At 44.4% G+C, this 72089-nt stretch overlaps 3 protein-coding genes across 3 annotated transcripts; 1 reads left to right on the top strand and 2 right to left on the bottom strand.

Annotated features, from left to right (window-relative positions):
• Nucleotides 1-3994: 3994 nt before the first annotated feature.
• On the top strand, nucleotides 3995-5581 carry LOC306949610 (lysophosphatidic acid receptor 6-like; the record flags this gene model as incomplete). Its single annotated transcript, XM_079539590.1, is given in 6 exon segments — nucleotides 3995-4043; nucleotides 4046-4061; nucleotides 4134-4210; nucleotides 4361-4387; nucleotides 4390-4420; nucleotides 4630-5581. Coding segments are annotated over 6 exon segments (1152 nt in total).
• Nucleotides 5582-17949: 12368 nt separating this feature from the next.
• On the bottom strand, nucleotides 17950-31826 carry ITM2C (integral membrane protein 2C; the record flags this gene model as incomplete). The annotated part of the gene is made up of 6 exons (XM_079539794.1): nucleotides 17950-18041; nucleotides 19226-19376; nucleotides 22103-22213; nucleotides 22501-22689; nucleotides 24148-24285; nucleotides 31713-31826. The coding sequence occupies 6 exons, from the start codon at nucleotides 31824-31826 to the stop codon at nucleotides 17950-17952; spliced, it is 795 nt and encodes a 264-aa protein (XP_079395920.1).
• A 16273-nt stretch (nucleotides 31827-48099) lies between these two features.
• CAB39 (calcium binding protein 39) lies at nucleotides 48100-66104 on the bottom strand (the record flags this gene model as incomplete). The annotated part of the gene is made up of 8 exons (XM_079539625.1): nucleotides 48100-48288; nucleotides 48678-48821; nucleotides 49807-49872; nucleotides 50416-50475; nucleotides 51170-51338; nucleotides 54378-54496; nucleotides 59255-59419; nucleotides 65991-66104. The coding sequence occupies 8 exons, from the start codon at nucleotides 66102-66104 to the stop codon at nucleotides 48100-48102; spliced, it is 1026 nt and encodes a 341-aa protein (XP_079395751.1).
• Nucleotides 66105-72089: the final 5985 nt, after the last annotated feature.

Consider the following 72089-nt stretch of genomic DNA (forward strand, 5'->3'; position numbering starts at 1 on the left):
AGTTGTTTGATTGAGAGTTCAATAACTATTGAACTCAATAGGGTTGTTTCAGCTGTTTCTGTGCTTTTGTCCCCTCAGCCCAACACAAAAGGCAGAGCTTTTGGCTTTCCCTTTGCTCTTTACTCCTTGGTCATGCACGGTATGGGCAGCAGAGCAAACGCAGTGAATGCAGGGAGCCAAGTGCTTTGCTGGTGAAGGCAATTATGGGGTAAGCCGTCTGAGCTACAGGATACACTTGTTCCTCCTGGTGATCAACCATAGGTAGAGGCCGAAACATTGCAGGGCTGAAACTGTGCTTCGCATTTCCCCTTCAACCACGAGATGGAGCAACTCAACAACAAATGACTGCAGAGCCAACGAATTTAGGTAGAAGGACGTGACATCCAAGTTCTGGCTCTCCTCGCAGGCAGTCCTGTGGGGATGTCGTGATGGCCCAGAGCCAGGATGTGATCCGTGGCTCAGGGTGAACAGGAACAAATTCCAAAAGCCTCTGGGCCTTCTCCAGCCAGGGGGATGGAGGGGAAGGGTGTTGTTCCTGTGCCACTCATTGAAGCCCTCCAGCAGGACCAAATAGCTCAGAGATGAGCTCAGCTCTTCACGGTGACCCCAGACAAGCACTCCAGCAGTAGAAGGTTCCCCAGGACCATCCTAAGGCTTTGCACATTGGTCTGTTGAGGTATCTGCTAAACAGTTTGGTGTCCCCCACTGCTGTTCCCTTCTGGCTGGCTCCCAAAGCTTCCTCTCCAGCACAGAGCTACAGCAGCCCTTCTGAAAAAAGGAAAATCCAGGGGTGGGGACATAGGAGGGCAGGGAAGAGGTGTGAGAAACTGAAAACTGGAGATGTTGAAGGGCATTTGAGGGAAATCAAATAGGAAAGCAAGAGGACTATAGCAGAGAATGCTCTCTCTTCTTGAGTAGAACAATGATTTTTCTTCCTAATTAGACTCTAATTTAGATAACCAGCACCTTGAGCTGGCCGGTGCAGCTTGGCACAGCTAAGGGAGGGTCAGCCCCAAAGCTGAGCACAAGGAACCAGCAGAGCCTAACCTGCTGCCACCCAGGGCCGCCTGCATGACCTAAAGGGCAAATCTGTGTGGTGGTCACAGAGAAATGGCAAAGATCTCAACACAAGTCAAAATGCGTGTGGAACAGCTCCTTCTTCAGGAAAAAGCAATGAGGTGACACACACATCAGGTGATCCGTTGCCCACTGGTGGCATTGGTGACGTGCAAAGAGGTGCAAGACTGGAGCAGGCCGAACAATCAGACTGCAAGACAAGGGGCAGCCCGCCCACTCTTGTGGTCCTACTGAAGAATCACAACCTATCAGCATAAGATAAAGGCCTACAGTGTGAAAAGAAAGGCACCTCGCCTGCCCGCAGCTTCCTCACCCCTGCATCACAAGTTGCACTATTAATCAACAGTCTGGGAGTACCCCAGCCTTTCTATATGTTACTCACACTGTTTCATTTCCCCTTTGCTGTCATCCCGCAGCATCACTTTTTCCCACATTCTCCAAGCGAATTTGCACCACCTGCATGCCATCCTGGCCACTCAGCTACAGAATCCTCCCTAAAAAACTTGCCAGGATATTTGCTGACAAAAAGCCCTTGGCAATGGCTAGAACATGGTGTGCTGAGAACAACCCGTGCATTTCTGCTTCCTTATCCACTCCTTTTCAGAGCATCCCACTTCAGACGTGCAGTCACACAAGGCTTTCTGTCCAGACTTCTGTGCACCCCCTGATGAGGCAGGCAGTGCTTACGTGCCATGAGAATACATGCATCCAAGGGAAAATGAGAAACAACTCCACAAATACTAGGAGAAATCCCTGCAAAGGGGGAAGAGTGAGCAATCCTTATGAACACTGGGTATCAGAACATCTGCAAACAAGGGAGCGGAGATCTGTGGTGGCTGGGTTCTGTCCCACATCCCCAAATTTACCCCCATCATCCTTATTTCCCCTTTTAGTAAAGGGGATTGCAAAAACACATACAATGGGCAAAAAAAGTAGTTTTCCTGTTCCTCCCTTAACAAAGTCAGCACCTGACATTCTTCATAGGTAAATTCCCTGCTTCTCAGCAGTATAAGCAGATGCAAGCGCAACCTTTTTCCTTTGTTCCTTTTTTCTTTTTCATTTTTTTTTTAAATACCAACTCAAAATGAACATTTAAAAATCACCACTGAAAACTGATGATCTCTTTTTCATTTCTGGTAGCACGAAAAGGAAGAGGCACTGACAGCAGTAGCTCAGGATATAGGTTAAAGAAGCCAATGCTCTTGTAGAAAGAAGTCACACAAAGCTCTGCAGGGCTAGAATTTCCTCCTCTGTTAATGGAAACTGCTCTGAATGGGTGACTCACGGAGATGTGAGCCTCACAAAGCAAACTATTTACATCCTCAAATGAGCTTTGTGACAGATCACCTACGTAGCGCATATGTGTAGACAGAGTGGGGATGTGTTGCTGTAATGGAAATGCATGATGAATCAAAAAACAGCAGCACTTCATGGATTCTAACCTCCAGATTGGCTGTTTCTTTGCATGCAGCTCACTCCACAGCCTTCAAAGAACACACAAGATTCAAGAATTCTACAAGCCAAAGGGAGCAAGTCAACAAGAAGTGCTAGAGATAGCCCAAAGGTGAGTTGGCAAGATACAGCATTACGTTATAGAGAAATCTTACCTTAGAAACTTTCTTCTTGCTACATGATCTGAAAACTAAATGTACTTTGTGTCACCTGTTTTGCTCACAGCATGTTTACTTGTTGGGGTTTTTTGGTTTGTTTCTGAAGAAAGAACAAACCATCCTTTGGCATCTTCTCTTTTTAGAAATCTATACATCAAGCTAGACTGAAATGTCTTTTAATCATCACTAGACCTGTACCAAGTAAAACTTTGGGTAAGCAGCTGAAATTTTACTTTCTTACTTTATTTCCCTACACCTACTATTTCCTTTGACACACTGTAATTTAAAAATAAAAATAATTAAAAAAAAAAACACTGAAGGAAAAAGAAAGGTCTAATGAAATCTTCCAGAAAGGCAATGCAGCAAAGAACTTTCTCAATACTGATAACTTTTCAGGAATTCCTTAACCAACTTGTCATCCCTTTGGCTGTCAGCAATCGGTTCCCTCCCAGCATTAAAAGGGCTGGCAATGCTTCATGCAAGGATGGGGACTCTGCAGGAGAGCAGCATGCTGTGGGCTCAGGACACCATTTTGCTCAGTGCAGTGCCTCTGCACAGCTTCATCTCGTCAGTGTAACCCCTCATCTGTTGTAACCCCACCTGAATCTGTGGGCTTGGGTGCCCAGTGCCACTCCCAGCAAAATCCCAAGCCCTGCTGCTGCAGGAGGGCTGAGCTCCCAGGCACTGAACAACCTGCTGCATCACTGGGGATGCTTCTCCCTTCCACCCTCTCGGATCCCCAAGTGCTTCCCAACCTCAGGCTTTCCTGTCCTGTTGTATTTGGATAAAAGATTTTCTTTGTTTTCCCTCAGTTTCTCACATAAAGCAGCAGAGCTGCACTGCTGTCAGGGCTGCTGCCCCACTGCTAAGCCGTGCCCCCGTGTCCTCTATGGTGCTCTGCAGCAAAGGAGGCTACTGAGTGCACAGCCAGCAGCACTGCCAGATGTGGGGACACACATACCTGCTCCAGCAGCATGCAGGCGGCACCTGACCCAGCAGAGGGATGCTTTTTGGCACCCACTGTCATGCCAGCAGCTATTCTCCTCATCAGGCTGAGTTTCTGGGGCTGTTTTTCTCATTTCTGTAATGTAACCAAGAGCTTACAGAACTGTTTACCCGGCATCAGCATGTCCTTACAGAGCAAACTACCAACCTGCTCTTCCTTTCTAATAATTGCTAGTTTTTATGCAAGAATTCTTTTTCCACTGTGCTGATCTTTGTCTCAAACTACAGGGCAAGAGAGCTTACCTCTGAAAAGCCAGGGAAGCGGCTTGGTCTGCAGAACAGGAACGTACACTGTCCACCTAATGACAGGCTGCCAAATCCAAAATGAAACAGCATCAGTGTCAGTAACTCACATAAGAAAAGCACCAGGTGAAAGTAACAACAGTTACGGGGAGGCAGATGAAGGTGGTTTCTGAGCTCTAACAGAAAGATTTTTAAAAGGGTTTACTTACAGACAAAATCTGCTGTGAAAGAATTGGCTGCAAGAAAGAACCAGGTATCCCTGTGCGTTTGGATTTGTGAGTGATTCTGACAGCAGAAACCAATAAGAGTTTTCCTGATCCTTATCAGGAGAGCCTGAGGGCAGGGCCCAGCCTTCTTCTAACAGAGGATTACTTCAGGACCCCTGCACAGACTTGTCTACCTTGATATTTTTAATCCTCTCTCAGGGAGAAGAAACCACTGCATATTTGCTGCACTCTGCAGCAGACAGCAGTTTACCAGCTGTGGTAAGTCTGGCTGATTTAAGCAAATGTTTGGGTTCCTAAGTTTCATTTTTCTTCCGAAGACTTAGTCTCTACACGTTGGGAAGCCAGCACACCAAGAAGAAATACTGTCTCCAGGTCTGCAGACACTTGCAGACCTCACTGGCCTTTGTATCAGGTTTTAGATGTGGTCTTCAGTCTTCCTTGTGGTGCAGGTGATTTTGTTCTCTATACTTACCTGGAGACATGAATGACACCTGTACCAACAGCAGTATCAACCCCAGAGTAGAACTGTTCCAGCTGATCATGTACACTCCCACATTTATCCTGGGATTGCTGTTCAATGTGATGGCCCTCTCGTTGCTATTTTTTCCAGCTAAAAAGCTGTCAGAATCTACAGTCTACCTGATAGCCCTTATTTTCCTGGATACTTTGCTGCTGTTCACTCTTCCTTTTAAAATAGTTTCCTATCACCTCCAGAACAACTGGAAATTCGGGTCCATGTTTTGTTCCATCTTGGAGAGTCTTTACTTTATAAATATGTATGGCAGCATCCTCATCTCCCTCTGCATCTGCGTTGACCGCTACATCGCCATCCAGCACCCTTTCATGGCTCCCGCCCTGCGCTCCACCAAGAAGGCTGCTCTGGTCTGTGCTGCCATCTGCCTGGGCATCTCGGCCGGGACCGTGTCTACTTCCCAGTTTCATGAGGAGAGCTACAACATCTCGTCCTGCTTCTACAACTTCTCCAAAAGCACGTGGGAAAACACAGGCCTGATAATCACCCTGGAGATGATCTTCTTTGGCAGCATGGTGGCCATGGCCTTCTGCACCGTTCAGATCATCAGGTGTCTGAGAAATCACAGAAAATCAGAGAACGCCCAGACACTCATGACCAGAGCAGAGAAGGTAGTAGTGACAAACTTTGTCACGTTTTTGGTCTGTTTCACACCTTACCATGTGACGTTCTTCCTGTACTTTTTGGAGAGAAATGGCATCATGCACATCCCTTGTCACGCTGTGCTACGGGACATCCTTCAGGTCACCCTTTGCTGGGCTAATCTGAACTGCTGTCTGGATGCAGTCTGTTACTATTTTGTTTTAAAGGAGTCTGCAGAAGGTTCGTTGCAAAACAAAGTGAGAAATCACCAAGAGGAAAGGTTTGATCTGCACACTGAACGTTAGTTACTTCACCCGGCAAGAGGAGATGCTATCATGAAAGGTGCAGGACCTTGAACTACTTTTCTAAACCATTTACTTTAAATACTCGGATGTGAAAATACATCATAAAAAGAACAGAACTAAGCCCATTCTCAGGGCTCCTAGCTGATTTGCTTCCCTTCCACAATGCTTTGTGTTGTCATTTATGGATAAAAAGAATCGAAATTATTTCTTGTAAATAGTGATGCATATCTCTTTGGATTTGTGATTCCCTTTTACTTTGGGAAGAAAAAAAAAAAAAAAAGAAAAAGAATTTACTTACAGATGGTAGCATTTTTCACTCCAATGTCCTCACCACACCTGCAGTCCTCCAGGCCTTCAGTCACTACAGCCCTGGGCTGCAAAGAAGCAGAGACATGGAGTTTATGGCAAAAAACTTCAGATGAAATCCTGTTGCCCCTGCTGCCCTGATCATACACGTTTGTGTTATAGACTGAGTTCCAGATTTCCCTGCCAGCTCTTTTTACAGGCTTTTCACATATTGGTTCCTTCCTGGTTGGAACTACAAAAGTAGTTTCATGCACAGAGCCAAACCAAACAAGACATTCAATAAAAAGCCTGAGCCCAGCGCAGCAGTGAACAGATGACAACCCCCCCATTCACAGGGAAGTAAGTAAAAGCCCCAAAGCAGCAGCCAGCACCATAGGACCTCAAATGACTTCTTGTACCTTGGAAGAAGATGAGCACTATCACTTCCCAAACAAACGAGGCAATAAAAAAAATCCACTGACAGAAGCCTCACATACTGATCAGTTACTTTCTTATCAGTGCTCACAGGCATCCAGATAGCCTGAATTTGTCATTGGTGGTCCCAATGAGAGAGGGACTGAGAGAGGCAACGCAGTGCCCTGGGCACACTGCTGCCTCCAGCACTGCTCTGTAGCAGCCAGTCCCTTTGCCAGGGTTGAGAATGATGACAACTGAAGCAGTTAGTGTTCATATTCACGTAGAGCTGGATCCTTGCAGTATTATCTCCCAGACATGGATACTAATTCCAGCCTCTGCACTGACTTTTCTCTGTACATTTGTGAGAAGGATTATGCATAAAACCAAGAACTGACTTCCTCTTGAGCTCCACTTTGCATGTGGAGAAAGTGAAAGTTTATGATGTTGCCACATCTTTGTACGAGATCTACACTGAAGTGCAGTTGTTGAAGAAGGAAATGCAAGCCTGATGCGGACATAAGTATCTTCCATTTCCTCCCTCAGTAAATTCAGAAAATCTAGCTAGCTTCCCTGCCAGCAGACAGCAGATCCTCATTGCCTCCTTGTTCACAGCTTGCCCTTAGCTGCACTGCAATAGACACAGAGGTTTTATCACTGAGATTTCAGACTCTTTTTGGAAGCGTGGTTTATGTATAACAGAAGAAAGAAGTGCTGGTGCAGAAGACTTAGCAGTGGTTAAAATGGACACCAAAGGGATTGTTGACTTTAACCAATAATGCCTGAATATAGGAACAGAGATTGAACCAGTTCCTCATGAGGCAAAAAATGCCTTAGTATAATGGGAAACTGATTTCAATTGCATTTCTGCAGCACGAGGCAGCTCCTCCTCCCACAGAAGGAGCGTGAAATAGTTTATTTTGCTTTGCAAGTGGAGTGCTGCAATGGGCACAGGCAGAAATCACACTCCATTCAGCAAAGCTGCTGCATACTCTCTTAACTGACCGCATTTACTGGTGATAGTGATGTTATCAGATAAAGTGCTGTAAAGATACAGAAATGACACAACACAGTGACAGGAGCACTCCCATTGCTGACCTTGCTGTGACAGAGTCAGAGGCACACACGGCCCTGGACACATCTGGTATTGGTGGGAGGATGCTCTGCCTCTCACACCTGACCTCTGCAGCCTTCTCCTGGATTTGCAACTGAGCAGTGTGCAGCAGTACAATTCAGTTGAGTGCAGCAGCTTGCCTTGCTCAGCTTCAGAGTGAAGGGGCACTGATTTCACTAGAAAGGCAAAGACTTTTCCCTCCACTGAGAAACTTCTAGCAATAGGCTCCAATGACTCTCAGTATTTTAGATACTGTGAAAGGCAAAGCACACCTACAACATCTCTGTTTATCCATCATCTCATCTCACTTATTCTCCTCACTCCAATTTTTGTACATTGCTGCTTCAAAAGGGTGACATTTACCACATTTTCTAACATGACAAAACAGTTGCTGTGAAGAATCCCAACAGCTGTTCTATGAAGGATCACAAACATTTCCCAGGAAGAACATCAAAGAATGTAAGATTTTATGTCTGCTATATACCACAGATTCCTATTAATCCCTGTCTCCATTTCAAAAGATTAAGCTGGTTTTATACCTGTGAGCAAATATTAGCAGTTTAGAGTTCTGAACGTGGCCAGTCAGTTGTTCATCTGAAACAAAGCATTACAGACCCAGGAAATCCAGGTTAGACTGCACTTCAGAACACATCAATGCAATCCTGACCATTCCCTGTTAAGTATTAACTTTGTGATAACAAAACCATCTCCCCGAGTGACATCTAACCCAGGCCCACTTGGCCAGCCAGTGTCTGAGACAATGAAGGACAGTATTTGAATTAGGTTTATGCATGAGAAGTTTCAGACAGCAGAGACCAGTCTGACTTCAGCTGTGTTAATAGGCTTGAAAACATCCCAGCTAGAAGGGGGCAGAAACAAATGAATGGGACTGTCTGCAAACCAGACTTAGTGGAGCTGTAAAAGCCCTGTGGATAGGTTTGTTTCCCTCATGCAGAGTGAAATAAGTTAGTATTAATAATGAATGTGTTTATGCAGGCCATTTTGTATAAGTAGAGAGAAAGCAAAAGAGGCTGAGCTCTGAAATACACATCCTTGATCTGACCTCAGGCTCTTGCAGAAACTCCTGCCTGCATCTGCCCAGCGAGGGTCATGGGGCAGAACGCTGCTGCACAGTGAGACATGTTCACTGCCACCTGAGATGCTCTGGTGTGCCCCACTCAATCACCCATTCCAAGTTAAATGGGGATGGGCTCTACTGGGCTCTTCTCACTTCTCACTGTCCCTCACTGCTAGCCTGCCACGAACCTCCAACCCCTTAGGGCATCACACACAGCACAAGGACTCCTAAGTCCTACCCTGCTCACTGAACTTCAGGTTGTGTAGCTTGCAGATCAAGGCAGCCAGACTCCCATATCGAGAACTTATTTGCTTCAGGTGAAGGGGCTGTTTTTCTAGAATTCATACATTGAATTCATACAATTCATACATGCATACATTCAAGAATCTTATTTTCAGTGTCCTTCACCATTCTTACAGTCACATCTGTCACACGAGGTCTACACTCCTGCTCCCACCCAGTGCTTACACGTCCTTTGAACACAGATGTGAACAGAACCATGTAGGTCACCCTCTCTTATTAAAGTTTGGACAAAACTGTCTGGGCACAAATTATTTTCCCAGGCAAATAAAAAACGTCAAAGCAGCAAAACTTGAAGGTAACCCTGAAGGAGCTGGGAGAACAGAAGATCTTTGCAGATCAGTTTGAGGGCTCCTATAAAAGTCTGTGGGTAACCAATGTGGCACAAAAGTCAGAACAAAGTGTTGCTAGGCAAGTTTCCCAAATCCAAGGAGATGAAGAAGAGGCAGTGCAAGGCTGCAGAAGGTGACAAACCATTCTGTGGAGCAGAACCACAGTGCAGGTACCCTGCTGGAACAAACAGAGAGCAGAGGGGGAATTCACTGATGAAACTTCCATTTCTTTAGTGCACCCCACTCTCACTGCAAGCCACATTCCCTCAACTTCTGCTGCGCCTGATGTTAGAAACCCTTTTCTGTATCACAATCAGCAGCTGTGGAAATGAAGTCAGGATTGTACTGGAGGGCATGATTGAATTGTGAGCACCCAATTGTGCTCACTGCAGAGATTCCAGTGGTCAGGCTCCAAGCAAGGAATAACTAATAGGGATAGACCAGTTCTTGAGGAAAAAAAAAGGCCCTGCTTTCATGCACATAGTATTTGTTAGGAAGACCAAGGAAGGAGAATAAAGTCAGAGATGAAGCAGCAGAATCCTTCAGGGCTGAAGGTTTTTCAGGAGAATCTTTAAACTGTAAACAAAATTTCAGAGCTGTTTGGGCTTTGCTTTTGCAGCCCTGGGTGGAAGTTTGTAGACACAACCCAAAGCAGGTGTCAGGTTTGCTTTAGCTTTTTCTTTGTCACTTCACCCTCATTCATTTGTCACTATTTATACCCTTAGAGACGATGTCCAACATCTGTTACTAAACGGTGAAAGGAGATAAAAACTTCAAGAAAAAATTAACCAAAGAAGGAAAGCAAATCAAAGCAAAGAGCAGAGGGTGGTAAATTAACAGCAGCTCTCCCCAGCAGGTGCCCGCTCTGGAAGCTGCCGTGAGAGATCTCAGCAGCAGCCCCAGTGCCAGGAAAAGGATCCATAGGGACTGTGGTGGCTGTGGGAGCGTGCAGGAATCGTCCAGTAAATCGGTGGGAAAATCTCCCTTCCTTGGGCTGCCACAAAGAGAAAATGGCAGGAGAAGGTACAGGCAAGTGGCAGAGCAGTGACAAGGCAGCAAGCAATGCAGCTGCTGGGGGCTGTGTGCCCTGCCAGCATGCTGCCTCCTGGTGCTGCCCTCTGGCACAGGGCTTTGTTCAGACACAAAACAAAAAAATCCATGAAAAACAACACCCTCCCGCCCCCAAAACAGCAACAATACCCAAATATTTCCCCACATACCCCACTGCCTTTGGGATTTGCTTCCACAAGGAGTCCCTGCTACCCATTAGGCGGCCATTCCCTGGGCAGGCTGCTCCTCAGCATGGTGGCTGGAGGGGGTTTCTTTTGGGTATAGGCAGCAAGGGATTGCTCTCCTTTCTCCTCACCTGCAAAATTTAAGAACAGCTGCCATCAGAACAGCAGTGCTTTTAAAACCTTCCTTCACCCAGTGAAGATTTTGCACAGAAACACTCTCTCGCCTCATGGCACTGAGCCACATTGCTGCGAGGAAAAGAGGTGGCCTGAGACACCACCGTTTTTGCTTTGAGCTTCCCTGTCTACTTCACATTTGGGTGAGCACTGGGACACTTACAGGAGCAGATTAAAAGCTGCACGTGAGGAGGATCCGGGCACGAGGACACAGGTGTGTGCTGCCATCCCATCGCCATTTGGGACACCTGTGGCAGCCCCACACCATCTGGTGCAGGAGCTGAGCAGCCCTTGGCCCTGCTCTCCGGCTTGAGGTTAATGCAAAACCGTGGGGTAAAAGGGAGCTGAAGAATTAAAGACCTGCTGATTTTGTATGGGCGAGCACAAAGTCCTGCTCTGATGAAAGGCAGCACTGCAGGAGCAGCTAGGCTGAGCGCTGGATGAGTTCAGATTGCCAAGGAGATTCAGGCCAAATATTTACCCTTTGGTGCGATTAAACAACTCCATCCAAAGTGCTGAATGAAGGCGAAGTGCTTTTCCTCTGCAAACCTCATTATGGAGTCGACATGCCTTCCTCTCCCCACTCAGGAACCTGGCCAGCAGGTTTGCTTTTGCTTGCTGTTTGCTCATCCATTTCATGGGCTAACACTGTCGTGAGGGGGGTGGGGGGGGAAGAGAAACCATTTACATCCTTGACATCTTAATTGAATCTTTTTTAAAAGCTGCTATAATGCCCAGGGAGAGATGGTCTGAAACACGCATTGCAAACCCGTCTTGTGTCTCAAAGGGGCCCAGGCTGAGCTGCGACCACCTGTGCTGTGTTAGCACTCACAGCTCTGCTTCTGGCTGCTTTTCTGCATTTTACACACACTCATTTCAATTCATGGAAAAGGGAGAACAGCCCACGTGGAGTGACTTTATTAGAGCAGAGGCAATTGTGGCATCACGAGAGCCAACTTCGATCTCTTTCGGGGCCTACTTGGAGCTGTCTCATGGGCTAGGGTGTTGGAAGGCAAGGGGGCCTGTGAGAGCTGGTCAGCATTTAAGCAGCTCTTCTTCCAAGCTCAGGATCAGTGCGTCCCTGTGAGGAAGAAATCGGGAAAGGGTGGCAGGAGACCTGTGTGGATGAGCAAGGAGCTCGTGCACAAACTCAAAGGAAAGAAGAAGGCCCATGAAATGTGGAAAAAGGGTCTGACTACTTGGGAAGAATATAGGAATGTTGTCAGGGTCTGCAGGGATGCGACAAGGAAGGCTAAAGCCCGCCTGGAATTAAATCTGGCAAAGGGGATAAAGGATAATAAAAAAGGTTTTTTCAAGTACATTAACAGTAAAAGGAAGACTAGGGAGAATGTGGCTCCCCTGCTAAGTGACGGGGGTGTTCTGGTAACGGGGGATGCTGAGAAGGCGGAGATACTGAATGCCTTCTTTGCTTCTGTCTTCAGTGAAAAAGCTCCCCCTCGGGAATCTGAGACCCTGGAGATTAGTGAGAGGATCTGGGGAATGGAAGACCCCCCTTCTGTCAGGGAAGAGGTGGTCCGGGAGCGCCTAGGCAACATCAATGTTCAGAAATCCATGGGACCCGATGGGATTCATCCACGGGTGCTGAAGGAGCTGGCAGAGGTGATTGCTGAACCGCTTTCGGTCATCTTTGAGAAGTCTTGGAGGACGGGGGAGGTGCCTGAAGACTGGAAGATAGCCAACGTCACCCCAGTCTTCAAAAAAGGCAAGAAGGAAGACCCAGGCAATTATAGGCCAGTCAGCCTCACCTCTGTCCCTGGAAAGGTGATGGAACAGCTTGTACTGGATGTCATCTCCAGACAACTGGAAGAAGAGGAGGTTATCAGGAGTAGTCAGCACGGGTTCACAAGGGGGAGGTCGTGCTCGACCAACCTGGTAGCCTTCTATGATGTTGTCTCTGGCTGGGTGGATAGGGGGAGAGCAGTGGATGTAGTCTACCTTGATTTCAGCAAGGCATTTGATACTGTCCCCCATGACGTCCTTATAACAAAGCTGAGGAAGTGTGGGATAGATGAGTGGACAGTGAGGTGGGTTGAGAACTGGCTGACTGGCAGAGCACAGAGGGTCGTTGTTGGTGGTGCAGAGTCCGGTTGGAGGCCTGTAACTAGCGGTGTTCCTCAGGGGTCTGTGCTGGGTCCGGTCTTGTTCAACATCTTCATCAATGACCTTGATGAGGGGATAATGGCCACCCTCAGCAAGTTTGCCGATGATACGAAGTTGGGAGGATTGGCTGACACGCCTGAAGGCTGTGTTGCCATTCAGCAAGACCTGGATAGGCTGGAGAGCTGGGCAGAAAAAAACCAGATGAGGTTTAACAAAAGCAAGTGTAGAGTCTTGCATCTGGGGAGGAATAATTCCATGCACCAGTACAGGTTGGGGGATGAGCTGCTGGAGGGGAGCTCAGCGGAAAGGGACCTGGGTGTCCTGGTGGATGACAGGTTGGCCATGAGCCAGCAGTGTGCCCTTGTGGCCAAAAAGGCCAATGGCTTACTGGGGTGCATTAAAAAGAGCGTGGCCAGCAGGTCAAAGGAGGTGATCCTCCCCCTCTACTCTGCCCTGGTAAGACCTCATCTGGAGCACTGCGTCCAGTTCTGGGCTCCCCAGTACAAAAAAGACAAGGATCTCTTGGAAAGAGTCCAGCGGAGGGCCACGAAGATGGTGAGGGGCCTGGAGCATCTCTGCTATGAGGAAAGGCTGAGTGAACTGGGTCTGTTCAGCCTTGAGAAAAGGAGACTGAGAGGGGACCTGATCCAGGTCTATAAATATCTAAGGTGTGGGGGGCAGAATGGCGAGGCCGGACTCTTTTCAGTGGTGAGTGGAGACAGGACAAGGGGAAATGGCCAGAAACTGGAGCATAGGAAGTTCCGCACAAACGTGCGCAAGAACTTCTTTACAGTGAGGGTGACGGAGCACTGGAACAGGCTGCCCAGGGAGGTGGTGGAGTCTCCTTCTCTGGAGATGTTCAAGACCTGCCTGGATGCCTACCTGTGCGACCTGCTGTAGGGAACCTGCTTTGGCAGGGGGGTTGGACTCGATCTCAGGAGGTCCCTTCCAACCCCTACAGTTCTGTGATTCTGTGATTCTGTGATCTGACAACAGCAAGAAGCAGCTGGGGCCTGATCCAAAGCCTTTATCTTACCTCCTGAAAGGAAAGGAGCACAAAAACCACAGAACAGCAAGATTAAAAATTAGTTGCACCATTAATAATGGATGGGGCACAGAGAGAAATCCTGGGGAAATCTCTTTAAAAGACAATGAATTCTGAGAATTTTCTTCAGTGTGCTTCAATCAGTTGTCCTCTTCTTTGAAGCTTCTTTCCCTAGACTGAGCATGAGAATATCTCAACTATTGCATGGTATGATTTCAATTGGACTCAAAAACAGATCTAAAAGCTCAATTGTGAAGTTATAAATACTTGGCCTTTCAGATGAATAAATCTAAATGAATTGAACAACATCGTGGCTTCCACTGAAGAATTCTTTTGCACTAGCAAGAACAGTTAATCAGAACTGGCATAAACACATTCCCTATAAATAATAATATTCCCAGAGAAAATATTCTCTGCAAACTTAAGGAAACAGCTGCTTGTTGATTCTTCAACCCACCCATCCGAGGCATCAACAAGACAGCCTAAAACAAGATTGTCTGTGAATACAGTAGAGATGCTGAAAGCAGCAGCCCCAAGGCAGCAGGCAGGGACACACAGTTGGTATTCCTGCTCAGTACTTACCGCCTTACCTGCAGGCACTGCATGTCAGATGCCGCTGCATTTCAGAGCGATCAGGTCTGGTCCTCGTGCAGAGAAGCAGAACTCTCCTATGTACATGAGGCTGTACTGCAGCCACCAGGAAAAGCAACAGCTAGTATCACCCTGTCCTGAAGTCAGCTTTGTTTTGTAAAATACCAGCCAGTGTAAATATCTGATGCACAGGGCCATAGGTGTCCAATCCTTTGGCTTGCCTGGGCTGCACTGAATGAAGAGGAATTGTCTAGGTTGCTCCAAAAGCAATTCCTCCTGTTTACTTCCATGGAGATTACAACCAATACGAAGAGAGCAATAACATTATTTGATGGAGCAAATTCTCAGATACAAAACACTTTTTCAACATAGGTACCACCATTAGCTATGAATTTTATGACTGGAGGAGACACGATCAGATTTTTGAGTTGAATGTCTGATTGCAACTATACATTCCATTCAAAACTTTGTGGATAATGTATTTAAATTGACTGAAAATGGAGTCACAAACATAAACTGATAATTTTTTCAGCAACCTTGAAACCTATCCTCAAATTCCTATATCAGAATGAAGAGCACGGCATATTTTTTGCTGTTCACAAGACTGTGTTTAGCCAATGTATCCTTACTCTCCAGGAAGCAAAAGGGCCCAATTTTGGACATCCTAAGGCACATATGTAAGTGTGTCCAAGAGTTAGAACAGTCTTTTATTAGTTTGGCATCAGTAGAAGGTATCTGACATCTGTTCTTGTTGAGCCTCATGGGCTGGGTACAAACAAGAAGGCAAGCTTCACGGGACTTCCCACCAACCCAGCAAGATGCCCCAGCCTGCAGTGGGACACACAGACAACACATTCCAAGGAATGTGCTTGAGGGTGTTGGGACGGGCTGCTCCTGCTCCACGGCAGGGAGACTGAGTTCAGAAGTTATCCTGAAATCCTGTAGTCACACATGGTCAAAACAGATGAGTTTCAAATTCACGGTAACAGCAGATCTTGCCTCTCTATTACCCTTCAAATGGCTAGCTAGGTGAAAAACTAAGACTTCAGTAGTGATGACGAAGAATATTCCAGGCACTGGTCATCAACAGTCAGAATATGCCTATTTCTTGTACTAACACTGAAACGGATGGTCCTAATAGGTGCACACTGAAATCATCTCCTCAGCACTTACTTTTTAGGACAACATTTTGATTTTCCCAGTAAGCAATCTCCTGGCAGAGCACCACTCAGATCACAGCTTTTTCCTCACTGACCTCTCTTCTGGAAGGGCCGCAGGAATTTCCTGAGGCACAGACACAGAGGAACAGTGGATTTTCCAGACGTGACTCCAGAAAACACCTTTGCAAGCTGCCACCATTTCCATCTTCACATCAGCCCAAATTAATAGCTTGAGCTGCAGAACAGGCTTCGGCAAATGATTGTAGAATGCAAATCCCTTCTACAGAACCCCAACAATGGAAAAAGCACCCAGGTACAGAAGAGGTAAATTCAAAAATGTGTTTTGATTGGGAACAAACACACACTTTATGTATCAGAGGTAAAAGATTTTATTATCCCATGGATGTTTCCTAAGAGGTAAGAGTTCTACCAGACAAAATATACAAAGCATTTTCTTTCTAGACAACTGCATTCTCACCCTATGAAACAGCAACCACATTAGTTCACCTTAAAGAATCAGGGCTTGTCCTTACAGCTGCGGGGTTGCAGGGAGTTAGCATATTCAATGACCAGTTAATTCATGCAGAATCAGAGGGAAGGGAAAAGGTCTGAGCGCTCACTTGAGTGCAGGCTTAGGATCCCGGAAACAGAGAGAAATGCAGGGCTTAAATTTACCAGTTTGTGATACTTGCACCAAGCAAACCGATACTCTGACTCTCATCATTCACTCTGCAATGAAAGGCTAGGGCTAATAGCAAGTTGTAGTTGGAAAAACACAGCTGTACTATAAAAGCAAATACTCTGCCGGCAGTGGGAAACTTTCCTCACCGGTCTGCATGAAGCACGTGCCATCTGACATCTCACATCCACCTTAAAGCAGGAGATCAGCATCTCCTGCTCTACCTATTAAGATCTAATGTTTATGGTTGACTCTTATATAAAAAAATAATAACCTGGGCTTCCAAGGACATACTAATTGCTACTGCGTTATGTGATCATTTTAAGGTACTGTTTTGTTTTCATATAATTAGCTCACAGTACTACTAATAGAAGTTTGACTCTCAAATACATTAATTTTTTTTGGTCCTGCTGAGTTAATGATTGTTCTTGCATTTACTTTATCCTTTCTCTTCCTGAAACAACAAGCTCATTTCAACAGATGAACAAGTCCAGATTTGCTGAAAACCAATTAACAAGAATGTGCCAAGCTGTTCTTTCAAGTCAAAAAACTGCCTGCATTTTAAGAACCTCATTAGTTTTAACTATATTTATGGAACAGAGGGAAGAAGATTTAATTACCCTGCAATTCTTCTTTCTGATGATCAATAGAAACACAATTTTGTTCACACAATTTCTCTGCAGTATATTGATGCACTGAATCTTGCCTTGTATCAACACCTGCTCTCCAGCGGTGCCTACAGATGACACAACACACAGCTGGGCTAGAGGAATTATGATCAAAACAGCTTTCTTCAGAGGAGTCCTATGGGAATATGCTCTCAAAAACAAACAAACAAACAAGCAACAAAAAAACCCCAAACCACCGTTTCTGCAGTTGCCAGTAACTACTGATTCTGCTGCTGATACCACTTTGCATGCTGGCATGGCACCCATCCACAGACAGATGGGATTCTGACAACTCAGAAAGACAGATCTATGTGAACAAAACTCATCTTCCAGGCAGGAGCAGGTCTGGAGAGGTGAGCTGAAAATAAAGCGCCCAGCTCCATCAGCAGCCCATAGATGGGACGTCAGATATCAAAGGCTCACCTCTATTTACTCAGGCAATACGGCAGCAAATGAGCTCAGGAGCCACAAGCAGACACCACTTGCTTGTTATACTGAAGGCTGAGGGAGGGTAGCCTGGCTGATTCCAGGTATGCCACTGCAATTCAGCCAGAAGATAGACACAGAAACAATGCATACGGGCTGCTTCCACTGTTTGAAAACTTGGTCTTCATTGGGACAACAAACTGTGAGCATCACAGCTCAGTGTGGGCAGAAACCCTCCTTCTGCTGAGCTTTCCAAATCACCCTCTTTGTAACTTCACATCTAATTCTAAGTCCATCTGATGACATACTCTGTCATGATGATCTGTCATCAGCATCAGAATGGTAATTCTCCTCCTGTAGTATACCTTCTACCCCAGCCTCACAACAGTGCCAGCATGAAACTGCTCAGACAGGAGAAAAGCACCCATTTCCAGCATCCCACTTCTTGGCCATCCCTTCCACTCAAAACCTGCTCCTGAAACAGATCCCCATCCTGTGGGGTGGAAGAGGCTGTATCCGCTCCAAGGCCATCTGTGACTGCTGCATAAATTTAAGCCCAGCAAAACATCTCAGTAAAGAGAAAAGAGAACAGAATCAACTGCGAGGCCACGACAGACCCACGGCTTTAGAGTTGCACAAGCAGGAGAGGGAGTAAAGAAAGTAAGACAGATTACCAAGTCTAAAAAGAGGGCTGAGAGCATGTGTGTGCAAGCAAAGCCATGGAAGGTTACAGCTGGACAGGGGCTTCATGATTTTTTGCAGATAACAGTTTCAACCACAAAAGTGTTTTCAAAGTGACGAATACGGTGGCAGTCCCCAGCCTCACGTCGACTGATACCTGCAAGGGATTAAAAGAGAGAAAGACAAGGACAAAATTCAGCCAGCGTTCATTTATAAGAGCTGCATCAAGTCAGGGAAGGAAAACAGAAGGGATGCAATTGCTGAATGCTGAGATGCAGGAACAACACAGCCCATATAGAACATGACATAATTTCATCTTAGGAAGAACAGCACCACTGCCCGGCCCTGGTCCTGCAGTAAGCATGAGCTGGGGAGCTACAGGGGAGCAGCTGGTTCAGCTGACAGCACCTCAGTGTTATCTCTGAGACCAGAAATCCTCACAAAACCAGCAGAAACTATAGGCTGGTACAGAGCCAATGTGGGCTTAAAATCATCACCTGCTGGCTGTTTGAATCAGCACACGCATTGATACTGCCAAAGCCTCAGCCTCTCCGGAGAGCAACAGCTGTTCCCCGTGTCTCTGTGCTGCAGGAGCTCATCTCTGGGCAGCAGCACCAGGCAGATACGGCCTGGCTGTGCCCTGCTGACAAACAGGACCATGCCAGGGCTGCAGCTCTGCACAGGGCTATGGGGGCTGCTCTGGGAAAGCAGCACAAACAGCCCTGTACAGCTTCCAGACACCCTCAGCACCACGCATCTCATCCAGGGAGCCAAACCAAGAATAGGCTCATGTTTCAGATAAGGCTTGAAAATAAACAGATAACTTGCTGAAACAGATTAATGTTATTATTGTTGCAGCAACATTAGCATTTGTGTATAAAATACATACTGTTTTTTTTTCATGAAATCAGTTTAAGGTAGTCTAATCTTCTCTCCTCAAAACTGTTTTCGTATTATTAGGAACTTAATTTAAGGCAATTTAATCTGATCTGAATAGCTGCCACTGTCCGCATTAAGGAAATTTTCTGAACAATTCCCAATAGCCCAGCTATTAGTTCAGCCCTGGGAGTCCATGTGCAATGAACTGCAGGCTCCTGCAAGTATTTGTATTAATGTTTCTATTAGCCCAACAGGTGCGACAACAGAAACACTGGCAGCAGCCAGCACCCATTTGCAGTGATGTTCGGGGTTCAGCTGAATGAGGCGGGAAACACCTCCAGAGCTCTGTGTGATTCCACCTGCAGGGAACCCCCCCTTCTTACTCCCCACCTCGCCCTGAGGCTGTTACAGCAGAAATAAGGGCTGGGATGCAGGGGCAGCTGAGCACTGCAAGGCTCTTACGTCTCCTGGTGCTCCTCCGCTTCAGCCTGTAGGTCTCCTTGCCGCTGCACAGGCGGTAGATGAAGGAGCCGAGCTGCTCCATGTCGCTGACGTGCTCAGTGGCAATCATCTCCTCCTGGATGATGTATGTCTGAGGCAGGTACGTTCCTTTCTGAAATGACAGTTCCCACCAAAATAAGGCATGACCAGTGCGGTGATCTCTTATTAAGGAGAGGTGCTGCTAGGAGAGAGCCACCGGGGACTGGAAAAAATGGGAGAGAGGAAATGGAGGAACTGGGAGTATCCCGGGGATGGAGGCCACTGCTCCTGCCGCAGGAAGCTGCTCAGCAGTGAGGAATCCAGCTTGGAGGTGCCTGAAGGCTACCTGGGTGATGAGCAGCCATGCTACAAGCACAGTTTGGATTGGAGGCACTTCTAACCAGACTGGATGCTTACTAGGCCACGAAGCAGAGCTTCATTTCTGGTGCCTTTTGCCTAAGGTACGTCAAAGAAATAAAAGAATCGGCAGATCCTGCAAGAGGGAGCAATATGAGACGAAAAGGCAAGCAACAGCAGCAGTTTCAAACTTCACCTCTTCAATTTCCACCACAGGACTGGTTATCGCCACAGAGATGTACCTGGAAACACACTGCATTAAGTCAGCTCCGTGCTGCTGGGCTGGCGGAGCCTCTCGGATCGATACAGCTCTCTTTTAATGGTGCAGCACAAGACTATTAGTAGAAGCCTGTATTACCCTGTATTACACTGACACAACTGTTCTGCAAGAAATTCAATTACTGATTCTCAGTGGGGGAGCACAGGAGAGGGCACACGATATGTGCAGTTACGGGCATGAGTCCTCATGTTAACACAGGGGACTGGGCTCAGGATCTGGCACAGCCTTGGAATGGCTTACAGGCACACACACAGGCAATCCAGTCCTTTCATTGTTTTAAACTTAAATAGCTGTGGGAGCTGAGATAATCAGGATTTCTTGCTCCTCCATCATGGGACTGCACAACAAACGATACCATCAATTCTCTGCCAACAGTTTTAAGAAAACTAGAGCTTCCAGCATCTCCACTGGGAAATTAATCGGGTTCTACAAAAGACGTGGATCATCCATCATTTAACCGGGTCATCTCCAGCTTCCTGCGACTGCACGCTGGGAGCATCCTTCCATCCTTTACTCTCAGGTACTCATGCAGCTCTGTTCACTGAACCGTCACACAAAGCCAGACATAAATTTGCAAGAAGCAGCATAGCTGCCCTTTGCAGGCAAAGCACTCAGACAGAGAGGCCCGGTAAGGCATACAGCAGGCTGAGATCTGGGCTGGGCACAGCCATACGTAAAGGCTGCAGAGACCACGAGCAGGCAGCAGGCTGAAGAAAGGGCAAAAGCTTCACTGAGTGCCTGTGCCACCAGAAAAAGCAGTTACAATTACTTGCTGCACTGAGGTTTGGCGCTAGAAGTAGGGTTGAAGCCACCGAACACCTTCAAAACTCAACCTGCAGCTGGAAATCAGTCTCATTCATGAGAAACTTGACTGGATTGAGAGGAGAAAAGCAAGGACCAGCAAGGAGTACTTCAGAGAAGGGCACACTTCTGGGCAGCCTGCTCTACTGTCTCATGGTGAGAGACTTCTGTGAGCAGTAAGACCAAGCTAAGCACTCGAAAACGATGTCCCCAAGGTGCACATTAAAACCTGCACAGACAGACTGGGCACTTATCCATCCCAATATTCATGAAGTTATTTAAACTCACGTCTGCTTTGTACGCTCTTTAAAGAATTGAGATCATAATAGTCATAAAACCATCTTAACCGCATTTTTATTCCCCTTTAAATTCCATTTCCGATAAAGTATAATTTTCACTCCCTGTGATTTTATACCTGTTATTTGAAGATGTGACCAGCATCTCCAGTCTGCCAGTGTTTTAATGAGGCTCTGCCGTCAGCCTGCACAATCCTCTCCTTTCCATTTCCCCTGCTGTGGGGACTGGTCGCCTGCCACAGTGCCTGGTTTGGAGTGAGCTGTACGTAAACGTGTGATGTAGCCCAGCAGGGCTCCCAGCACAGCAACCAGATGGTCGCAGTGGATGAGATTGCAAGGAGTGCTGGGAAACAAGCTGGGAGATTGACAAGGACCAGAGGTCGGGCATCTCTCAGGGCACAACCTGTCACCTCTCAGCTTAACCCCACAAAGTTCATCACATTGCAGGGAATTATATTGGGTTTTTTTTGCTTTTAAAAAGGCCCTTATGGAAGAGAGTAAGAAAGCCAGACTAAATGCTTTGCTTCACCTTCTGCAGCCTTAAAAATCCTGTTTTTTTTTTTCCTGCTGTTAAGATTTAATAGTGCTCTATTTTAAGGTTGTTTTCAGTCACTGCAATACATCAGCATGAGCCTCTGAACTGAACAAAACTGCCAGTACTAAACCCAATTAATGCCTGTTGTGAGCAAAACTGCATTAGATCAAAAGCTGCATTTCAGCCCTCAGCATGGCAGGGGGAGCAGCCCCAGATCACACCCCAAAGAGGTAAAAGCAGAGGGCCCAGTACTCCCCATGGGGCACTGACAGCTCTGCAAAAGTAAAATGCAGCAGCAAGAGCAAAAGGAAGGCTTTTTTTTTTCCCCCGTTGGTTCCCAACTCTCAGTAAACACCTGGGGAAAGGGATCCACTGCTTTTCTGTGCCGCCCCGGTCAGGTTCATCTGTCATGTCTGCATTACTGTGCTGCCTGCAAAGTGATTGTTCCAGCTGCAACCCACAAAGGCTTTGCTATCCACGAAAACTCAGCTCTGTCAGGTCCAAGGCTCGCTTTTACAGACACCATTTTCTGTTTCTGCTTCCCAAGAGCCCAGAAAAGCATACAAAATAAAGCAGGACTGCAGCCGTACCTTCACATTAACCAGCAGCTCCCAGAGGTTGCGTGGAGGCATCACGATAGTGGTGTTCAGCTCAATGACGTAGCATTTATCCAGCGTTATGTCATGATAAGCTGTTAGACCCTGTGTTCCAAGCAGAGAAATTAACAAATTGAGCCCTTCTCAATGAAATATGGCTGTAAACGTGGGTGAAAGGAGGCCGAGCAGGGCAGGAAAGAAGTACTGTTCAGCAAACCAGAAGCACTGCAGACTGAAGCAACCTCAGTCCACCCTAAGGAACACACAAGGAGCAGGTTGGAAAAGCTCAGACATGGCCCTGAGAGGGAAGACATCTCAAAAATGAGATCATTGTGCAGATATGGGACAACAGCAACAGTGCTATGCTCACAAAGAACCCAAGAGCCCCTTACTCGCTGGAAATCATGGATGATATCCGCAGGGTCGCTCCCTCCAAACTGGGGCACCGGGACATTGATTTGCTCGTAGTTGTCCTCGATGTAAATCTTGACATCTTCGTGCAGTTCCAGCTGCCCCTTGAACGGCGAATACAGCGAGTCTTCATAAAGGACGCCGCAGTGAAACACGCTCTCGCGGGGAAGCTGTGGGAATGAGATTCAGCTAGAGGCACAACACGCATACATCCCACACCCCATTAACAACTACAGCCAACACAGGAGAAACTGGGTAAAAATACCCTTTTTGAACAGGCGTTTGGCACATATGTCAAGCTCAGCCTGTTGGCTAGAGGATGCTCTTGACGAAGGCAGTTCAAAACACCCCTGTGAAACAACCCCTCCTCCCTTCCTGCTGGTCAGATCCAAGGGAAACAAAGGATGCCCCGTGGGATTTCACAGAGGGTCAGCAGAAAGGTAAACTGTCTGTGGGTTCTTATGTTTTGTAGCTGGGCTGTTCCACAGACATAGCTTACAGTACTTGGTTTTTCTCCATAAGGCATACAGGATTGGAGCAAGCAAAGCATCACTTCTAAAGGTACTCATAGCTTGCATGTGGCAGATGCAGCAGAACAAAAACAGGAGCCGCTGCTCTCCTGCAGTCCAGAGGCACGAAGTTGTTTGCACCAAAATCCCTGTACCTGGGCCCACTGGATTACCACCAGTGTGTGGGAGAGCTGAGCAGCCCTACAGTTGTCATGGGATTTCCAGATCAGATGTATGAGAGCACAAGTAATAAATAATTGATGCACCCGAAAACAAGGACTGCAAATTAATTTGACTGCATAAGCATGTACGGAGCAATGAGAGTATAAAAAGACACTGCTGAGTGGATAAGTGCTGGCTGAACAGCAGAACGAGGTATTCAGTGCAAATTGATGACTGAAGTTTCTTGGCTAAGCACTCAGCAAGCCACAGAGCACAGCAATTTCCTCCTTAAAATGGGGCTGTGTTGTGTCTCCCTCCCCAAGCTTTGACCCAATGCTGCTTAAATCCACAGTGCTGCCATCCCAGTGCATTCACCAGGCTGAGCTCTGCAAAGCCTACATGGAAGAAAAGGTGCTGAATTTAACAGAGGATGTAGGCCCATCTGTCATTTCATCTCCAGCTTGCTTTGCTTGCTTTATTAATAGCAGCATCTATTTTTGTTGTGCTCACAGAGTTTCTCTGCGCTACAGCCTAAAAAACCCATAGCAAAATGCTGCTTTGCCTTGCCTGTACCCCCTGCTCTCTTCAGGGCTTGCTCAAGCCCTGCAACCAGCCAAGCTTTGAAAACTGGTTGACCACTGACAGCGGTAACATTGGGTTTACAAGGCTGAACTTGTGGGTCATATTTTCAAAGAGTTAAAAAAAGAAAACAAACACAAAACAAAACATGAGAGGGGAAGAGGAGGATGTCTGAAAGACCCTCCCTGACGGTCAGGATAGAGGCAAACCTGAGCCCAGCACTTCAGACATGCCCCATTTGCATGGCCCACAGTTACCAGCTCCCAAATCCCCACTGTGCAAAGCAACAAGCAGGAGCACAAATCAAAGGCTCGATGATGCAGTTTGCTTTGCTGCTCCAGATTGAGGAGCCAACCGTCCTTCCCAGCTGACCCATACCTGCGTGATGAAGAAGTATCTGTAGACATACATTGATGCAAAGACCAAGCCAAGGAGCAGCACGAGGAGACCCATGGTCAGGTAGCACACCCCGCTGAGCGATGACCTGCGGCCCTGCACCACGGGAGCCTGCTCCTCCTGTGAGGCAAGAGCGAGAGCATCAGCCAGCTGCTGCCAAAGGGACCAGAAAATCAACAATATATCATTTAAAGGTTACACACGAGCTCGGGGCGTGAGACTGAAGAATAGAGGCATGATCCTGCAACCTGACTTCACATCTGGATGCATTTTGGCCAGGGTGAAACCCCAAGGCTCCCAACCAGCTTTGTGGAGCTGCAGTTGCAGCACACTTCCAGCAGAAATTAATCTGTATGCATTTCCCCTTCGTCCCAGCTTTGGAGGACCTGCAGCACACTGCCAGCTCCCTATGCTGAAGGATTGGCATTTAATCAACTTGTTGCCACTCCTCCAGCAAACATAGCAAGCTGAAAAACAAAGCATTTGAAGTTCATCTCCTCTCTCCCCTTCCCCTCCTCCTACAGATGAGGGGTGGCAATGGTGACAAGCCACAAAGAAAAGAAAATCGCAATTCTGCACAAGTTAAAGGTTCTCTGACACGAACAGCTCCGATGAGAGTCATGCTGTATGTCAAGTGTTCCATGAGACACATTTCCTCAGGTACCTGTCATCGCAGAAGCAGTGCAGCCATTGGGGGTGGAAATGAACACAAAGCTCTGCTGCTGCTGACACCGAGGAACGGCTGGAAAAAGGGTTAACGCTCCGCAAGCAAATGTCATCCTAAAGGTGCTGGGCTCCTGTGCTGGTAACACACCACCCAAGCTCTGCATTTGGGAGGAGGTGGGGAAGATGCTCAGTGCTTTGCCCTTGGGGAAGCTGTGATACACCAGGAAAAGATAGAAAAATAACACTGCAAAGCCTAACAGAGGAAGGAAAAGCTCAACAGCCACTTCTCCAATGGAGTGGCAATGAAGGAGGTGAGGTTAACAATGGTGTTGGGCAGGAACAATTAACTCCAGCCCTGTGGTATATTGTGTACAAACCAGCAGCTCAAACCTTCACCGAGATGCAGATCTCCTCTTCCTTCCACACCTGAAGGCCACCAACCCTTGTCACTAGGAACAAACCGCAATTTAGAAACTACCCCTGTGTAACCTGTGGCAAAGGCACGGCTTGCTCTTTCTCACTATAGAAGGCATCCATGTCTCAAGGAGAGCCCCTGCTCACCCGGTGTTGTGCTGCAGGCACTTCATCCCACCGGGCGAAGCAGAGGCAGCTCCAGCACAACCTGGATCCCTAGATGAGCTGAGTCAGCTCCAATGTGCAGGCACGATCCCTTTGCAGATGCTCTACCCAGCGCCTGGCAGCAGGCAAGGGTGTGGAGTATAAAAAGGAACTCCTTTTCTTGGATAGCACAGGATATTCCTTATGCTTCAGCACCATGCCTGCTCACAGGGAGGGCGCAGGAACAGAGCGCGGGCGGAGGTACCCAGCTGGGAGGAGAAGAAGTTATGCTACAGAGCGTCTGGTAGAGGAGTCTTCAAATCAGCCTGGGGGGTAAAAAAGCCCTAATTCAGTCTGGGGATTTTCTTCAGAATTTCCAAGCTTTCTGAGGACACGGTGAAGGGAAACTGCTCTGCTGCAGAGATGGGGTTGGGAAGGGTCTGAGCCACCAGGCCAGCAGTGGTTCCAGCACTCTGTGCTCAGAGAAGGAGAGAGCCCATGAGCAAAGGCTGCCAGCTGCCTTTGGCTCCCCAGTGCCAGCAGTTGGCTTGCAGCACACCTTGCTCTTCCCCAGCCTGCATGCAGACCTCGCATCCACACCAGCAACTTTCTTAAAGCAAGGTCAGTGCAGACTCCCCCCGGGACTGTTGTGTCTTTTTGAAGAACTTACCCTTTAAAAATACATATACAGAAGTCCTTGGCAGGTCCTTGGCCGTTGGAAACACACCCCAGTGCGAGCTGCTAGCCATAACCCAATGAGCTGCCATCTTTCAGATGTCTTATCAGCACAGTCTAACCTTATGAAAAATAGATCTTCGCTTCAATCTCTCTTCCTGACCGGCGTCTTGCTGGAGATGACAAAGTGTGGAAATGAAAGGTGCTGTGTCCTGCCTCGCTCCCCATGACTCACAGCACTCCTCAGCAAAGCCAGGCTCAGCGCGTGCCCTTTTCCTGCTTCTTCAGCTTTTGAAGCAGCTCTGTCTGCCTCCCTTCGTCAGCTGCTGCCAGGAGATCAAAACAGCACAGCGGCTCCTCCAGGAACACAGCTCAGGGCAGGCAGCTCCTCAGAGCTTATCAGTTTTCTCTACTCCATTTCCTTCTGAATGACATCTAATTACACAGGTAGAGAAACACCGCAGCCATCGCTTCGCTCAAAGTCTTCTCTCCTCCAGCTGCTCTGAGATTTGAGATATTCTCCCTCCATATTTATGTAACTTGCTATGGGTGCATAAGCACATACATCCTTAACAATAATGTAATATCCAGCTACAGCCAGATCTGCTCATGCACATCTTGCTGATTAAAAGATGCATTTGTTGAGCTCTCCATCAACCATTTTTCCTGCGTTTATGAAACACAAAGGTTTCAAATCTTTCATTTTAGACATCACAGGGCCTATGAGCAGGGGGCACAGCTTGGAAAGTGCCTAAGTGCACAGCTCCAACGGCATAGGAGCTTGGGGCCACTAAAAATAGATGCGATTTTGATGACTGACAAGTAAGGAGAGAAATGATACAGAGTAAATACTCAAAGGGATGCAGTTTTGAGAGCAGCTCTAGCTGAAAGGCAGTAAAACACATCAGCCATCTCCAGGAGGTGCTTGTTGTCTGCGCTCTTGATGTGAAGGATGCACCGATGCAATTACAGCCACTGCCACAGGCAGCCCTGCCTTCCTCTCCTAAGGAAGCAGGATCAAAATGTAAGAAACTCACATCAGAAAACCTAATTGATCTTGCTGCATACTTACTTTTGGCAACCAAAAGCAAAGATGGGAAAGGGAGAATAATTTCAAGGCCTATATCTTGAGCACAGGAAGTGCCATATTGCTTGTAAAAATCAAATACTGCTTTACAGAACATGAAGACCTGAAGCAACAAAAGACCCAGATTGGATGGGACCATGGGCAGCCTGATCTGGTATTAAATGGGGAGGTTGGTGGCACTGCATGTGGCAGGGGGGTTGGAGATTCATGATCCTTGAGGTCCCTTCCAACCCTGGCCATTCTGTGATTCTGTAAACAATACCCCCATTGACTTCACCTGCAAAAAAGCACAGTTGGCAGCTGGTCACCATGGTGCTGACAAAGGGCTGTAGGCTGGTACTGAGCAAGCCCTGCTGGACTTGGCTTTGAGCACCTCCAAGCGAATCCCACCAAAGCCACCACCCTGGGGCAGGACAGGGCGGCCCTTCCAGACTGATGAGCATTCCTATGACTTTAGATCAGGAAAGAAAATCATGTGTGCATGCACGCATATATATACACGCACATACATATATATATGGCACATGGTTTCCAAGGCAACAGAAGTTGTGTGCCATACTTGAGCGGTGCTCATGCAGGGCCACGGAGCAGCACTTCCACAGGGAGAACAGCCGATGGCTTTTGGACTCAGAGATGCCTGGGAGCCAAAAAGGAGGGCTGTAATTAAGAGACTATCACAGCTGAAGGCAAAAGGTTGCCATAAATGAATCTAATCGCATCTTTAAGCGACAGGGCCACACGTGACTAGGAACAAAGCCACCTGCCTCGGGAGTCGCTTTGCAGCACTGCGAATTAGAATATCAAAAACAACCGCCGGCTAATTAAAAACCACAGCTTTGTTGCTACCTGACAAAGCCAGCAGGATGTTAGAAAAGCAGCCTAGCATATGAGAACTCCTGGGCGCTCGGCGGTCCTCCCTTCCCTCTCCCCAACCAGCAAGAGGGACACAAACCTCCTCTTTCCTCCCTGTCCCATCTCGGTTTTGAAGCTAGGGGCCATTTCTTCTCCCTCTTTGCACAGGGATGAGGAATGCGTTTCTATATATTTTATTTCTCTTGGCAGAGGTGCAACAGCTTCCAGCTGGAGGCTTTCCAGCCTCCCCCTTCTATTTCCTGGGAGTAAAACCACTCAGGGCATTAGCAGAGCCAACCAAGCCTGCTGCAGAAATAAGGCTGTTCTTACAGAGCACATAGCTGGAGGGCTGCGTGTCCCATGGAACAGACAGGAACAGAAATACGTTAAGCTGCACAGTTGCTCCAATATAAAATACACTGCCCAGTGATTACCTCTTCTTCCTGCAGCAGCATAGGAAAACCCTGTCAGAGTCAGCCCTGCTTGAAAATTCACCGCAAAGAGACAGTATGTAGTTTAGCAAACAGCAAAAGAGAGGAGACTCTTCTCTGTTTTACTGTTCTATGTGAGTTCAGCATGGGGCCACAGCTGCAGGACAGCTCTGCAAAGCAAATCCAGAGGATGGGTTAAGCAAACAAGCAGAAGCACAGACCCTACCAACTGTCCTCCCTCATAGGCATGTAAATGCCACACGTGACCCAGGAAGAAAACACCAGCTCACAAGTGAAAATGCCTTTTCCCTCCCCCACCACGTTTGTTGGGTTTCTGTGTTTTTCATAGAATCACAGAATGGCCTGGGTTGAAAAGGACCACAATGATCATCTCGTTTCAACCCCCACACCCAGTTTTTCCCATGCCCAAAGCTCCTTCCACACACAGAGCTACAGAGGCCCAGGTCCTCCTGCACCTTCCTCCTATGCTTCTCCAGCAGATTTCAGGTTTCCACATCTGCAGCTCTGCAGTCCACATCTCTGTGGTGAAGGAGAGCCACGCGGTTCCAAATTCAGTCTCATTTGTACTGTATCTGCTAGAATTGGCCATTCCCTCTCAATCTCCCCTTCCAGTTTTAGTCAGATCCCTTGTCATGTTCAGCTGGAATATGAAATATTAATGCCTGGAGTCCAGTGTGAGACCCAGGTCCTGTATCTGACTGGAGCAGACCCCGGAGGAGTCCAGAGGTGTTTTTACCAGTTCAGTTCAGACCATTTCCTCCCTTCCAAGCACCCCCAAGGCAGCATCCCTGCAGCCCACACACCAGAGCAGCCAGGGACAACCAGAGGCACCAGAAGGCACACTGGGGCAGTGAGGAGACTGAGAAACCCCACAGATGGTGGCACCGTGAAGCTCTTCCCCCTGTTTCTTATCATTCACCCCTGGTGAAGCAGAAGACTTTAATGAAACCCGATGAATCACAAATGCACAGAGCGTATATCCCAGAGCCATTAAAGGCACGGCAGATATATGCATTTCCATTCCAGACTCTAAATCTGGAGTTCAATTAAAACTCACTGAATGCTATTATGCATCTGAGAAGATATTTTCCAACGAATACAACAAATGATGCTACTGACTGCACAGCCTCAGACTGCCTTCTGCCTGAGGAAGATGCTGCATCCCCCAGCTTCTGCTAACAACAAGAAGATTCTTTTATAAGCCCTTACCAAGTTGCTATTGCCTCAAAATCACATTAATTTTCTGACTGAAGTTAATTTGTATGTTCTTTTCAATTACCCAAGCTGCACAGCAGATGAACACAAGGCTCATCATGTGCCAGCTTGCTGTCAGGAGCCCTTGCCTACCGCTCTTTGGGACACAGCACTACTGCAGCCATCTTCCACTTGCACATCTCTGCATGTACCAAACACCTGCCAAAATTCACAGTCTGCAGAAGCTGCTGCTGAATCATTTCCCAGCTCTGGCTCCTATCACTGGGATTGAAGTTGCAGGATCAAAGAGAAAAGGAATGCAGAGCATCTAGTTTGCCTGTCACCAATGCAATTTTGCTGCAAGGCAGCTAGAGCGAGAGACACAGACAGGAACTGTTGGCATGGCAAGAGAGCCAGGCTGGAGGTTTTTTGGGCAGCACACCCCTCGGTCCAGATGTGTACCAACTACACCTAGAAAGCCATTACAGAAGAATCCAGCATCACAAATAACCTGAAAAATAGCTTCAGGAATAGGCCACCCACAGGTGGGCATGCTCCCTGACACCCCCCTGTCCCCAGCTCGCCTCCACCCAACTCCTGCTCTCCTGTCACTTAAGCTGTCTCCGTCGCCTGCCCTTCTGCTGGAATAAAGGAATCATTAGAGTCTTCATTTTAAATTCACTTTTTAAAGTTTCTTTGTAGACCTTGTGGACTTCAGAGAACAACACAGTGCTCCCCAGGAGGCAGAAGGCAAAGAACAAAACCCACAGTATTGGGTCAGGCACAGTAGGGATGGGTGGATGGTTGGACCAGGTGATTTCATGGTCTCTTCCAACCTTAGCGATTCTGCGATTCAGTGTTTGCTGCTTAAGCCAATTTCCTCCATCTGTCACAACCTGAATCAGGGTAACTTTGCTTGCAGGGATCTGGCAGTACTCATGATGGAAGCATGCTTCTGCTACCTTTACTTCCCATGTTAATACCATTAACCCTGTTCTCACTCTGCTCATCAGAAGCAGCCAGGTCCTGAGTTTGCACAGCATTGCTCCCATCACGGGGAGTGAGCTGGGGGCAGCACCACAGTCTGGTGTGAGCCCTGCTCCCAGGGCAGGAAGAAGCCTACTGCTGCTTCTCTCCTAATCACTACAAAGACGCAGTCAGCCAGGCTCCCCATTGCAGGTTCTGGGATGGCTTCTATGAGCTGGATTAATATCAGACCGAGCGCTCAGACACTGACAGCGCAGTTAGGAGAGCCGTGAGCATGCCAGCTCGTGACGTGGGAGATCACAGGGGTGACCTCATGAGCTGAGCGACCCTCTGGGGAGCTCCCTGTAGGAGGGAACGCCTTGAGGAGCCGCGGGAACGGAGCAGACCCACAGCTCCCCATAGGGTTTGGGTCAGGGAGATACCGGGGTTCAATAAGTGGTCAGACTGCACACACAGCTCCATGCATTTCAGAATGCAGAAGCACATCTGGCCTCCTGCATCAACCAGGGCTGCCCCAGGCTCCAGCTACAGGGACCCGCTGTCCTCCACCAGCCCTTGCCCAGCCCAACAAATTTGGCTTCTGTGTGTCAACTGGGACTGCAGAACAGCTGAAAGAAGCTATGCGTGCTCTCATCCTTAGCTTTTCATCTTGCCCAACAGCTCTGCTCCTCTCCACGCTAGCCCTGAGCCTTACAAGATGTCACACCCTGAAACCTGACCGCCACTGCCAAACCCCAAACCACGTTCCCCACAGTAACAACCCCGACCAAAGGATGCGCTCGGGTGCTTCGGGTCCACACTGCCAACGGATCACGTAGGAGTGCACGTATAGGACTGCACGTATCCCGCCCCGTCCCTTCCCCACCTCCCCAAACTTCCAACCCTTTGGCACACAGGCCGATATCCGCACATCCCGACGCTTTCAGGGCAGCCCTTCCAGCGGCCGCGAGCTCCGAGCACAGACCGGACCTCACCGAAGTTCGCTTCGCTCGCCGCTCACGAAGCGCCGCAAAGAGGAGGGCGAAGAGCCCCCCCGGGGGTCCCCGGCCCGCAGCCCCCGCCCTCCCCGCACTCACGGCGCCCGCGGGCAGCAGCACGGCGCCCGCCGCCCCATCGCCCCCCGCCGCCTTCTCCTTCTCCTGCTCCGGCTTGAGCGCCGCGGCCGGCTGCTGGACGCCGATCTTCACCATGGCTCCGCGCCGCCGCCGCCGCCGCCGGTACCGCCCCGGGGAGGCGCCGCTCCGCCCGCAGCCCCGCCGCGCTCCCGCCCCGCCGGAGGTCCGCCGTCACCCGGGGGGCGCCGCGTCCGTGCCCGGCCCGAGGAGCGCGCGGAGCGGAGCAAACGAACGCTGACAGCTTTGTGAAGACAAGAAAATGAGAGGGGAAAAAAGGACCAACACGTTGAGGAAACCTTCTCAACCTCCGTAGGCAGTGAGGAAAGCTGCACGCTGCCGGTGGTAAAACACAGCAATACCCTTACGTTGATTTCACCCACTTAAACACGGTATTTATGGATAAAAAAAGTCATTATGAGCGTTCTCTTCCGATCCAGAAGGATTCATTGTGCCACTGAGTGCTTTACATCACGTTACGAACCCAAGCCCTTGATAAACGAGCGCCAAATTTTGTTTGCAAAAGGCACCTTTGGCAACGATTCAGAGTTGACTCACGACCGCACACAGTGCTGACTTGCCATCGTTTGGCGTGTGGGGCTGTGCAGCCCTCCAGCATCCCACTGCGTGGTAACTGCAAGCTTCACCCTGCACTGAATGGATTTCCAAAGCAGCAGCTGACTGCAGGAGCTCAGACAGCACAGCACTCAACCAGCAGGAGCATCACAGCCACGTCCAAACATTTCACACTGACCATGCAAGAGGAGAGGTTCCCAACTGCAGTAATAATGGTCATCCTAAATGGTGGTGTTGGATAGAGCCAGGAAGCACCCAGAACAGGAGCAGAGGGTCAGAAATCCCTGTGCCCCACTCCACACCACCTGCTGCTGGTCCTGCTCTCTGCTATAGCCTGGGCCTGCCCTTGGTCAGGCTGCTCTGGCTCTGCTCTTTCTGGTACATGGCTATCAGTACAAGAAATGCACAGAGCATCCCACTCTCACCACGGAGAAGAGATAGAAATGCAACGAAGTAAAAGCAATGTGAAAGCTCTCAGTACATCTGGATAAGCAGCATAAAAAGCTTGATGCGCAGCTCTTTAGCTTAAAGTCAATAGATGGAGAAAATCAGGTTTTTCTCTTCCCCTTTATGGCCACTTGTGTCTTCCAAATGGAAAGCAGCATTGATCAAACATGCCAGACTGTCATCAGGCTGTGTTGGGGGGCATTCTGCTCACAGCTTACACCAGAAGCATTATTCTCCTTAGGGAAGCCCCAGCTGATGGCCCGCTGCCCTGCATTAATGGAAGCATGCACAAGTGCCCCAGACAACACACCAGTCCAGTGTTTGTGAATAGAACTGGAATACCCCAAACGAAACTGGCAGCACTGGTGGGAAGGCAAATTATTATCCAAACCACAGAATCATAGGGTGGTTTGGGTTGGAAGGGACCTTTCAGATCATCTAGTTCCAAGCCCCCTGCTACAGGCAGGAGCTCCACAGACTTCAGCTGGTCGCTGATGTAGATGGCTGAACCTCCTCCCCTTCTGCCCTGCCTGTTTTTCCTCAAGAATTGATACACGTCTATTCCTAAGCTCCAATCACGAGAGCCACCCCTCCACATCTCAGTGATGCCAATGACATCACAGCCCTGTAGGCACACGCACACCTGCAGCTATTCTTGCTCGTTCCCCATGCTCCATGCATTAGTGTACAGGCAGTTGAGTTGGGCTGCCATCGGGGCTGATTTACCAATTGGAGTTCCCTCATCCTGCACTTTAGGTGCTGCCTTACTGGCCTGTGATCCTCCTCCAGGCCCAGGGCATCCATTACCATCATCAGCCTCAAAGTGGGATGGTTTGAGAATCCCCTCTCCCAGCAACTAATTTAAAGCCTTCCTGATTAAATTGGAAATCCAAAATATATATTAAAAAAATGTATAGGAAGACATCCAAGTGTTTATTAAATGAGTCAAAATCAAAGCCTAAACACTTTAAGCATCTTTATTTACTTAAAGTATTTAGTGACAGTCACAGCCATCTCCTGATTTCAATTACACAGCTGGATAAATGGCTTCCTTTGCAAGCATTACAAAAAAAAAAACCACCCTACTTGTCATATGCCAAGTATGGCTAAAAGAATCCTTCAGTAGGAAATTTGCTCCAGCTGTTGGCCCTTTAGCCTTACAGGATGAGCACTATAATGAACCCAAAGTTTCTCAGCAGTACAGCTTAGCAGTGGTGACTCTCACCTCGCAGTGGAGAACCGACATGGAATTTATAACACTCCTCGGTCAAATCTCCTGTCTTTCCATTGTTAATCAAGCACATTTCACTTTAGAGCTGCCACCTTACTGACTTCATTACAGCCATCTGATATTTTATTAGACCTTGATAACAGAGTCTCCGTTCTCTTGCACGTAATTAAGTTGAATCCCAGGAACAGTTTACTTGACTGATCTTTCATTAAGCATAGCAGCATGACAGTACTTCTAAAGTAATGGATCAGTGGCAATTTTATAAACCTTCATTACAGAAACTGTCTGCTGCCTTGTCTCTTTTCACATTTCAAGAGTTTGCCACTTCATGTAGAAAAAAAAAAATCAAATGATTAAAGAGGGAGCATAAGAAAACTGCCTTAATCCACACTAGGCCAGCCAGACTCTGTCTGTTTCTGGCTGCATCTATTTCAGAATCCAACCCACTGTGCTAATGGTCCATAACTGTATCAGGCTGGGAGAAAATGTGAATTTTGGAGTCATTCTGCTTTCCCACTGCAGTTCCAGTCAGGGATTGTACTGGATAGCATGCTGTAAAAATGAACACAGCTTTCATTTTCCCTTCCTTTGCCACACTGCTAAGATATCAGCTGGGCAGAAAGCACAAAGGTTGGGCTAAAAAAATGAAATAATCACTCTTAAAGGAAGACACCACAAAAGGGGAAGATGCACTGATGGATTTTACTACTCTTTGTACAATCTACTTCTAGTTACCCCAAATAATTGCGAGAGGCAAAGCAATTACCTGCAGCCAGAGGCAGAGAATCAATGCAGCAGTTTCCATGGAAAGTTACAGTGCTCATCTGTAGCCGAGCAGATTCACTGCCATTCGTGGGAGGGCACGCTGCACCCAGCTGGGGATGCACGTCTGCCCCTATCACAGCTCTCACAGATCAAGTCTTTTGTTCCCTCTCTCCTCTTCTTGGAGACAAAACCACTGGTTAGGCAGCAGCAGGACACTGGGCCACCGAGGAAGGTGAAAAGAAATGTATGACCATTATGTACTTCACAATAAGAGGTGAGTAATTTTCTCCTAATAGTAAGAATTATCCTAGATTAATCTCACTCCTGGAAATGGGCAGGCTCCTGGTCCCCCAGATGTACCTCTTTTATAAATTGCAGTCTACAAGAAGTTAATGCTTATCATCCACCAGTCATTATCTAAAAAAAAAAAATAAATAAAAAGTAGGTGCATTTTTAAAAGGATGCACAATTGATTTGACATGAACCACAATAAATCAGCCGTCTGGTGGTGGCCAGAGCCAGGATGCTTGTTAACATTTGGTTCTTTACTGTCCGTCAAAAAAAAATCCTAATAGGTACAAGTGAAAAAAGATGGGGGTTGGGGGTGAGAAAGGAAGAGAAGAGGTGGCATGGCGGCAGCACTCCAGCCTCAAGTCTGAGGAAGCCCAGGAAGCAGGAAGGCTCTATTTCTTACCTTTACATCAGAATGCAAGCGTTAACACAAAGATTGCAAAAGCAATGGAAATGGAGTGCAGAGGAGATGCTGGTTTAAGAGGACAAAAGACGTGAAAGATCTTCAGGAAGTGGAAAAGCACAAGGCAGGGTCTTCTCTTCAAGCAACAAGCTGAACCAAAGCATGCTTCTGCCAGGGACCTGCGAGCAAAGAGAGCAGAAAGGAGTCCTGGGAGGCTGACTGACCCCCACAGCATATGGACCAATATCACAAAGCCAGCAGACCTGTCGGATCCGACAGGTGGGCAAGTGCTCCTTTGTGAGGAGCTCAGCCATGTAGCAGCCACCAGACATCACACAGTCACTTGGTACGGATGCAGTGTAACACCAGACCTGGATGCAGGCAGCGAAGCACCACTGACTCCAGTTCCTATGGTGTCAGGTGCCTGCTCCAAGCAAATGTGCCTGCAACGACAGTCCCAAGTGCAACACATTTTAGTCAGCTATAGAAGGGCTGGGTACTTTCAAGGTGTGTCAGCAGCCCCCAGCTTTCACCAACTCCTGCCCATGAATCAAGCCAAGTACAACACTGTGAGCAAAAGCCACCCCACCTCAGTATGAGTCTTTGCCACATTGCTTGCCTGCAAACTGCAGCCTCAAAGCCAGCTAGGACAACAGCAGGCAGCTCTCCTCTTGTGACATGAGCTGAGCCACAACTTACCACAAGCCAAAGAAATGCTCCCAGCCCTCCACCGAGCTGACCAGATGCACAGAGCTCAGGTGGAGCTCAGATTGGTTTCACTGAGCATTAGACACGCACAGCGGTCTGATCCAATCGATTCCTGTTCTCTTCTTCTTATCTCTCAGTTTTCTTCTTTCAAGCCAGCAGCCAAATGAGCCAGAGCAGTATCACTATCCTCTGTTTCCACTGCAGGGCTTGCTAGGAGTGAGTGAGCGTGCTCAGCCTGGGTAAAACAACACACTGAAGAGAATGGAGCATGACACTGAACATCACCACCAGTCCTCCAGAAGACAGCAGGCAGGGAAGGAGGCAAGAAGAGGAGGTCTCTCTCCGGGATCTTGGCTGCTGAAGGCTCAGAGATAAATGCTGGGGTGTTTTGTGACAGCCATGTCCTCTGAAATGACTCTGCTCTGTCTCTTCAAGTAGCAGATCATGATGAACATCTCAGGGCTTTATGTTACATGCTTGGAAAATTACCATTATCTTAAATCCAAGAGGGATGAAGTATCACAGAACACTGGAATGCTATCAATAATCCTTAGGAGATGGAAATTTCAATATTGACAGTCTGGAGTACTGAGCAAGAAAGAGCCAGAATCTCCTTTCATACCTGTTTGCCTCTTGTGTATTTACTTAAATTTGTGCCCAGTGCAGGGTCATTGCCCAAAGCACAGCAGACACCCTTGTATTTATATATACTTTTTTTTTTTTTTTACCCTGATTCCTTAGTTTTTTTTAAAATACTTCTTGGTTTCTTGCCTTTGAACCCAGTACTGAAAATACACATCAGAAGCAGCAGCAAAACAAAGCATCAAACCCACGGCCAGCATGTCAGACAAACACGCAGACAAAAATGTCACACTGAGAATCCATGCCAAACAACCACTTGGACATGCTCTGTTTGGCCTTTTTCATGTGCAAAACTGCCAGTACCTTGTTTGTCATACCCAAAGCCACTGCAAAATGGATCACACAGGAAGAATCTGGCACTCCTCCTAGCAACACACAGACAGAGCCTGAAGATAATTAGTACTTAAAAAATCTCTGTATTGCATGGCTGACAAAAAGTTTTCATTGCAAGAGACAGGAATGCTTCTATTTATGGCATCAGCACCTATTACACAAATTCAGGCTCAGAGTTGGCAATAGGCAGAAATTGATCTAGCCTGTGCTATGGAAGTATCCTCTTCTGCAGCACCAACAAAAAGCCAAAGCAAGCAGATCCAACCACAAATAACTGAAATGTTTCTACTCAGAAGGCCCCAGGGAGGAAAGAACAAAACAAATTCAAGAGGACCTGCACCAAAAACAGTGTTCCTTCAAACCATGAGCTGCCTGGTAGGCATCTGCCCATGAGTTACCTCACCTTCCCCCTATGAGAAGAAAATTACCAAGAAGAAAAAGGTTACCAAACTTTATTTTTGGTTTTAAGTAATGGGAGTCATCTGCCCACTCCCCCTCGTACTCACCAGCTGAAACTCACTCAAGAATTGAAGAAGCTGAAGGCGAACAGCCAATCTAGGAACCTTCAGCTTTCTGTTGCTTCAGTTCCACAGAAGCATGAACAATTCAGTGTGGGGCCAGAAGCATTACCTATTCCCACCTATTATAGTTGCTCCTTCTTCCTTTATTTCTGCTGTTCACCATTACAGACAACTTTAAGATAAAGGTACTAATTCAGCTGACAGCATGGAGCTTCTATTTATCTTCCAAAGGATCAAGGAAATGCAACTGGCTTTCCTGAGGGGAAAAAGAGGGTTTGTAGCTACTCACTCCTATTTACGGTGCCTGCTATAATCTGTGACAGGGCTCCAGTTCCATGAACAGGGCTGCAGCACCTGGGCATATTGATCTTACTGATCAGAAACTGAGACCTTGGCCCCTTGCAGAAGTCAGCCATAAAGGATGCCTCCTCAGCCAACTTGCCAGAGCAGCCATCTGTCTCCTAAGGGACTGACAAAGGAACACTCAGCAGTGAAACATCCCAAACAGGCTGCTATGAAACCTCTCTCAAGCACACACTTCACGTTGTAGTCTCCTGTCCCTACACACACTTACACACTTTCACACTTTCCAGACACAACCCTGGCACAGCACATGGCTGCAAGCATGCTGATGGGCACATGTGCACAGGTGACAAAGCCATGGGGATGCCTAAAATCCTGTGCTAAGTTGGCTCAAATAGCCCTAAATAGAAACCAAAACAGCTTCCCTACTGGGGGAAAAGTAAAGAGGCAAGAGATGAAAAGGCCAACAAATAAGCAATAGCATTGTCATGCTTCAAAACATCTCTATCCTGAGTTCAATGACTCAGCATAAGTTTGGGGTCTTTTCCAGGACACAGATCCAAGAAAATAAAAAAAAAAAGGAGGGGAGGAATGCAACAGAACATTCACTTTGGAGTCTCATTTTACAATTCCTGTAAATATTTTAAAAGAGCAGCAGGCAGTTACAGAGAGACAGAAGATACAAACACCTTAAGTCACTCCTGTTTGTTAAAATTCATATTTGATGAGTAATGTAGCCTTTAGGTTACTATGGCAGCAAGATCCATCACCTAGGTGACCAAGCACTAATGATGTCAACATTAACACCCCTACACACACACAGTGCACATTACTGGACTGTCATTTCTTTACCAACAGAGCACATGGACAACCTCCATGAGGAGCCAACTCTCCGGGCAGCACCAGCCCACCCTGCAGTGCACAGCTCCAGAGGCACCGCCTGTGTGAGCACCGGACATCCTGTGTATCCAAAGTGAACTTGCAGAAAAACAAATCCTTGAATTGATTTCTGATGAACAAGGAGCCCATTTCACGTACAAGAGGAACTGAAGTATAAATCTACAAAAAAAACCAAAAAAACAGTAGTCATCTCTTGGAAAAACAAAGGGAAAAGGTCTCCCCCCACATACACATTTTGTAAAGTCAAACACAGAACACCAAACCCAAACATCCAAAAATCACTACACTACTCCATGGGGCTGATCTATTCCAAATAAACCTGTGCTTTCAACCCATCAGACCCGTGCCATAGCTCACTGACAGCCTGGCTGTCCTCATACAGCACCATCCCACTTACCAGTACTGCATGCTTCCATTCCTGTTGTGTATCCAACACACTCGTGAGTACAGATGTGTTTATTTAAGACCAAACACCCCATCGCTTCAATTATGAAGGAAGATCAAAGCTGAGTCTCCTGAAAAATACTGATTTTGTTTGTAACAGGACATTATTGGCAGCTTCCACAGAATAAAGGGGTTTTGGTTGATTGGGTTAAAGGAAATGAAATGGAATGAGGATTTCTTTTTCCTTTTGTTAAAGGCTGCTTTTATATCACGTTCAGAAATTAACAGAGGTAGAAATTTATTTCCCTCCACTTTAATGAAAGGGCATGACTCATTTATTTCTGTATTTTGCTTTAAATATCCTGCCTTTGTTCCATTTTGCTTTGTTCAGCTATTCTACCCACTTCATACAGCACCTGCTGTAATGACACAGGAGCTGAAATTGGTTTTCTGCGGTCCTTTTGCCCTTTCAATACCTTTATCTTATCAACAGGGAGCTCTGACCTTTACACATCGCTTATTTCACTTGCCCAGAACACGGCTGCCACCCCCAGACAGCATCTCTTTTTGATCACACCTTACTAGACAGTAAGAGATTACACAGTCTTGACAAAACCAAAAAAATTACGCCTTGCTTTTTCAAACTTTTAACCATATCAAAGCACACTTGGATTCTGATTGCAGCTCACATTTTCACAAGCAAGCTGTCACAGCTTCTCTGACACTTCACTCGTCGCGGAAAACTCTTCAGCCCAAGTTACTTGTCTGAAATCTTTGCTCCTTTTCTTTTGACCATCCTTTGCTACCTACTGCCCAATGTTCCTTATGCTAAGCAAAGACCACGGCACCTTCTGCCTGCTTCTTTGTACACAGGTTGAGCAAAGACTGTTAAAAGCCAGGCCCATCAAAATCTGAGAGAAAGAAAAGCCCTCTTTCTGATTACCCTAATTTTCTTGTCTCTCTAACTGGCTGGGGAGGGTTTTCCTCCACTGATGCAGGAAAACAAGGTCAAACCAGTCTTATATCTGAGAATATAAAAGATGAAATTCAAAGACAAAGGAACCTTGGTTAGATAAGGGAAAAAGAAACATATTTCTATAGCAGACGATGTTTTATGCTGAGGCTAGATGATGAAAGATGCTAGGAGGAAACAGGGGCTCTCTGTTACAGCAGAGAAGACATCTGCTGGCAGAGAGCTGCTGGGCCCTGAAAGCTTCAACCTCAGCACAGAGAGCACTTGAGCAGTGGGAAACAAAAACGAGCAGCACAGAAATACATAAACATATTATTGTTTGATGAGAACTGTACACGCTTTGTTGTGGATAAAAGCAGCTTGCAGTTTGCAAAGCTTTTCTGTCTGCTTGTGTCTGTCACAAAAAAACCCTTTGGAAGTTATCCACAAACCCAGAACACCCAATGGGTGCCACCCCGGCCCAAGGAGAGCGTGGAGCTACCAGGGATTGGATTCAGGCTCAGCCCCAGCTGTGAGAGCCAACTGAGAACAGCAAAGCCCAGGCTCCATGGGAGAGAAACACCGGGCCAACGCATGCAGATTTGCTAACAACACAGAGCAGCGCCAGCTTGAAATGTTCAGACAAATTAACAGGTGAACAGAATACATCTGTGTAACTAACTGGCCAAGAAACTCTCCACTTTTTAAATTAATTGTGAAATAATGTCTAATTCACACCCCTGTAGTTCTCCTCTTCAGCCAGAGGACTATATATCCAAGGTTGGTACCTCTTTCTGAGGTACCTTTAATGAATAACTGAATTTTAAACAGGGAATTTAATTAAAGCACATCACTTTGTTTGGGAAAATAGACAGTACTTGCAACACGATCTTCTGTAGGGCAGATCTAAAGAGTGGGAAATAAAGTAGGAATAATGCCCTGCTTGGACAATGAACCCAAGTCAAACCAACCCTCACATTCCCTGCAGGAAGAGAAGGGGGTGATCTGAATCACATCCGACTGATTGACTGATGCCTTTTTTTCCACAGGACAATGAAGGCTTTGAGCTTTGAAAAAGCTGAAATCCTCCCATTTTCATCTGCATCAAAGCACCCCAAATCATGGCCCTGATCAGGAGAAATAAAGAGCAGCTGCAGACTTCCTTGCCTTGCAACCACGATGCAGCTACGTGTTAGATGTTCATTTCTCCAGCAACGCGTGCCTTGCCAGACAGCGCTGACCTACATAGCATGCCGTGGCCACAAGAGACTTCCTGCCCAGGTCAGAGGTGTTTCAAACCCTGAAACAGATGTAACCACCGTCTGACCCAAATCTGACTCCATGTCCTCTGCAACCGTGGAGACAAAAAAAAAGGCAGAAAAGAGCCTAAAGTGGCACAGGAATTTTCTTCAAAGCATGAGGAACATCAGGTCAGAGCTGTCAGTCCCCTAGAGATGCCTTCTCACTTCTCTTCTGCCTCCCACAGGTGGCACTGTATGAAAAGAGCAGTCAAATTAAACCATCGTGTGGCTATCACAGGACTTTTGATCTGTGAACTCTCTCCACCTCCCCAAAGAAATCCAAACCTCCCTGTACAATGAATGTAAACACGTGGACACTGCAGAGCTCTCAGAAGCAGAGCACGTCTCCAGAGGTTCAGGCCCTAAAGGCTGAAGGACCTCACTCCAGCACATGACCTCACACACCATTGTTCCCAGCAGCCTTCACACAGCACAAAATGGTGGCAGGGGGTAGAAGAACACGTTGGTCCAAGAGCGTTGCCCACATGTGCTGCAGTCATTATTCACTCTCACTTTGTGCAGCCTCTATTTTCCAGTCGTACAGACTGGGCTCACAGGAAACAGCACAATGTCTGCAGCAATGAGAGCAGGTGACAAACTTCAGAGTTGGGAAAAATTATTAGACATTAAGTAACTGCACTCATATGAGACTCTGCAATTGGAGAACTCAGAATTGGATGCCATGATACTCCATAGAGCCCCTTGGAAAAGGGCCACGAAAAAGAAGGCACAGAAACTGAAAGGGATGGGCCACAGTGGAAAAGGGAGATTTGTCACAAAGATGGGATTTTTTTTAAGTACTGTACGAGAGGGATTAAGTCATGGAAAACAGTGCTGCAGAAAATAATCCTTTATATGAATCTATGTAAATGCAGAAGTAAGGAGTGGGAGCACCAGAAGAGATTAAGATGATTCACAGACCATCGTACCCTTCAGCTGCAGTTCAGCTGCCACAGGTGGATTAGTGCAGCTACCTGAGCCACAGACAGGGGACAAAGCTGCTGTTTGCACTGCAGCACAGCGTTACAGCAGTGCTAAGAGCTCTGCTGGGACCGCAAACACAGCCACAATTCTCCCTGGGGGGAACCTGCACAGCATTGGGTTTTTTTTCTCAGACTGTGCTTTGGTGTTCTTTCTGAAGAGCAAGCAGCCAATTTATGTATCAGCACCCTTACTGGCAGCACCCAAGTTTTGCAGACCTTTATTAGTAAAAGAAGGACTTGGGATTTTTTGGACTGGGGCTTCTGGAGCTCCCTGATGTCAGGAGTTTGGCTTACTTTGCTTTTTCACATACAAACCTCCTACCAAAGCACACCACCAACTACAAAAACACCTGTGCACAGCTGCCATGTGTTACTAATGACCAGACTGCAATGTGTGGCCAAGGAAATGTAATTCATACCAGATGAGACTAAAAGAAAAACACAGCTCAGAAGAAACTGGGCCAGGAGAAGGGAACTCACCCAGAACCTACTCAGAAATTGAAATTAGCCCACACTAACTTTCTGTTCATTCCAATGTTCTGAAGATACAAAGGGGGAAACATTTTCAGACTGAAGAGTAGCGGTGAAGTTTTAGTGTGTAAGTTGCTCCAAAAGTAATGCCTCGTATTTACTTCCATGGAAACTACAATTAATACAAAGAGCACAACACCACCATTTAATAGAGAACGTTCTCAGCTACAACACACTAATTTTCAACAGTCATCACCACTTTTGCCAGCAAGGAGCAAGAGCCTGCATGCCATACTCACAAAGATGTGCATCAGCAGAGGTGGCCCGCTGTCACCATCACCATGGCTGAAACATGCTTTTTTTCCCTTCTGGAACAGTGCTCTGATATGGTTTACAACCAGACTGAACCCAATTCAGTATTGCTGCACGCCTTAAGGGCCCCTCCAACACTAAGCAAACACAGCAATGCACAATTAAGCCCACTGGATTTCCTTGCTGCTCTGTAGCCTGGAGAAACATTACAAGCACTCAGTTCAGCCAATGAATTCTTCTTTCTTTGTGAGATTTTTTTCCTACTCAAGTTACAGCTTTTGAGCAAAATGTGTGTATATGTTTTCTGTAATAACATATTGTTAAACCTTAACTGCTGTTTTCATGTAATACCTGAATATTAGCTGACATAACCCAGCAGTCTGTAATTCCAGAGATGTAAAAAGAGCAAGAAATTCAGCTGCTGCAAACTAAGCTTTACATCAGCTGAACCTTTAGCCATTTCCAGTATTTCTCAACCTCTTTGGATGGCCCCAAGCCTGCCACTTATTCTCATTTCTCTTAGGGGCAGGTTTTCCCTTAATTCCATGTTTTTTTGGTTTTTTTTTTAGTTGCTGCTTCCAAAAATCTGAAATCTGCCTTCACATGACAGCACAACCTTTTCCTTCCTTCCTTCTGTACACGCTCTCTAGCTCAGTCCCTTTGTTTTAATATCATTAGGACACCGTAAGGCAGCCCAGTGTCACATCTGATGTGTGACACGTTCCCATCTCCGATGAAATGCTGAGTGCTGGGGTCACACAGCCTTGCCACTGCCTAACTGGAAAATTCTCCTGCAACAGATGATGAGGAAACCTTCGGGGCAAGCGCGCCATTTACAAGAAGTGTCAGAAGAGCAGTTCTGATCAGTACACTTCCAAACAAGAAAAAAAAAAAGTCCTTACTTTTGCTGTTTAAATCAGAATCTGTAGTATGAGCCTTCTGAAAGAGAGCTTGCATTTTTTAGACAATATTTTCTTGTGAATGCAATCACACTTGCCAAAAATCTTGTCATACGTGGGCTGTATAACTCAGGGCTTTGTGTTGTTTTGTTGTGTTGTTTTTTCAATAGACAAATCAGCAGATGCCTACAAATGGGAAGCAGAACAGATCTTTTTTTCCAAGAAACAAACAATTTCCTTCAAAGAACACAATATATGCTGAAAAACCAAGAGAAACAGTGCAAACTGGTTGAGTGGGAGGTGTCCCTGCCCACAGCAAGGGGTTGTAACTAGATGATCTTAAAGCTCCCTTTCAACCAAAGCATTCTGTGATTATGATTCTATGAATGCTTAAAACAGCCTTGCAACAGACAAAACCTTTGGAAAAAGAAGAGCTGAAGTATCACAACTAACAACAAAAAGACCAACAGAAAATGAAGCCGTGCACCCAACGAGATGGCACCAGCTCCTGTAACCAGATATTATGGGAAAGCATTGGGGACAGGGAAATTATTCAACCGAGCAGCTTGCAAAGGTCTGGAATAAGGAAAAAGAATAGCAACAAAAGGAAAAGTGGATGAAATTGCCTGCTAGGAACAACTCGTCAGGTCTCAAAGAGAGGCAAACTTACTGCAGACAGCTTTGTCCATGACCCGTCCCCACGTGCTCCAGGGCAGCTTTGGCTCCAGTTCTCAGAGACGTCAGCTCTGGTGCCGGGTCCCTCTGCTCAGCTCTGCAGGGAAAAGACATTGTGCAAAGTCAACGCATCTCTTTGCTTTCCCGTGCCTTTCTCTGTTAGCAGTGTCAGCCAAACAGCATAAGGCAGCCCTTCCCCTCATAACCTAGCAGCAGCCTCTGAGGGAAAATATACTGCAGTTTTAACCAAAGGCTCCAACAGGTGAAGCCATGCTGCAGGCTGTAACTGACCCAGTATTTCTGCCTGCAATATGGGTATGTTCATTTACCCATTATTCATTTCCCAGCAGGAAATGAACTTCTGTAGCATGTCAGCAACAGAGGCAGACAGCTTCCACAGGAAAGACCCCAGAGCATTTCCTAGGGAAAGAGTGACAGTCCCACAGGCTTTTGCTCCTGAAATTTGGGAGGAAGGGCTACAATGACCAGTATTCACCTCCAGTGATCCTGTCAGGCCCTGTCCCTGGAGATGACACAGCATCACTTCTCTGCCCTGGATGATGCCAAAAGGGAACAGAATCAGCAAATACCACTACGCACAAGCAAGAAAGGCTTCTCACAGTTAATGAAAACTCCTATCTCCAATACAGCATTTGGTCTCAGATCCTCACAAATATTTTTACAACTGGGAGTTTTTCATGATTTAGAATGACTTCATAGGTAAAAGGGAGAGCATTAAACATCTCTAAGGTGACAAAGCCACAAAGACTCGCAGCCACGAGAAACTCCACCACTTTCAGAAACACAGCAAAACACACCTTTTTCTTCAAAATTTTATTTCAATTTAAATTATGGGGCCAGCCAGATTTTTTTTTGGATAAGAAACGCATTTTCTTCAGGAGAAATGAAATGCTACCACGGAAGTAGAATTACAATTGTGTACATCTCTTATTTAAAAAGAAAAAAAAAAAAAAAAAAAAAAAAAAAAGCACAAATCAAAAAACCACTCACATTTAAATAAGTTTTAGTAATATCCTTAAGCCTTCCAGCAGATAAGAAACCACTTCCAGAACAATAGTTGGGGTTTTTTTTAATACAAGGAGCACATCAAATGAGCTTTAATTTAATACAACTTCTTTCCGAAAGCCAACATTCAAATGTTACCACATACTAAAGAAGTTACCTTAGCCATTACTTCCAAGACCTAAGATAGAGTAACCTATATCCCAGCCCAAATGTTTTCACATCTTTACATACATAACTCTTCAGCACTTCCACATTTTTCTAAAGAGGAAGCCTTATGGTAACTTGGCAAACAATGTTTTCTTCCACTCAGCTACGATAAACCAAGAAAATAATAATCTGTTAGTACTGAACTACAATACCATCTTGTGGCCAATTCTGCCTGCCTGCATAAGCAATGGCCAGGAAGAGTCAGCTCTTTTCCTTCCAGTAGGCAAAATGAATCCGTTTGCAAAGGACATTAAGGACCTGACAAAGGCCAATTAAAACATTAAGAGCAATTTTAAACTAGGTGAAAACACTGAATTTTCTGGAGCTGCCCAACTTCCCTCGTGAAGGCTTTCAAGTAGGCTTAAACATCACTTAGGAGTTTCATCTTGCTGACTACGAAATATTTTAATTAGGAAGAGGACAGGAAGCAACAAACATTTTCTATAGCATTCTCAATCAGATTCAGCCATGCAGAATTTGAACTTTCAGACTCCAATCCATACGCTTGGTTGGTTGCGATCTTAGCATTACTATATGATGGATAAATACAACTTTAATAACATTGTTTAGCTATATTTAGTAGATTCCTTTTGTGTGGTCACAGTAACAAAAAAATGGTGCAAAATCAGTTGGTTTTTTGTTTTTATAAATACTGATAGTTTGCAGCATTAAAGAACAAAATCAACAAAGGAAAATCATTTTGTTATTCTAGGACATCTATGTAATCATGTTTCTTGCATTCAGAGGGAATTAACTCATTTACTTGCACAACTACGTACTGAGTTAACTACTGTAAGAAAGGAACGATGCACTGCAGGCTCCCCAGAAGTAAGAAGAATCCATATTAATTTAGCATCACGTCTGCCATCTGCAGATCTGGTGAGCACAACGCTAGTTTAATTGAATAAGGCCAATATTACCAGTAAGATTCTAGCAGAAAGGGTTCCAGTTCTCTACGTCAGCCTACCCTAACTGATGGCACCCTGTTAGATAAGTGAGTACAGAGAATCTGTTGGTGGTTTTTTTCTCTTAATGCTGCAGTACTTACGATCGTTAAATCAGCATTTCCATGTGATCTGAAGGATTCAATTACATATGAGCATTCATTTTGCAAAACTCAATATTAGGTAATAGTTACAGACTAATACAATAACATTCCTCTGCTGTACAAATTAAATCATATTTTAAAGAAATGAGCAGCCTAGGAGTTATATACAAAAGAAACCAGCAAGCATCGTTGAAATGAAACGCAAAATGTCACTGCTAGGTCTACTGTCTGAAATACCTTTAAAGCAAAATTAACAAAACCCCTTAGAACATATTTCCAAGTTTACAAGTCAATTCTCAGAAAAAAAATCAAATCATGTCCAAAAAATCTAGAAAGCAGTGAAAGGCATATATACATTTTCCTAATGAACCTTGAGATTTCACTCTTTTAAAAGTTGCTAAGTTTCAATATCAGTTTATTTGCAAGACAACTGTTTATCCCAATAAGCTCACATCTTAGATACGTTTCCCCTTTGATTACAAATAAAGCACTGCACAATTTTTTTTTTATTTTTTTTTTTAAATCAAGGCATATATCTTATACTATGGTGCCAGGTATGCACAGGTCACGTTGTGCTCGTATCTCAAACAAGGTAAGTGCAAACATACAGATTTATTCAGATTTGCAAGCATGCAACCTTTTACTTAACTACATTAATACCTTCTTTCCTAAACCAAACTATTATCTATATGTTTGCGTTCATGAACCTAGAATCTTTCTTTTCAGGGCTCATCAAACAAGCAGTGTCTTTGAATTCTGAAATGACACAAATATCAAGAAAGTCCACATTGTGCAAGAAAGCAGCAGCTATGTTTTTCAACTTGGACTAAAGAAGAGAAAAGAAAAACAAAAACCGTTCACTGAACAGCAGATTAGCAGTAATGTTCCTCATGAATCGATAAGAGTGCCTGATGCTGAATATCTAACAGCGACTGCTGAATTTGGGTTTAATATTATAGGGGTTTACTGGAGATTAAGCTTCTTGCTGTGCTGGTCTCTTCAAATCCCTGATCTGTTTAACTAAATAGGTCTTCTCATCATTAAATTGTTCATCCTCGGTCCTGTCATTCTGAAACTTGCTGAGGAACTCAATGAGTTTGGTCTGGTTCTTTAGAAGGATGTCTAATATAGGCTGCGTCTTGTTAGGGTTGGCTACAAACACCTGCAAGACAATAAAAGGCATTCAGTGGGAAACAGGAGGCTCAGATAAAAAACAAACCTAGCCAATAAAACAGCGATGACAATACCTTAAAATGATGTTTGAATTATTCAATAATCCAAAACGTACACAGAAAATAAAAGGAAGTAAATAAAAGTTTTATTCTAAAACTGATATTTTAATTTTCTAAATTAGGACAGAAATCCAACACTACTGCTGAAGTAAATTCAGGCTGTGGGAGCTATTAGACGCAATACCCTCTGCAGAATCCAGTTCAGGCATTCCACAGTTCAATTCTGTAGCAAATGCATCATTCCATATCATATACAACATCAGATGGGTGTGCTCGAGTTCACTGAAAACTTTCACCCCAAGCTGTTACTCTGATTTACCTTAAACACGTGAAAGGCCTCAAACTGAATGTTACGACTCTTGTCTCGTAGAAGGTTCATCATTAGTTTCAGATTTTCAGGTTTACTGATGTATTTTGTCATAATTGTGAAGTTGTGTCTGTCCAATAATAATTCACCAAGAAGCTAGAAGTGAAAAACAAGGTGAAAGCAGCGATGAGAAAACCTGTTCATAAATCCTTCCTAACACTCTGAGTAACCAACACCGCTCTGTAAAAGCAGAAAAATTGGAATTCAAACACCTTTATTCTCAATGTTCAACTGCTAACTCTCCTTTTATTCTTCTGATGTTATAATTGGAACTGAAATTTAAAAAAAAAAAAAAAAATTCTAATGCTTTTTTCCCCACAACTTCATTATTTTTTCCATTTAAAAAAATGTTACACATCAACTTACAGAGTTTGGTAAGAAAAAGGAGTTGGTAATTCGAATGAGAAATATTTGTACTTCTTTCACTCCCTTTTTCATCCAGGAAGGATGAAAAACAAAGGTGGAAACCTCAGAAGATTCTGTACCCGTATTTCCCTTACCTCCTAAGACTTATAACAAAACACCATAAAGCTCAGAGAAGTACACAGCCCCTCTCACTGTGAGGAGCAGTGCTGCAGGAGCAATACAATACACCCCAGAAGTGCCACCCCTGCTACAAACTGGCACACATGCTACATTTATAGTCAATATTTCTGACCAACTTGAACATAAAATTAGCATTCTGCTAGTTAGGTCATGTGAGTCCCTTCATTCAATTATTTAATAAATAAATTATATGTATTTTATTTACACATAAATGTAAATAAATTGTTTAGTATTAATTTACTAAATAAATACATTACTTAGTAAAATTTGTTAAAAGTGGAAAAACAAAATCTGAAGAAAAAAAAACCCAACAGAAATAAACTCTTCCATACAGTCACTTCTGCATGGAGAGAGAAATGACACTAAATTACAGCAGGACTGGACTATGGGAAATTCACTGATCTCAAGACCCAAGTTAAAAAAAATAAATCAAATATTACCCAAAGCAGTTACTTGTTGTTTCATTTAGCCAACTCACTTGAAATTAAAGGCACTCTCTAAATTTGCATTGAAGAATGACCTAAAACTGCCTTACCTTAAGTGACTGTCTCTTTGTCACATAGTTTTCTGAATGAAGTAACTTCTCATATTCACTGAAGAACTAAACACAGGACAGACAGAATGGTTAAGACCTTCTCAAGTGCTACAAGTGCTCTTATTCCAAATTACTATAAAGAACAAGAGGAGATGGAAATTTGCAGACTGTGTATGCTTTCAAAACAATTTAGGAGGCTTCAGTGTTTAGATTGCAATGCGTTAGAGGCAGTTATGTCACTATTCGCTAAGCTGTAGCAGTTCCTGGTACTGAACAATGCTCATTAACTGCAGGAGGCCGATCTCGCAAGGTTTGGCTGTCACACGTGTGCACGCAAGGAAATGGCCTGGGAAAGGGTTCCCTCTAGTGGAACAAACGCGTTCTCACTGAAACAGGTCTTGGCCTCAGCCTCTCATCACAGTTCTCAGGTTCAATAGCAAAGTCTTAACGCTAGTTTTATCTCTCTGGCAGAAATGACTGATTTCACTTGGTTTAATATTGTATGCAGATTTCAAAAAGGCATCTAAACAAGGAAAGAAAACACAGATTCTTCTTATTTGAAGATACACAGCACTACAGAATTCTCAATAATAAAATGTATTTGCTTACCCTATCGTAATGCTGTTCCAAAAATTCTGCACTTAGCAACTTGTGTCTTGTAAGTAAATCCTGTAAAAGAGCACAAAACCAGTATTTTCACTACAATATTTATGTGTTATATATACTTTCTGAATAAACTGTGGGTATACAAGACTTGTGCACTCCTAAAGGCCTTGGCATCAGTTAGGAAAAGTCTGCTTCATTTTATGTTAACTCACACAGGCCTGTAGAATTAGCACTGAAGAATGACATTCATGAATCAAAGCTACACTCACTCTTCACAGAGCTACACACAATTAAGAGGTTAAGAAGCCACTATTTGATACTGATAAATACTATGCTTATAGTCCTGTAACTGTTTTTTCTTTGGGGTGTTTTTATGGGGCTGTTTTTGGTTTTGATTTGTTTTAGGACAAAAAAGAGCTCCTCCCTAAGAATCAGCATTAAATGCACTCAATGCAGCTTGCATAGCTGGAAACAGTTTTGAAGTCCTCTGGCATGAAAGTACACACGTACTGTGTTAATGGATGGCAGTTTACATATAGGTTTAAAAAGTTATTGGGAATAGAGTATGCATATTTGAAGGAATGTCTCACATTCTGAGAAATAAAGAACACCATTCAGCATTTGCACCACACCACTATTTGTTTTCTCCTCTCTCTCTGTACGTCTGTTTTGCTCAAGAATGTAACACACAACATCTGAGTCTACATGGCAGAAACAGAAGACTACAGATATCATTCCAATACGGTACAGAAGTTACCTTGAACGTGGCAAAAGCATCTGAAGCAATGTCAAATGTTGACATTTCCACGTATCTGAAGAAATCATAGAACTGTTCTGACCACAAGATTATTTTAGCGAGCGGTTCGTGTCTGATGCATTCTCTAAGCATTATCCCACAATTTAGAGCAATTTCTGGAGACTCGTACCTGTTTAAAAAAAAAGACAACAGAAAACCCACAGGTTCTTTATAGGCACCTTCAAAATGCTACACTGCCAGTTACAATTTGCTGTGCTATCACATAAACTGAAATTCAGAGAATTAGAGATACTTGTTTCTGTATTAAATTTCTCTTTGAAATACTTATCTGAAGTATTATTGAAATCATTGCTGCTTTATTGCCAAGTTATTACCAACACAAATTACTCATTATAAAATGAGAAGACAGAAAAATATTTTCTTCTTACTTCTTCTTCTTAAATCAGGTGGTTTTTTTTCATGTTGGTGCACTAGCAGACATCTGGGAAAGCTGTATGGTTACACCCACCAATGTAAGATTATCCTTAGTATCAGCTTTGATGCTAAATGGTCAGTAATACTGGACGTAAGTTCATGGCCACTCTCTCATGAAACCATTTCTCAGCATCAATCTATGCACACAGGCTTCCAGCTTGAGCTGCTGGCAGTGTCCCCTGATTTGAGGATATTACTGAACACTGTCCTCTGCGCTTGAGTCTTTACCACCCCAAGCAGTGCATCTGCAGCTTCTGACAAGAATCTTCTGGAACATGCCCAGAGAATTATAGAGTCATTATGACTGGAAAAGCCCACTAAGATCATCAAGTTGAACCATCAACCCATCACCACCACACCCATCACTGTTTTGATGAAAACAACGAAGCTGTGGGTATGGCTTCATTTAGAAATTGTCGCTACACTTTCTTGGCAGGCTTTTTTTGTTCATATACAAACTGCAGTGTTCTCTCAGCTCATCTAAGCATACACCAACAGCAGCTGCCCAAGTCTCCCAACAGTCTAAGATCCATTTGACAGAAACAGACCTCAGTGCTTGCTACTAGCTCCTGGTGTTCCCATGCACACTAGGTGCGAGAAACTGGATGAAAGTGGGCCTGCCTTCCTGATTCTAACCTCAGCAAGTTGCAACACCAGCTATCCTGATCCACAGAGAAGTTGTGGCTATCCGTACATACATCTGGAACAGCTGAAGTCTCTTATACAACTTCTCAGCTCCCACCCAAAAAGGCCTTGGTCCCAATTCATCAGAAGCTGATTTAAATTTGCCGGCATACTTCTGGAGCAACGCATCATTGTGTGTACTAAGCACTAATTAAATTACCATACAAAGCCATTTGCTTATGAATCAATTTTCACATTAAATGTTGCTATACTTTCCTATTTAGCTTGTCATGAAGACATGGAATCTACTGGACTTTTTGTAAGTCACCACAGAGCTTAAATTCGCATAAATTTGACTCAGATAGATACCAGATGTAACACTGCAGTCATTAAAGCTAATTAAATGCCTATTTCAAATATCCTGACTTATGAATTTGTTTCAACAATCCCTCTGAAGAGTGACAACACAGTATAAAAATTAGGACAGCCGTGTTGCAGCCCTCATTCAGTCACATTTCAATGAGAGCATGCTGAGAAAGTAGTTCCATCTCTCTGCATCTCAAATTCAGCTTCATTTTAAATTGCTTTGAAGAAGCACTGAATCAATATTCTCTTTCATATTATGCCACAATTAACAGTCATTTTGTCCCTCTGCCATCAAAATTTTGCTTCTTCCCAGAATCATGGCTGAAGCATAAGAAAAAAAAAGAAAAAAATCAAAGCACCTCTGGCAGTGCACTTCTAACACAGCATTGAAATAAAACCTCGTGCACTGTGTAGGAGGCAGGTTTCACACTGAACTCAGTCAGCATCTCCAGCTGCTACCATGAACTAGGAGGAAGGAAAGGGAAAAACAAAACAGCACTTCCTGTTCAATGTTAAACATATATTTGATTAGCTTCACATCTCAGGGCTACCACTGTAACGCAGGCCAATGTCTCAATGGAAAGCATGTCCCTTTCCTTTATCCCCCTGCTACTCCAGTAAGAGGAATAAGTACTTCCCAACTGCAGTCCATGGAAACTTACTGAAGTAACCCTACCCAGCAGCTTTAACACAGAAGATAAAATGGATACTTGAAAGAACATTTTAAGAACAGCTTTTTCTGTTTTGTTCTGTTCTTTAACTATTGATGAACATTCTATCCTAAAATAACACGTTGGGATACCAATTTTCAAACTTTGCTCATTAATGCTAATAGAAATGTGAGCAATTATTTTTATATGGAGAGCACGTTGCCAGTTTTTAAGAAAATCTTACTTAAACAAGAAACCTCTGAAAATACATTTTTGCTTTCCCATTTGAGATCCACAATTCTAGGTGTGCAACCATGTCTTCAGTATGGCGCTGCTCTCCAACACCCAGCACCAGAAAAAAATATGAGAAGAGAGGAAGAAAGAGTAGCCTGGCACGCACTGCGTACCCTGAGCCATCCTTTGTTTGGTCCTGTGACTACAGGAATATGAATCACTACAAATAACAAGTGTAAGACAAGCTAGGAGCAGGGAATAGGACAGCAAACTGGAAAGGACACTGGCTAAAAGAAAAAAACAAACAAAAAAACCCAACCAAATCCACCACTTGATACTTGATAAATGAGTAAGTTCACAAGGAAATAACTTCAGTGGAAATAAGTTCAGTGGGATCATATAATACACCAAAAGGAGAATGCTTACAATACCACAGTAAGAATAATACAGGCTACTAGCAGTTCCCAATTTTCAGTCATATATCATGCAGAAGTATATATCTGGTGTTCATTACTCAAACTTGATACTTGATAAATGAGTAAGTTCACAAGGAAATAACTTCAGTGGAAATAAGTTCAGTGGGATCATATAATACACCAAAAGGAGAATGCTTACAATACCACAGTAAGAATAATACAGGCTACTAGCAGTTCCCAATTTTCAGTCATATATCATGCAGAAGTATATATCTGGTGTTCATTACTCAAACTTTCCTTTCCCTAGGGGAAGTAGCCCTTAGACAACAAAATCAAGCATGCTGCAAAGGAAGGAAAAAGCATTTCAGAACTCAGTGCTTCTCCACGATTACAAAAACCTCTCACTTCATTAAAAAGTATATTTATGCCTCACAGCATACATACCCTTTTAATAGCATGAACAATATATTCTGTTGAGTGCAGATGTATTCAACTGTGGGAGTTCTTGTACCAATTTGCCTTCTGAGGATGTTGTTGAAGATTTGGGCGACATCCTTTTTGCCCTGTCAAAAACACAAGCAGTTCAACACAGTATTCAAGTCCACCGTCCAAATAGGAATTACTCATTGTCATCTTATGCATTCACATCACTGTGAGTTCTGCACTTCAGTCAGCCTCTGCAGTTCAAACTTAGGGGGATTAAATACTACTTCTTTTCTTTATACTCATTTGAAATACGTCAAAGTGCTCTAAACTCTACCAGCCAGGTGTTCAGCCAGATTGCAGGTTAATCACATGATGAAATAAAGCCAGTTTAGGTTTCACCTGACATTTTGTGTAGCTTTGGTCTCCAGAACTTGTTTTATTCTTGTTTGTTGGTCATTTTTTGCTAATAACATTTTAAGCTGTGCTCCTGCCTCCAAGTGTATGTCCTCAATAATCCATTACCCCCTCCCTTCTCCAGGAAGGCACAATGCCACCATCCATTATTGGTAAGGCACTTCTGCCTGCACTGTTAACATTCTATTTAAAACTGGCACTTTTGGAGGTAAAACAAACAAATAAAAACTACAAAGAGAATTGACCCACTGACCTAAAATACCGGTCTCACATTTTTCAGCAGACACAGCAGCATGAACGTAGTATAAATCAGCACAAATTATACACACACTGTTAGCACCACAGAGCATAAAGTAGCTGAAAATGTTATCTTGAATATATATACACTTATTTACTTCTTCTCAGACATGTCAGAACACAGCTAAAGATGCCAAACTGGTATGGACAAGAAGCTGATCATAAACATAAGCACTTCCTCCATCATTCACATGCATCATTTAAAACCTAGATTTGTGCAATTAACTTGCAATCTGAAACTGCCATAAAGACAACTTCAAGGCTACGTCCTGTTAGCTGCAATCCAAAAAAATGTCAGGCAAACTTGTGCTACACCTAGACTTGCAAATAACACTGTTAAGCAACTCCACAGGAAGGATTCCTGTGTCAGACACACAAAGAACACACAGAAACCATTTTTATGGACAATCTCTATCTACCCAGTGTTATAAATTCCACATGTCACATTAGTAAGTTATCAAGTAAAATTTAGGGTATATGTAATTAGCAACCATTTAAGAAACAACAGCAATTATTCAAAACTAGTTCAGTTTTGTATCAACATAAAGACGACTGTAAGAAAAAAAAGGAAAAAAACTCCAAATGTTTGTAACAAACACAGGAGGGCTCCAGTTTTACAAATGGCATGTTTGTGAATTACCACGGAGCATTTGAGGGACTGTTGTTTTCAGGATATAAGAGTTTGTTTGTAAATGCTTGTTTTCTCAATTACAATTGCAAGCCAGCCCAGAGCAACACCAGCACTCTTTGTTCTGAACTGAGTAGAGCAGTGTTCCAGAAACTGCTTTACTCAACCTCCACATAATATAGTCATCAACTCTCATTCACTAACATTGCCAATTTTGCTCTGCATCTCACAGTTTCCTTTGGATTCAGCAGCAAAAACAGCATTTCCTTATTATTCACCTAAGTGAAGTGACAGTGGTACACAGTGACCCCAAGCCTACTCATTGTTAAACAGCACCACTGCTAAGTGACCTCATGGCTAACAAGGGCAAACAGACACCAACCCTTGTGCCAGTAGTCACGACTGCAAGAGGTGAGAGTACAACTGTGCTGCCATTGTCTTCCCAGCAGAAGGATTCAGGCTCCCTCATGCAAAAGGCGTTTTTGTTTGCTTTTTGTTCCCCCCCTCTCCATTTCAAAAAAAGCAAGAACAAAGAATACGATTCTGCAAGGGATGCCACCTCTCCTATGGGCACACTAGCACAGATCAGTGGGGAGATATCTGCAAACACCGTAACTTTGCTAAGTAGATGGTTTTGTTCACTGCTCTACTTGGAAAGAAAACTTCCAGGTACAAATATCATTTTAAACAGGCCTTTATACCCAGCAAGATTCCAACAGTCACAGTTTCTAATTACAAGATTAAAAGACATTAAGTTTTTGCCAGTGTTTTTGTGTTTTTTTAACCATTCTGTTCACACCGAAGTACACTTGAGATAGTTCAAGAGTCTGAGTAAATGGTTCCTTCTCTATTAGCTCAGCAACCACCAAAGACATCTTCAAGAAGAACAGAGTTTTGACCAAAAAGAGACAGTATTTCCTTCATCTTTGAATAATTTCAAGCTTTAGAGAGGCAAAGGAAGTACTAAACCTTCAAGTTTGAGAACCAGCAGGAAATAAAGCTTTCTCTCTCTATAATAGAAAAAATATTTCAAATACAGAAAATTCCATATCATAGAGTTCTGTGATATGAATGCCAACATCTGATGACTTTGTCATAGATGAGAAGCCAGTGCAGGTCTGGGGCACAGGTGTGTTGACATTAACTCTAAGAAAAACAATAGCTGAACAGTGTGCCAGATCCCATCCTTGAAAAGCAGACAAGGCCCAGCCTAGAAAGCAATGTGAATGACCTGTTTCTCAAGGGGAAAATATCCTTGTGTAACAAAGTAGCAGAAAGTCTAAAGCAGGAAACTACTTGCAATCTTCTAAAGTCCCCTCAGAATAAAATGAATAGCTCTCTTTAATGAGAGCAAGCTTGTACAAATTGTTATCATTCTTCATCACCAGCAGATAATGAATGTTTCCTTCTCTAAAAACTGAGCTGAGTAAACATGAAGCTGATAAGAATCTAGAGTTCAGCAGAATCCAGATGACGTTTCATGATTTCCTTTCTTTGGCAATTAAAGGCTGTCATATTTCAACACTGTATCTCAACTTTCCCAGGTCTCCTTGCTTACTTAACAGCCTGAACGTTTTATGTTTGCTGTAAACATTTGCGTGGGTAGAGGAAAAAAAACAACCATATTACAATTAAACACAAATCAGAGGCAGTTATGGGTGGGGTGGAGGGGCGAGAGGAAAAGAACAGGGAAGAAAGCTATTATTTGGGGAATGCCAAACTACAATAGGACTTGAAACTGTTCTGCTTGCATCATGAACAACTTGGTCATGAACAATAGTGTCTTTAAGCAGTCTTAAGTGGTATGGCCTCCATGGTCAAGGCTGTGGAGTGCGATACATGAGCTTTGGCTTCTTTCCTGGACAGCCACACAGTTCTTGTGGGACCTCAGAGAAAACAGAAAAATCCAACTGTACTGCAATTCCTTATAACTAAACAGGGTGATTTCTCTCTACGGAGTTGGGAACTGAATTATCCTATGTGATGTTTTTTGGAGGCCTGTAACTAGTGGTGTTCCTCAGGAGTCACTGCTGGGTCTGGTCTTGTTCAACATCTTCATCAATGACCTTGATGAGGGGATAGTGGCCACCCCTCAGCAAGTTCGCTGATGATACGAAGTTGGGAGGATTGGCTGACATGCCTGAAGGCTGTGCTGCCATTCAGCAAGACCTGGACAGGCTGGAGAGCTGGGCAGGAAGAAACCAGATGAGGTTTAACAAAAGCAAGTGTAGAGTCTTGCATCTGGGGAGGAATAATTGCATGCAGCAGTACAGGTTGGGGGATGAGCTGCTGGAGGGGAGCTCTGCAGAGAGGGACCTGGGTGTCCTGGTGGATGACAGGTCGGCCATGAGCCAGCAGTGTGCCCTTGTGGCCAAGAGGGCCAATGGCATCCTGGGGTGCATTAAAAAGAGCGTGTCCAGCAGGTCGAGGGAGGTGATCCTCCCCCTCTACTCTGCCCTGGTGAGGCCTCATCTGGAGCACTGCATCCAGTTCTGGGCTCCCCAGTACAAAAAAGACAGGGATCTCTTGGAAAGAGTCCAGCGGAGGGCCACCAAGATGGTGAGGGGCCTGGAGCATCTCTGCTATGAGGAAAGGCTGAGTGAACTGGGTCTGTTCAGCCTTGAGAAAAGAAGACTGAGAGGGGACCTGATCCAGGTCTATAAAGGTGTGAGGGGCAGAGCAGCGAGGCCAGGCTCTTTTCAGCAGACAGGACAAGGGAGAACAACCAGAAACTGCAGCATAGGAAGTTCCGCACCAATGTGCGCAAGAACTTCTTTACAGTGAGGTGACGGAGCACTGGAACAGGCTGCCCAGGGAGGTGGTGGAGTCTCCTTCTCTGGAGATGTTCAAGACCTGCCTGGACACCAACTTGTGTGACCTGCTGTAGGGAACCTGCTTTGGTGGGGGGTTGGACTCGATCTCTGGAGGTCCCTTCCAACCCCTACGATTCTGTGATGTGATGACAAGTGTCAGACAGAGGTTTGTATAGAGACATATTTGACTATAAGTGTTGCTATTTTGAAGTAATCAATAAAATACTATGTTTTTTTAATACATAAACAAAAAATAGTAAGAAGAAAGAAAGAGCTTGCATCACTTCTAAAGAGAGGAAAAACTGAAGACTTGGTAAAACGAACAGCTTTACCTCAAATACTTAAAATTCTTCAAAAACATTATGGCCATTTTCTTGTCAAAGCAATTTAATTTAACAAGATGAGAATATAGACACAGCATGTAGTACTATACCTTGTGTTCAGTGTGGTATCAGTAGAATAATTAAGGATTATGCCCTAATTTTAACAGAATCATAGCATCAGGATCAGTGGTTTATCTACTTCCATTTTGGGCAGATTATGTGCCTAAATTCACTGATTTTGTATTCAGTATTTGCTTAGTTTCCTAGATAGTTTGGAATATTTAGTTCCCTTTATTCTGGCTTCGTCCTGGCCAGAAACAAAAGCTGTAGTTTGAAAGATATTTAAAACCAATTGAAGTGACAGGAATTCAGATGCATTCATTTTAAAATAGACAGTATATGAAATATCAATTTTCTTACCTCAAAATCAATTAGCTGCAAGTCAGCTACAAGGGTACTAAGGAGACCACTGTTGTACAGCTCTTGAGCAAGCTGTGCCACGGCTTCTGTCTGTGGTTCTTTTTCATTTGTGCCATATAAGATTTCTTTCATGGCAACAAGGTTTTTTGAGACCTCCTCAGTGGCCTGAAGAAAATGGGGGGGAAAAAGAAAGAAGTTAGAACACACAGAACACCATTTGTCTTTGTAGCTGCATACTGTTATTCTTATCAACTGCACACTTCCATGACAGAGAAAAATAAAAAAATCATGAAATGACAACCTGTTAAGAAAACAATAGATAATCTTTCTGCAAGAAAGGTTGTTATGTGCTATTAAAAAAAAAAAAAAACGAGGCAGAGACAAGACAAGCAATTTAATTAACAAGTTATCAAAAGTAAAATCTCTTCTTTTTTTAGTGCCTCTAAGCCTCCCATTCAAAAATCTCCTAAAGAATAGTGACAGTATGAAAGGAAATGGCCATTTCCATTCTGTAGAACAGAAGATCAGACTGGACACGACAGAGATGACAGAGACAGCTTGTCTAGCAAGCTGCCCAGAGAGACACCTGCCCTCCTTCTGCAGATTTTGCACATAGTAGATCTACTGACAAACACCAGCTTCACACCACAGTCACTATGCATGAATTCTTTCCTTTCCAAAGAAAAATGCACAAGAGAACCTTACTCAATCTTCAGGTTCCCTCGATATACAAGAACAAATTGGCAGCTGCACCCACAAAGAGCAGGTCTTCCAGAGAAAACTTCAATACAGGGGGCAAATGGAAGCATCAGAAGCTTCCCATTTGAAGCCCAGAAGACATCCAGAATGACTGCCCACATTGGAAGCCAGTGCAAGGAATGTATGCAGCTCTGCTGGACTGGAGTAACACCTAACAGTGGAAGCAAAGATCTAAGTAAACAAAAATCTACAAGAACACTTCTAAACATCCACTTCTGAATCTTAAAAACACACAGTTATCTTGGAAGGGAGAGGGAAGAACTATCTTAAATACGTATGTTTGTATGGCATAGCTTGGGGAGAAAAGACTGAAAAAAGATTATCATACATAATTTGGCCATGTTACATTAGTTCTTCACGTGCTTAAAAGGTATGAATGATCTATAGGTGCACTCATTTTTAGTAATTAGATGAATCTGACAACAAGTATGCATATACTCCAAAGCATTCATTTGGTAGCACGTGGAAAATTAATAAAGGGAAAGAATGAGAACTTTCTGGATATTGCCTGTCCTGTAAGGGACACATAAGATTTCTCATCTGTGGGTTATACGTAGAGAGGCACAAGCATGACCCATGTGCTATTAAAGCCAAAGCCATTCCAGCTTTGCTAGGTATGCAAGTAAGGATCCTGTGACCTTTAAAGAGACTCCAGATCATTTTTTGCTCCTCCACAACTTTCCACTCCACACTGCCTCCATCTTCTCACTAATTTCCAGTTGTCTGCTCCTTTATTTCAATTGCACAGGATTTTCTGCACACTGTTAGCAAGACAGCAAGAAGCAAGTGTTCATTTTGACTGCTTTAACTCATAGCATCCCCTATAGAAGTAGAAAGCCAGCTTGCCATATTATGCCACACAACTGCTCTATTTCTTTATAATTCAGAAGAAATGCATCTTTGCTAGGAAAAGAGGAGGAATGTCTGTCAAACAGAGCTATACAGGAATACCCTTGAAGCACTGCTACCAAGAAAAGAAACAGTAAAGAACTGTACTGTAGTTTGTCTCTGCACACCAGTTTAGAAAGCAAGAGGGGAGAAGAAATGCTGAGGTTCGAAGAGCTGTTTTAAGCAGGACAATGGCAACCCTGAGGACATGCCTGCAGTTAAAAGTATTTCAGATGCAGAATGGAATTTAGTTAGTTACACCTAAAAATGTAATGCTACAGTAAATATCAAGTCAAGAGTTAAGTGAAAAACTAATTTACAAATTCAAGACAGACAAGGAAAGGCTACCTAGTATTGCTTGTATAGGCTACCTAGCATTGCTTTCTAATGTACAGATACCAAAATAATTGTCCAGTGTGCTGCCTTCATTTGGCAGGAAAAAACACCTGGAAAATCAAAATGCACAATGAAATTCATTAAAAACAAACAACAAAAACCAACCCAAGTTCAAAAAAGGGGAATTAATCATATACATTCTAATGTAACATAAACAGGGTGTATGTTACATATACAGAATGCATATGTTTACTATACAGATCCTCAATACTGAGGAGGAGCAACCATGGGGCAGAGCCTTAAACAAAAATGCTGTGACATTATTTAAAATTCAGTGGTGTCAGAGAAAGACAGAACTACAGAACTAAAAATGGAAGAAAAGGAAACAAAATCTCTTGTGTCTTTATCCTTTTGTCAGTGATAGGAAGGTACTGCTTAAAAAGAAGACTCCATGAAGTCATGTGTATGACTGTCACTCCAAAATTTGCTGCACGTCTTTACAGCTACAAACCACTTTGGTTTATTCCATTCTCCAGGATATTTCCAAAATGCCAAATGCCTCATTTAGATTTGTAGAGCAGCAACACTTGAGTTTTATGACAAAATACTTACCTTAACTTACAAACCAGTGCTGCTCAGCAGGCTCTAAGCCTGTGGCTGTTCCCACATCGAGAATGTGATTACAAAAACTGCATTACTAATGAAAATGCTCACAAAAAACTGTAAACTACCTCATAGCTTTGAGCCTCTGTTTAGAGATCATTTTTTCTAGCCTACAAAATTACCAAAAGCAGCAAATACTATTTTAATAACTCCGTTTAAACGGATCGGTTTTTGAAACTCTTACAAAAACACAGCATGCAGTTCTGTAAAATGCATGATGATGTATATCCATGCCACTAGGTTAAGGGCAAAAAATGCTTGCACCAGTTGTCAGCAGACATCTGCCACAAAGAGCCCAGTGCCATTAGAAGAGAAGGCTGTCTTTTCACTCCCTACTTCCAACAATAATAAATAAATAAATACCAACAACCTTTGCCCCTTGCTGGATCCTTTGAGTTGTTAATCAAAGCCCACAGCAGTTGGCAAGGAAGAGTGCTTAACCTTTAGTTTTCTCTCAACCATGAATTAATGCAGAAATGTGCATAGCAAATGTAAAATTCCACTGCTTTGTAAATTTCAGTGTTAGCTCACTGAATAAAATCTCAACCTTCATCTCTGGCACCATGACATAATATTGTAATCTGACAGATGAATCATATAAAGAAGCATACTGTACTATTCTATCCGCTGAATTGAGCTGGTTAAATTAGAGCGACTGCAACTTCCTAAATTTCATTTCAGCCAAAAATCTGTGTTGTTGGGTTTTTTCCCTCTTTTTGTAACAGTCAACCTGCACGAGTTAACAATGTGGCTGAAACTACTACCAGAAAGCCAAAACTGAAGCTGGCATGAGCAGGTTAACACAAGGTCAGAGAGTAGGGAAGAACAAGTCTATTACGTGAGTAAATGTTTACCTTCAAGACAGTAAATGTGTGCCACAAATTAAATGAAATGACAGCACAGAAATAAATGCTAACGTGAGCCAAAGAGGAAGAAGAGATGAGAATAAACTACTAACTAATGCAATAGCTCATGAGTAGGTCCCACTTACACGAAAAGATTTGTCCTTTCTAAAGAAGAAAAAGAAAGCAAGAGAAGGAAAACTAACAGCTAAACATTTTTCAGATATAAAGAACTTGTCTTTGCAACTTTCTGAAGTTACCCTTCAAATAGAATAAAAGTTGGCCATCTATTGCCTGTGTCCTAAGTAGCAAACTGCAGCCAGCAGTCACAGCCATGGTATGGGAGGCACTGTCAGCAGTGAGGCACAGTCTGGCTCCTGCAGACACTTCAAATCTCATTTTCCAAGTACGTACTGCAAACCTAAACAATGTTTCAAAATAACCTGGAGAACTACCTGGTTAATTTTTCTCCTGTACACACACAGTTCAAAAACATATAGATTAACATGCAGCTAGAATTCATTTCTCAAGCTTCAGCTTTTATTTATAAAGCACATTTTGCAGTATTACAGGGTAGAATGTTTCATAATTACCTAAGATGCATCATGACCACTACTGTTTCTCAGATCTTTTTCTTCAAATAATCCAAGGTATTAAAAATGGTAATTAATTACAGATTTAATTTCTAGGGAAAGTTATTAACATAATTCTTTTTTACAAATCTGTGTTTCCAAGCATACTTGGAAACTGTCAGAGCACATCCTCTGCATAACAGAACAGCACTGAGTTGCTACTGCATGATAGGAACTACCCTGAACTGCATATTAAAAGCAAACAGTCATACTGCAGTAGAAAAGCACTGGTTTGTCTTTGGAAGCTAATAACATATAAAACAATACAATGAACTTAATTTTGTATAAGAAATACTTAAAATGATTAATTTTGAAATGTTCAGTTCACGTCAACGAATGCTGAAATATCCACAGTCTGATTTATATATATAATTTAAATTCTTCATGTTCAAGAGCAATAAAGATATGCAACTGTGTATATACTTCATTTAAGATACAATGTAGTGTAGGACAAGTAACACAGGCACAGAAGACACCCAAAGGGGTGTTCTCACAACAGAAAGTAAGGAACACTGCATAAGCAGCATGATACTCAGCCCTGAAAGCTCACTGTTACCTGACTGGTTACAAAAGCACTAACAGACTGGATAGGAAGTGGGCATGAAATTAACATGTTTAATCAGTTAGACCTCTGAAGATATGACTGGCTTGTAATATAATGAAAAGCTTTCTCTGTCAAACCAGCAAACTATCTAAGAACCCGAGATAACCTGCTACAGCCAGAGTCACCTTCACAGAGGTCTTGGCTTGCCAACAAAACAATTATTTCCTGAAGAACCCATGTAAGGACACACAGGAACGGGCGTTGTGAAAATTCAGATTCACCAGCTGATCTCTTTGGTGAATAATGAGGATAACAGAGGCCAGCACCACCCACCTCAGCCTTGTGATTGTCAGTATTTAACCCTTCTCACATCTAACCTGGTAAACTCGTCTTATCTTTCCTCCTTCGTGCAAAGTGTATAGCCTCTTACAATACAGAATGAAGCCATACAGGCTTAGTACATTATTTCTTGTCAAAGACGGCTCATAGATGAGGTCTTTAAAGAAGATGGAGGTATGGGATTAAAGACCAGCAAGCAGCCAGTTGTATGTAATAATCCGTAGTTAAAGCATCAAGAACAAGGCATGTGATACAGTGCACAGCTAAGCACAAAGGAATGAAGCTGGCTTGTTTCTTATTAGACATCTACACAAAAAGATGACACTAAAGAGCACAGACTTCAACATCAAGCTACATCTCCAGGAATTAACAGTGAGGTTGACATGAAGGAGGTAGTGCCAAATCTCATCCTCACACTCCTCAGAACGCACCTACCCCTCCTCTCATGGCAGATGTCTTTAATAGAGAAAGAAGAAAAGCAGCAGCTAATGAAAACCCTCCCAGCTTTTGTGCTAATGCTCTGTCATGAGCTAGGATAAAGAACAGAACAAGACAAGAGCATGCACTCGCACAAGACCACAAAGTCCTAGCAAGACAGAAAAGCATCTAGGAAAAACCACTATGTACACTGCAAGAAATCTGGAACACATCACATCCTGGCACTGGGGCATAAGATGCTGATCCTACAGAGTATCAGGAAAAGGCTGCTACACAGTTAAAATCCAGCTTCTCTTACACTTTCAGCAGTAGTGCCAAATCTGGATAAAACAATGTGGAGAGGCTGGCCGAACTGTGCTTAGAAATACTGGAAAAGTTTGTGACTAGCTCCTGTGCTCGACAGCGTGAGGATGCCAAGAATGGCATTAACAAAACAGTTACTGCTGGGAGAGGATTCAAGGGGCATAGCATAGCCTGCTTCAAAAGCTGGCAGAAATGAGGAGGGGGGTCATTTTATTTTGTGCTTCAGTTTGAGGGATTTTTATATATTATTTTTTTTTTTTAAGAAATGTTGGCATCTATGCCCTGGTACGGAGCTTGAAGGAAAAACTTTATCTGAACTGTAAATAACCCCTCTTAGACAAGTCGGTAGGTAGGAAGCAGCTGCATGCAGGCTGAATCTGCAGGTAATTGTTAATGAAGCTATCAAGATTACCAGTTGAGAAGTAAACGACTGTTGCAAGGTAGAGATCCTGAAAAACAGGTACAGATCCTGAAGTAGCAAACCACCCTATTTAAAGGACACTGCAGTAGTACAGGAAATTTACACCTTACCATCTTCTTGTGGGCTGAAGAAAAAGCTCACAGGAAAGGGAAAGAGAAGATGCAAGTATATACACTCCACCGAGAGTCACAGGGACTCAAAACTCAGAACTTGGTTTTGCTAACAGAGCCACTTTGCTCTGTGACCACTCACACAGCCAAGCACAGAAGCACAGCAGTAAAGCTACCACAGTGGGCACGAGCATGGGAACGCTGTATGACTGTGAACTGCTTGTTAACACCTGCAATGTCCTACAACTCCACAACAAATATTTTAAGTATCACAACAGCTGCCAGTGATATAAAAGTGCAAAGCCAAGCAACACGAAATACACCATTTCAAAGGAACATCATAGCCTGTCCTTTATCAGAGTATAAAAAAATCCTAACTGGTTCAGGCAAAGAGCTGTAGATTTCCTTTTTGTTTTCTTCCATTTAATTACTGTTTAGCAACTTGAAAGTCCCAACCATACCTTTTCTGCCTTCTTGTCAGATATATCCTGCTTTTCTAGAACTGCCATACTTTCCTTCAGGTTCTTCACTATGTCTGCAGGAGACTTGTGGGATTTGCCAAAGGGGAACGGCATGATTGCGAGCCACCAGGTCTTCCTTCTACAGCTCCTGCTTCACCTTGAAAAGGAAGGGAAAAAAACCATGTCATAAATAGAAGCACGAGGCCACTGTAACAACACACATGAAGAGAATTCAGCAAAGGCACTCATGTATGGAATAACCACCATTGACAGTTCAACTAGAGCTTACCATCACAAATCTATATGCTAACTGTGCCTCTGATTCCCGTAGCACAAAATACAGAAACCAACAATTCACATTAAAATAATTACTTTATGCTACAGGAAGAAATTGAAGAGTACATTAACTACATCCAAAGCCACATATGGTAAAGAAGCCCCATACAGGAGAGACTAATACATGTAAGTTATTGTAATCACTTCCATCAAGTAAAATATGTTTTTACGTTAGATTTTTGACATAAGGCGTTGTGCCTCGGCTGCACTGCAATGACTGTCCAGGTACAGACTTTTATCCACACTCATTCCACAAACAAAAGCAAAGCTGACAGCAAGGCCTACTTAGTGCAGGAGCTAAGAGCTCGGTGCAGGTGAGCCTGCAGGCAGCAGCTCTCACGTAGGTTGTAACACTTGCTCTGCCCTGACTTTCTCATGCCAATATTGCTGCAATTTCATTCTGAAATACTGTCTCTCCCTGACTCGTTTCAAGGGAAGCCAACTTTGTCATCACTAGCAAGGGCTTAAATAAGGCACATGGAAATGTTACAACTAAACATCAAATCCACCTTTTTCAAACTTAATGGTAGCAATTTTCCTTCACTATAACACTTGGCATCTGCAACCAAGTACATCTGTTCCTTTGTATATTTACATATATACATATATTCACTTCTGTATACAAAATAGACAAATATTATTAGTATAAATGTGTGTTCAAAAGCTTTTGTTACTAAACACATATGCCTCCACTTTAACGACAATAAAAATTTCTTACAAATGAATACACTTCTAGAACTCTAATCTAGACAGCGAAGAACAGGAAATCCTGCATTCAAAATGCTGCCAGCTCTGCTTGGGCTGGACACAAAAGCCAGTGAGAGCTGACAGAGCACAGATAACTGTCATTACAAAGAAGGGATATTAGCCTGAAGTTCTGCACTCAGGCAACGCCAGCGAGGTTAATAACGAGCCAATCATAACGTTAAAGTTTCTTATCTAACACCAAGTACTTTGATCCTTGATTCAAACGTTGGCTCATCTGCTGTGAACTTTATTAAACCTGATCTGATCCAATCATGTTACGCAAGAATTTAAGATATTGATTTTACACTATTTTTAAGTTATGCCCATTTTTAACGCAAACAATTTGGGCTGCTCCAAGGACAGCAGTTAAAAGATGAAGGACAGAAGTAACCCAATCTTCTGCCAAGTGTCCATAAAAACACGCATCAGGAAAGCAGCTGCACAGATGTTGCCTTCACCATTTCACACCTGCCACTGGCCTAGCACAGCTGACAAAAGGTCCAAGTTAGGTCATTCTTTAAATGGGAATACTTGCAGATGAAAGGTAAAATAACAGCATGAAGGTAGCTGCAAGATCCATCCACCAACTACCAATCTTTTCCAGATCACAGATGCCTCCTGTGCTCTCTGCACTAGCCAGATTCCCCAGGAGATATAAACCAACCACACATCACTCCTTAGGCAAGAGGATGTTATGCCTCAACTTTATCACATGTGAATGGAAGAACGGGGGGGGAAAGGAAGAGTCATAGGAATTCAAGCATTTCTCTAAGAGAATAAAAATAAGGGAAACAATTAGAGTACCACAGCAATACACATAGAGAATAAACAGAACACAGAAAACATCTGTCCACATTCATTTCTTGGTCACAACTACATTACTTCTAATCTAAAAGACAACATGGATAACAGACATAACATATAAAGAACAACAGCAAATATCTGTTGTTAAGATCTGCCCAGTGTCTAAGCTTGCAAAACGGGACTTCCCTCCAGAGACTGCTCAACTGCTTCTTCAAATTAAAAATAGTCCAGCACTGACTTATGAAACGTGCCAGCATCTGCGTAAGTCATATGCATAAGTCATAAACAACTTCATCTACCAGCAGATCTATTAGAAGATAATCAATTAATAATAGTATGCATTTACGCTAAGTGTTGTTCCCAAATCTGGTACGTTTCTGAATGAATTTCTCATAAGCGATTTAGAAAACAAAGGAAGGAAGAAGGCAATCCACACACAAATGCCAAAGGTGGCATTTTGCTTCAAGGTGTTTCACTTATTCCAGATAACGGAATAAATATTATTTCTATTTCACACGTATTACCTGACGGAACGCACTGTCAGGAACATCCTTTGAGGCCTCAAGACTGAAGATCCAACCAACCCTGAAGCAAAACTGCACCGACAGACCTGCTCCCATGCTGCCAAGAAAAGCTGGGCAGCCCCTTGTCTCGCAGAGATGTGCTTAATGAGGCTCTGAGAACACACACCAACTGTTCCCTCCTCAGCCTAGCAAAGCCACACCAACACCCCGCAACAATAGACAATGCCAACATCTGTGTGAGATCGGAAAGAGCTGCCACCACCCACATCTGCAGAGTGAAAAAAGGGAAGCAACATCAAATGACATTTTCTGTGAATAACTGAAGAACAGACCTCGCTTGGTGTCAAATGGTAATTGTTTCACATCCCCAGCACCTGGACTTCTGTGAACTCATTACAGAATTTTAACTGTAGCTTTACAAAGGGATCCCAGAAGCTGCAGCAAGTCCATGGATGGCTTGGTGCTCTGTTAGGCTCCTTCGCTTTCCCTCACCTTCCCAGAGAGCTCCCTGCCTTCAGCTGTTTGTTGGAAGGGACCCTGGGCAGCATTTTACAAATCTCGGGACTCCTTAGGCATGCCTTTCATTTCACCAATATTCAAGCATGGCAAAGCCAACAAAAAGAGGGTCCTCAAAGTTTTGGTGTTGCAGCCACAGGCAGAAGCCTTCTAGCACTCCACAAACCCACTGGGGCTGTCCAACAGCAGCACAGCATGCAGCCAACAGAGCTGCACCAGCACAGCTGGGCTTCTGGACACCATGGGACAGCAGCACCCCTGCTTCACCTGCACAGGAATCCCAGCTCCACCATGCAGCAGGATCCACCTGCAGTTTGCTTTCTATGTCGCTGCTGACCACACAAATTAAATCCAATTTCATATGCTCCATATAAAACATTTATTATTATTATTTGTAACTCTGCAGATAATGCTTAAAAACATTTGGTTCTCTGTGTGGACAACCTGCTCCAAGAAGTTGCTACAGGAGCAAATACAGGAGCACGATAAGCAAAATCTCTATCTTTAAATACATTTTAATTCTCAAAAAATAGATGCAGTAGCCCAGAGTCTTTTCTCTTCCAGTTGGGATCTTTCTCTTATGTGAAGGGTAAGAGACCATGCTGCCCATACAATAGTACAAGTGTTACAGTACAAGCCATGCTTTCTCAGCAGTGAGAAGCTTTGGTTTTTTGCTTTAAATGAAGCATGCTGTAAGAAGCATGCACTCCTGTTTCCAATTAAGCTCCTTGTTAGGTCATGGAGCCCAGAACTGCACAGCACACTGCAGGGGAGGCTGCACCAACACCTCTGCAGAGTGGCTGGCCATGCCATGCTCACTGCCTCCTAACATGCATGCTGCCCTCTCGGTCTTTCAGCCAATGCTACCTGAGTGCTGTACAGAAAAATCTCACTGCCTATGTTGTGAAACAGCCAGGGACGCTAACCTTAATTTCATGCTCTATTTTAGGCCTCAAAGTATTACACGTATTACTCTTGCTTCCCTTAAAATAGTCTGTGGTACAGTAAGTGATCAGCTAGAGCCTGCTGCTTTGTTCACATGAGGAGAGTTTGGGTGACTGCTTTTATTAATGAGGAGGGAGGAGCAAAAAACCCCTCCAGGCCCCTTGTGGCTGCATGTTAACAAACTCAGGCCCACTCAAAATGCACATCCAGCATCCAAGTGGTACGTAGTCAGAGCAAGGAGAAAACCACTCAAGATCTAACAGCTTCAACAGGGCCAACCACTTGGGTTCCTAAGGCAAAGGAGCCCATGTAACCAGGGGAAGCTCCACTCCCATCCTATGCCTGTTCATACAGCAGTGCTAACAGCATACAGGGATGGTCTTCAATAAATACAAATACATAAGTTAATGCATTTGCAAAGACAAAATGCCCGCAATCAGAACAAACAGCGAGGTCCACCCTGTGACCAACAATTCACCAACCTACTACTGACAAAACTTGCTGTCTCTTATTGAAGAGAAGTATGCTTGTACTACCAGTTTGATGGAGCAGGAGCATGTGTGTCCCTATAGAACTGAATTATCCCAAGAACTTCTTGTTTTCTCATGTACCTCCTGCATTAAGGACCTCAGAAAGCCAGTATGAAGAACACCACCACCATAGATCATCTTTATCTTGCCTTATTAGTCAAGGTCAGGTCACTTAGAAATCACCACTCTGAAGGCTGATTGGAATAACAAGAACAGAAAAAAGAGAAATGATGCATTTTTAAAAGCACTGCTCCGCTCAGACATTCCTGGTGATCAGAGGGAGCCTGACAGCCACTGCTTTGATCCAGGAATCAGTTTTTATGCGAGCTGCCATACCCTTCAGGAAAAAAGTGCCCCAGAACTTCAAAGACAGAAGTGGTGTGGTATTAGCGGTGCAGCCTTCCCACACAGGACGACAGAATGTCACCCTTATTCTGGCAGGCAGCTGTAGCAACGTCCCGAGCATCTTCCTGTAGGTTCTGCACAGGCAGGCAGTGCCCAGTGCCACCCCACAGCCCAGCACTGCCAGCCTCTGGGCACTGCATGGCCCCAAAATGGCTGCACCCCTCAAACTGCTGCACCACCCCTAGCTGCGCGAGAGCAGCTGGCCAGAGGCAGTATGCATCATTCCTTCAGGACATCATTTAAATTGGGTACTCTCATTCATCATTAAAACACCTTCCATGTTTTTCATTTCCTGTTGCTCGCTGTGTCTTTCCATACCCTGGTTCTGGAAAAGCATTTTCCACAAGATCAAGTGGCTTTCTAGAGCCCAGGCACTGCACCTGAACCATTTCTCACTTCTCTTTTTGGTGAGCTAACCAAACTGAAGCATGAGCATCTCTCACTCAAACACATCTCAGCAGCATAATCTGCTAATACAAAACACAAGCAAAACCTCCATATCATGCAGGAAATGGGACTGATAGAGGATAACCCACACCTCCAACTATTTGGGAGCTCCAGAGTGAACTATTTGGTATAACCATGGCTCTGCCTGCAGAACTATGCCATTAACAAAATGGCTACGGTTGTAAATAGCAATTAGTGGCACTTCCAACTGCTGTAGGAGCACACTACAACTCTGAGGCATTTTTGCTGTTCCCTAAACACTTCTGCACATCTTCCCAGCATTTCCAAGGCAATTTTAAAGCACGGACTCAAGGACTACACTGGCCATCTCACATGCATGAAGTCACACCTCCAGCACACCGTGTACCTGAAGCACCACTGACTCCCACCAGGATCTGCTCAACAGCTCCAGCATTAGAACAGTCTGGACTGCTCTGACATCTTGTGAGGAACAGAATTTATACATAGTCTTTGTACGAGACAGGCATGTTCATCTCATGCTGATGCCTTCTGCTTGTCATTAAACACCAGCATCTTCCTTAAAATCCACCATTAACTTGTGCCATTAACTCTGCAGCACACAGAAGCTTTAGGCTGATTCTGAAGCAGTTTCACAATTCTGCATTACAGCATTATTCGTGGTCTCACCCATTTAAAGATGAAAACTCAGAAAAAAAACTCAGAATTATAACCCCTTTCAGAGAAAAATGAAAATCCTGACCATTCTCTGCTCTAATAGGATGAACAATTGAGAGAACAGAATAGACCAGTTCAATAGATTCAGAAAAGATGGAGAATCAGAAAATAAATGTCTATGTAAGAATGAGACACATAATATGAGACAG

Source organism: Tetrao urogallus (assembly GCF_951394365.1).
Source record: "Tetrao urogallus genome assembly, chromosome: 9".
NCBI classification, from domain to species: domain Eukaryota; kingdom Metazoa; phylum Chordata; class Aves; order Galliformes; family Phasianidae; genus Tetrao; species Tetrao urogallus.